The following is a 72089-nucleotide window of genomic DNA, read 5'->3' as shown; positions in this document are numbered from 1 at the left end:
GGCCACGCTAAACCGCGCCAAGGCATGCCATGCCACATGTGCCAATGGCATGCCAACCACCTTTCCGCGCCATACCATGCCGGCCTTCCCGATGCGGCTAACAAAACGAAGGCGTGCGAAGACCACCCTTCCATCTTAGATGCAAATTTAGTCGTCCAAGGTCGCCAAACAACGCATGGTAACCTTTGGCCCAAAACCCTAGTTTTGGCCACGCCAAACCGCGCCAAGGCATGCCATGCCACATGTTCCAATGGCATGCCAACCACCTTGTCGCGCCATACCATGCCGGCCTTCCCCATGCGGCTACCAAAACGAAGGCCTACGATGATCAACAGCCACCCTTCCATCTTTGATGCAAATCTTAGCCGTCCAAGGTCGCCAAACAACGCATGGTAACCTTTGGCCCGAAACCCTAGTTTTGGCCACGCCAAACCGCGCCAAGGCATGCCATGCAACATGTGCCAATGGCATGCCAACCACCATGCCACACCATACCACGTCGGCCTTCCCTATGCGGCTACCAAAACGAAGGCGTGCGATGATCAACGGCCACCCTTCCATCTTAGATGCAAATCTTATCCGTCCAAGGTCGCCAAAAAACGCATGGTAACCTTTGGCCCAAAACCCTAGTTTTGTCCATGCCAAACCGCGCCAAGGCATGCCATGCCACATGTGCCAATGGCATGCCAACCACCTTGCCGCGCCATACCATGCCGTCCTTCCCTATGTGGCTACCAAAACGAAGGCCTGCAACAATCAACGTCCACTTTTTCATCTAAGATGCAGATCTTAGCCGTCCAAGGCTACCAGCTAACGCGTGGCAACCTTTGGCCCTAGTTTGGCCGCGCCTAAACAAAACCAAAACCCTAACTTTTGGACGCGCCTAAACTAGGCCATATTAAAGCCATACTGATCATGCTTTCATGCCACTGGCTACCAAACGAAGGGTTACAATAATCAACGACTACGTTTCCTCTTAAGATGCAAAATCTCGACCGTCGAAGGTCACCACCGAGTCGGCAAGTCTCCCAAGCACAACTTGCCAGACAACAACAACATGCTACATGTTTTCCACGAAAACACTCGAGACATCAACACATATCACAAACTGGGGGATGCTCATTGGGTATTGGTTTGGTGGTTTACAGCGTGCGGCGTACACTACACCCGTTATAAGACAGTGTCATAAGGATGAGGCGGTTAGTAAATACAGGGAGTAATGGTGAAACGCTTTCTTTTATGGAACACCAATTCCATGCGTTACCGGTTACCACCTCCTCCCATTTACTCATCCGTTTTCCATTTCTTAATGAGACCAAAGTACGTTTCACTTCGACTGGTATAAATAGGCATTACCTATTTCCACCGAACAACAAGTTCATGTGAGGAGGATACAACACTCAGAAAATATTTGCTAGTTTTCCATCTGTTAGCTTCCCACTTTCTGATACAAGTCGTGAAACAACTACTCTTCCAAAATCAACTATTCTGGTCTCAACACTCTCTTCGCTTCCCTCCCCAAAACCAACCCTTCTCCTTCACTTTGTGACCGAAGCAAGTCTGGAACGGCTATTTCTTGGTTTAGGCCGGATTTGTACTGATTGATCTCTCGAATCTAAAGTACTCCCTTGCAGTACATTATTTAGGGTTTAAACTCGTTTCTCACCCACACACCCGAAATTACCAAAATCAGCAGAAATGTTTTTCACCCTCAAACAGCGAGATAAACTCGGCTCGAAATACCAAATGTGTGTAATCTAAATCTATATAGCAAAACGAATTTTGTCTCAAGATATGAGATAAATAGACTTTTGAGTGATAGATAAGTTCAAGTCTCCACATACCTTTTAGTCGATGAAGATCCACCAGTTCCTTGAGTAGTCCTTCGTCTTGTATGATGATTGTTATGGAGTTCTTGAGCTCAACTACACTTTCTATCCTAGTCCGAGACCTTAGCTATAGTAGACTAGAAATGAAGACTTATAGTTTTGATCACTAACATTGACAAACATGCTTGAGATAGCAACGCATGCGAGTTCGACCGAGCAATACTCTAACAATCTCCTCCTTTGTCAATTTTAGTGACAAAACTATCAATACATATGGAATACAAAAAATATATAAATAAACTTTTGTAGCTCCTATTCCACATGCCTAATCTTCAACATTACTCGAAATCTTCATCACTTCCAAGTACTCCAATGATCCCAAAGGTTGTAAGTTTAGCATCATCGTTGTTGAAAATCCATAGCTATAACAACGAGAAAACAAGAATTCTCAATCATTTTTATACAGTGTCATAGTATCATTACACAACGTCAAAGTTCAATTGTATCACAACTTTAACAACAATACTATGGTGATATGTCACTCCCCCTTAGTCAATACTCCATATCACATGGAAACCACTCCCCCTTACGTAATGATTCGAAAACCATATGTATTTGTAGTATGAACTACATATTAATTCTCCCCCTTTTTGTCAATAAAATTGGCAAAGGTACAAGAACGGGATCCTAATGAAATTTCCGAAAGAGACATTTCATGACCAAAAGAAAGCATATATCATATTATTTAGATGCAATCATAAAGCCGAAGCTAAATTAATTTATCAAGGAGTCTATAAAGATACAAGATAACCCCTATAATACTCCACAACCGCACTCCCCACAAAGATTTGGCAATTAAGTACAAGTTCAATTAAGAACTCTCCCCCATAAAATGTCATTCCCAAAAGAACAATAAGAGCGACCTTAATTTCAAAAAGAAAAAAAGGATTTCTTTGGACATAACAAATCACATACAAGTATGAATTTGAATCCAAAATATTCAATTACATTAACCATAAGAGAACCCATGATTAATTTAATCAAACATGCTCAACATAAGTAAACTTATGGAGACTTAAAAACACTCATTAGATTAATCACAAGAAAACCCATAATTAATCTAATCGAAATACACAACTAAACTAATCACAAAAGTAATCAATTTAATTGGTCATGCTCGAAACAAAGTATCTCATGGAACAACAACTATGTCAAAACAATGACTCAGTTGATAGAGCGCAACATAAGACACCTTATGGAAAAACACAGTATGTACACAAAAATTGTGGATCGGAGATCGACCTTATACAGTGGAATAAGCAAGGACTCATTCTATTTTCCATCACCATTTTCACAATGACATTCAATAGATATAATCCTTGAACACAAAAGATTTTAACCTATCTTCCATCAAAAATTGACATAATAGGCTTAACTTTTATATTTGTCAAAAGTCAATTCATTCTTTCATCAATACATGCATATCAACTCATGAACGACTTTACTTTTGACAAAGTGTGGGACAATCAATTTCACGGACGTAAATACACATATCCCATAACAATATTGCAACATATAAAACCATAAAGATTAATACTGCAAAAATCATCTTCCAACAGTTTTAGAATTTAAACAACTAAACCTAAAAACATGAAGATGAAAACGTTGGACATAGCCATGTGTAATCACAATAATGGCTATTCCAAACTCTAGTTATTCTTCTAATTAAAACAAGAAAAATAGAAGATTTACTAGATAATAAGACCTTTGAAGAATTCTTTATCGTCCCGAACTCCTTGTCGTCAACATTCATTGGAACATAAGGTTCATTAAGGTAGGAGTGTATATCAATAAACCTTCTTGGATGATGTTGTCGAACCAGGGACTTCTGAATATCATGAGTCTTATACACAAAAGCCTTTATTTGTTGAATCTCCTTTCGCATCTCCTTAAACACTTCAAGAACATCAGAAAACTTCTGTGAATTTGAAGGAACGGCTCTTGGATTCCTCACATTCCTTCTTTTCCTTTTCAATGTTGGGGATAATGGAGATTTTTCTTTTTCCTTCATGATTGATGGCTTAACAATCATATTAACATCCTTTCCATCAGAAGACATCATGCTTGGAGTATCCATAGTTGTATGGGTTTGTGAGAGGAAATCACAATTTGCTCAACAAGTAGTCTTGAGATAAAAAGAGGTTACAGAGAAGGAAAAAGGAATGTAGGGTTTCAAAACCTTTAAACAGGTTTGTACACGACCAACTCACGACCCTATGAAGAATAGAATTATCAATAATAACCCTCCTTTATTGATAGACGGAATTCCTAAAACTTAAGAAAAAAAAAGTTTTCCTAAAGCCTGAGAGGTACAAAATCATTGTCTCTTTTGATCAGGCACATGAGACAAGATTTCAAAAACAACACAATCAAGTTGTATTATGGTGAACAAAAATTTGTCCACCATTTCCCTCTTGTGAGGAATCTACAGACCTCTGTCTATCAAAGCGAATCGACCATACTTTCTTCTCTAATGGTCTTGATTTATCCTTGGAAACTAACTTCTTAGACGAAGATAAAATCCTACATACCTCAGTGTTCTTCTGAGATGTGCATGCAGCTAGGCACATAGTGGAACCTGAAACATTACAAACATAGTTTCCAAAGAAAGGGTTAACTTTATCTTCCAGATTAGTTGGATTATATTCTGAAAGAATATCAAGATTGATGTATGTATTGCTACAATTATCAAAATCAATATTCTCACCAAGAAGTGCAACACTTGATTTCTCGTCTTCATTAGAATCATAGTTATCAAACATTTCATCAAGAGTTGCAGCAAGACCTTTGTTCCCAGTGTATTTCTTCCGATTTGGACACTCGTTTGAAAAATGACCAGATCCTTTACACTTAAAGCACTGAGGCATATCCTCGTCATCAGTTTCATCAATATCCCTGTTTTTAGGAGGAACACGATTATGAGGTTTGACTGATGCTTTAGGATTATCTCTGGAAAACCGTTTACTTCTCTTCAGTAGAAGATCCCTAAACTGTCTTGTGATCATCGAGACCGATTTGTCAAGATCTTCATCTGATGAATCAGTCTCAGAGTGATCGTCTTTAGAGATATACACTTTTTTACTTTTATCAAGTAATTTAGTGTCCTTTAGTGCTTTGAACGCAACATCCTTAGATTTGGATGAATGTTCGTGATTAAATATCTTAAGCTTCCCAACCAGCATATTTCTGGAGAGATTATCATGGTTATTTCCCTCAACGATGGCATGCTTCTTAGAATCGTATCTAGATGGCAGCGATCTGAGAATTTTCGTCACAATGTCCTTTTCAGCGTAGTTGAACCCCAACCATCTCACACGATCCAAGGTACAGTTATGCTCCTACGTCTCTGATCCCAGCAGGATGCTACGTACTTGATTCCCTTAGCTGAACTCACCCACAACTAAGAGTTGCTACAACCCAAAGTCGAAGACTTTAATAAACAAATACGTATCACACAGAAAAGTCTATGGTAATAGATAAATCCGTCTCCCACGAATATACCTACGAGTTTTGTTCCATATTTTGATAAATCAAGGTGAACATGAACCAATTGATAATCCGTACTTATATTCCCGAAGAACAGCCCAGTATTATCAATCTCCTCACAATAGCCTTAATCGACGCAGCGAAAAAAGATATTGTGGAATCACAAACGATGAGACGAAGATGTTTGTGATTACTTTTTATCTTGCCTATTGGAGATAGAAATATCAAGCCAATTATTACAATTGTACTCGTACGATAGAAACAACAAGATCAAATCACACAACTATGATAAAGTAGTATCGGTCTGGCTTCACAATCCCAATGAAGTCGTTAACCCGGTTTAGAAGAAGAAACCAAAGGTTAAAGGAGAATCGACTTTATCTTAGCACAACTAGTATCACACAGAATGTGTGGGGATTAGGTTTCCCGATTGCTAGAGTTCTCCCTTATATAGTCTTTCAAATCAGGATTTGCAATCAATGTTAGCTTGGTAACAAAGCATTCAATATTCACTGTTAGATGAAAACCTGATTAGATTCAAGCTAATATTTATCAACCGTTAGATCAAAAACATAGCTTGTTATACACAAATGAAATGCACGTTTCTAGGCTTGTGTAACCATACCCAAACTTGTACATTAGTTGGTTCAACAATAGTTAACCAAATGGTTAGCCATATGATCAATTTCATATCAACCATATTCTTCTTCAACATAAGTAGTTCAAATGACTCAAATGAACTAGTTAGAGAGTTGTTCAATTGCAAGGAAATCTCATGTACTACACAAGATACAATTGAAGCAAAAACGATTTGATTCACTCGAATCGGTTTGTGAACTATATAGCCACGTTTTACAATTGTGTTCCTTAGTTAATATGAATAAGTTCACAGAAATCGTTTTTAGATATAACCTACTCAAGTTCGCGGACTTAAGTTCCCGGATGGAGTTCACAAACTCCAGCAGAAATTCTCGGGTTTGAGAACTTCGCCAGTTCGCGGACTGAGTTCACGCACTACTCCAGTTCACTTGATCAACAAAGTTCGCAAACTTCGGTTCAAGTAATAAGGACTTATACATATATGTGTTTCCACAACAATGATTATATCCTCCAATGGTTATATAATCTAAACTCTCATTTCAATTGAAACATTCTCAGAGGACGTTATATAGTTGTTATTCACAAACCATTTTTCGTCAGAGAAATTTTAAAAGTGATTAAAACATAGCATGACTTTCGTCACTAGGTAAAGATGAACTTGGCTAAAGCGAAAGCTTACCAACACATATTTCGAGAAATAGATAGGCGAGATAAACTCGGCTCGAAATACCAAATGTGTATAATCTAAGTCTATATAGCAAAATGAATTTTGTCTCAAGATATGAGATAAATAGACTTTTGAGTAATAGATAAGTTCAAGTCTCCACATACCTTTTAGTCGATGAAGATCCACCAGTTCCTTGAGTAGTCCTTCGTCTTGTATGATGATTGCTATGGAGTTCTTGAGCTCAACTACACTTTCTATCCTAGTCCGAGACCTTAGTTATAGTAGACTAGAAAGCAAGACTTATAGTTTTGATCACTAACATTGACTAACATGCTTGAGATAGCAATGCATGCAAAGTTTGACCGAGCAATGCTCTAACATCTTATATACGAAGTTCAAAAGATAGACGTTATACTTCGTATTGTAATTCTTTAATACTATGTCTAACTAGAGTATAATCATTCACAGCTTCTCAGTTATGTTTTCAATATGCACGACTTGAAAGATACGTTAGGAATGAAACAGTTCAAGTCAAATATTACTAACCTCAAGAGGAAGAATGATTTCGTCGTTGTATCTCTTTACTTCTTCACATTCTTCAAGTCTTCACGTAATACTTGTAAGTCTCATATCCTAGTAACTTTCTAGCTAACCTATACGAAGTTGACTCTAATAAATAATCAAGCGACTCTTTAAATGAGTTTTGATTTATTAAAATATGACAACCAAACTTGACATACCAACGCTTAGTGGGTTCAACCGAGCAATGCTCTAACAATCTCCCCCTTTGTCAATTTTAGTGACAAAACTCTTACATCATATGGATAAACAAATTACAAGAATTCATTACACATACGCTTGATTCCGAGTTTCAACAGCACAATAACCTGTATACATTCAATCCATAAATGCCGATGTTGACATTATAATAACAAAGCTAATACTCCCCCTAAAAGTAAGATAGGTAGATTTTCAATCCGCACGTATTTGTTATTCCCTTTGTAGTCCATATAACTACAAGTATCAATATGATATGTTATTCCCCCTTAGTCTATGCTTTAATCTTTCGTTAGATATAACGTTTAAGCACCATTGTCCTTTCCTTAGTGATACCAAATTACTTGTTTACTCCATATATTTCTCCCCCTTTTTGTCATAAATAACAAAGGTACGAGCAAATAAAGGACAAACGTAAAGGATCTTACAAATCTCAAAAGACTTGCAACCTATAAGAGTTAAGCACGAGGGTTCCACACACCATTTTAGATAACCAATTTCAAAACTGAAACTACAAAATAATTTTGTTTTGAAATGTTACCAAGGAACCAATTGCCCGAAGAAATTCTCCCTAATAGTTTAGCAAATCAAAAATCGACTAAGTACTTTAGTTCTTTTGCTAAACCGACCGCACAAATACAATCGCTTGTTCGATAAGACCAAAATAAAGATCAGTTTTTTCATCAGGTTCTAATTATTCAAATAATAACTTATACATTTCACTTTTAAACAAGACAAATACTAGGTAAGTTAACTAGTATTTCTTGTTAAGGCATTCGATTAGACTTAAATAACCAAAACCTCCACTTTGATGAGTCTAACTAAGACCAGAAATAACTTAGTTTCTCTTATCCGGAATCGAATTGGACTAAACAATTCATCCCGAAAACCCTTTTGTTAAGCCATAAACAATTCATACAAACCAAATAAATCAACTTGCATAATTATCTACCTCAACCGGAAGCAATTGAACAAACATAGACATTAAAGTATCACAATTGCACCGTAATTTTTTAAGGCTAAACAATTGATACCAAACCATAAGGAAAGATAACAATAGTTTTTCTTAACCGGAAACAATTGAATCACACACACATCCATACACAAATAATGGAATAAACATCAATTGTACCAAAATTTTGTTAAGAAAAAGCAATAAATATATTCAATAAAATCAGGCTTTTCTTAAACAGGAAAACGATTAAATAACAAATTTGTTACCTCAGATTCCGCATCCTCTTTACCCCCAAAATATATGTCATTAAGCAAAATTTCAAGTTAGAACTCTCCCCTGTTGTGTTGTCATCCTCTCGCAAGACAAAAGAACAACAGCAAAAACCAACCTTTACCAGAGAAATGTTGAAAACCGGTTTTAACCGGTTTATCAGAATCCCTTATGATCCTTTGATAAAGCCTACCGACATGGGCTAGAACTTAATCCTGCTAAACCAAAAAGTCACCTAAACCATAAGCGTTCACACAATATGATATCGAATATTAAGGTTATGAAAACCGAAATCAATCATCCCATAAATACATAGCAATAATTCATTCAGATAGATTTGCTTCTTGGAATCGGTCATACCATACGAATTCATACACAAGACTGTTTTGGGCATAACTTTTGTATACGAAGTCCGAATTCAGTGATTTTTGGCTCGTTTTAACCATATAAACAAGAGCTACACATATATGATCAGTATATATCAACATCACAAACTCAAAATTACCGTGTCTATCAAAAGCTCAAATATAGATAGAGAAAGTATGAGTATAGAAGAAAATAAATCTTTATAAAGATGTTAATTAATCATATAATAACCGAGATATCATGTGCTCAGTTTGACATGCTTCGTCACCCTTCATAAGATTAAGCACAAAGGTGAGCATGCACAATTCAACACAACTAGGCTGTGTTGAGTTGATCCTTGTCTTGTTCGCCACGAGTGACTAAGACAGAATCATCATTTTTGACTTCTTGCTTGGTTTGTTTTCTCTTGTTCCATCTCTTGTTTTTCTTCTTTGACTTGTGATGAATAGTGTCATTATCACAACGTTCACTGGTATAAGGTATTTCATACATGATGTCGTTCTTTAGTCTTTCAAGAAAACTCTTGTAATTATTGTCACCAACAATTAACAGCTGAGAGTCATTCTTGTGACTAACTTTTGGTCCCTTCTTGGCTATAGAGGACTTCGGGACCCATTTAGAGTTTGGTTTCGCAGGAGCAGCTTTCTCCTTCATACCATTAGGATCATTGTCCTTTTGAATATTTTGCGAAACACCCTTTCTCCAATTTGGAACATCAGATTTTATTTTTGCATTTACAAAGTTATCTCTCTTTATATATTCAGGTATGAGATGACCTTGTCGAGTGATATGCAAAATTGGAACTATGATTATAATAATTCTTTTGCCTAAACTTAGGACAATATCGATCTGAGTTCCTTTGGGGAGCAATCTTATCCAATTTGTATGATACAAAAGAAAGTGTATCTTTTATCTTATGAATATTGCATCCCCACATGCCCTTTATTACCACAATAACAACAATGCTTAGTAACATACGAAGTGTGATTTTTAATGTTACCTTTTTGTGGATCCACTTGCTTTGGAGCTTGACGATTTTTCTTTTTCTTCTTCTTATCTTTGTTCAACATTGTTACTTTCTTAATATTAGTAGAAGTGCCTTCTTTGGTTGCCGTATTTGAAGAGTCTGGTTGAATATGATTCTTAGGCTTGACTGGTTTCACTTCTTTACAAGAAATATGAGCATATTTTACATCAGTGGAAGCCTCTGGTTGAGAAGAATTAGTAGCTTTAACAAATTTTACCTATTTGCTAATATTTGAAGCATCTATTCCATTATAGCCCAATCCTTGTGTATCATGATGATTTCTACTTGATTCTAACATTGAGGTTAAATTGTTTCAGCTATCATTGAACTTTTTCAGGTTCAAAATTTCTTCTTCCAACACCTTGATTTTATCAAGAGCACCAGTAAAATCAGCCTTAAGGCATTTTTCTCTTGAGAGATATTCACTTTCATTCTCTTCAATACTCTTTGTTGAGAGTTAATCCTTGCATTAGATTCAACAAGTTTCTCTTCCAACAAGTGAATTTGTTTAAGAGCAGCATCATGCTCCATTTTTAACAATTCGGTTTGAGACAGACTAGCTCTTGCTTTTTCCTCAAGACCTTGTATTTGTTGAGAAGCATCTTCCCTAAACTTTTTGTGATTTTGACACATCCTTTCATATTAAATAGTTAATGCTTTAAAATCATCCTGATTTTTCTCAAATATCTTTTTATATTTAAGAAATTGCTCACAAACAGATTCTAAGGGTGGTCCAATAACCTCTCGCGTAACTCTACCTTGACTCATGTATTATAGGTTGGATCGCACCAAACACATATTGTTAGATCTTTTCGTGTTTGCCTGCTCTGATACCAATTGAAAAGACGAGGGTACCCAAATATACCTCAATCTAAAACTTTTCCACCTATAAGTTCTTTATCCGAAAGTGATTGTCTATGTACTGATTCAAGATAATACAACTAATCGGTTCACATTTCGTGTGATCGTATATGGATACGAGATCGAGACAATACGACAACAAGATAACTTGTGTGATTGACTATGGATACAAGATCGGGACAATACAACAACGAAATATGATTACTTTATAATAGGTTCGGACTTAACCAAACACAATAGGATTGCTATCAAGTAATTAGGAATTAACGTTTGTGTATTTTACTTCTAATTACAACAAAAACAATTATAAATTCGGAAATAGAAAAGTAAAAGACACGGCAAGATTTTGTTAACGAGGAAACCGCAAATGCAGAAAAACCCCGGGACCTTGTCCAGAATTGAATACTCTCAGGATTAAGCCTCTATACAAAATATAAACCAACTTCATATAGTTCAGACCAAGCAACTAAACCTATAGTTCACCTAGTTCCGTCTGTATCCCTGCGCCTCCAACTTGCAATAAGTCACACACTTGGGACAATTCCTTTGGTTCATATTCCAAACAGTAAAGGAACAACAAATTTGTTCGGTAACAACTCTTTTCAAACAAGTGATATGAGTTTGACAAAAGGCTCTTTCGTTTATCCCAATAAACTCCTCTGTCAGGTTCTTAGTTCTATCTAAAAATACAACTACCAAAGTAGTTGGGTCTAGATTTTGCAATCAATACTCTTAGTCACAAAGACAATATATTGATGCCGATCTACTTAACTAATCAATCAAGGTTATCACAAAGATAAACCGATTATAGTTGGATCCCTAGCCGATCAAGTTTTGTGCACACCAGAGATTATGAACTCAAACAAGCAATCTTCTATGTCTTCAAATCTTCTTAGATCTTCAATAAACACCTGCACACAATCAACGAATCTCTTGTGATCAATCACACACAGAACAGAGTCTGTTAACAATGGATTATCACAAGATGTCTTTAGATCTACAAACAGTCTAAAGATCCCCATTGAAACTTAGATCTAGTTTGAGTGAGTTCTATATCAGAAGAGAAGATTCTCAAGCATAAACAAACTAGGTGCAATCAAATTTCAACCACCGTTAGTCAAACAAATCAATCGAAAACTAATAACAAACTGCAATTATCTAGTTTCCCACCAACGGTACTCGTAGAGCTTCCCAATCCCAAAGAAGTCTTTAAAACGAGCAGCCGTAAGAGATCCCGCCTAATTAGGGTACTTTCCTCTCCGAATAGACGGGTCCACCAGTAACAACACAACTAGGTAGTTTCGTTGACTCTGAGGATTAGTTTGCTCGAAATGCAAACTTCAATATTTATAGACCAAGGAAGTTCGGACACCACGGAATTTCCAAAACTGAAAATATTCTCAAGATATGCAATATATTTCCAAATTCGGTTTTATAGTTCCTGGAAATGCTCTGTCCAAATATTGACCAAAATCTCGGTAGAAAATCTCCAATTAGTAAATGCATATTACCAATTTTTATTTTCTAAAATTGCTGGAAATTAAAAGCATATAAAGCTAAAAACCTTAATTAAAAGATTCTCAATTTATTTCGATCCGGGATTCTCCTTTAGTTGTTAAAGAGTATCTTTGAACAATAAAAGATAAGAGTTACTGCATATGTTCAAAGTATGTCGACATCTTTACTTTGTAAATCCTTTTTCATATTTACAATCTTGGAACCGATTTTCCACACTTCCAAACGAGTTTAGAATTGGTTCATCTGATTTCGAAAAACTATGTGATTGATTATCCTATCAAATCACCATTAATGGGTTTCACGGTTCTACCAAAACAAGTTTCAGTTGTACCTCCAAGTGGATACTAGGATCGGTCTCATTAGTTTCCAAAACATTGTTAACTAAGTACCAGGATCGGTTACCACTTACTTATGGTACTTACTTGTGATCAGTTGCACAAGTTATAGGATCGGTTACACCAATTACTAAAACTTGTTAACCTACTACAAGGATCGATTACACATCTTGCGATTAGTCCCAACCAAGTTCTAGGATTGTCTACCCAATGATTAGGAATGGTCACACCAATTACAAATATCGATCATACCATCTCAGGTGATTACTTATGATCGGTTTCACTAATAAAAATCATACCAATAGAAAAGTTAGACATTGTGAATAGTTTTACCAAGATACATAAACAAGTTATAAGCGGTTATACTAAACACACATATTGGTAATCCAAAGATTTACAATGAATAACAATACCAATAAGCCTAGTGATTTCCCTTTCGATTCATAACACAAGTTTATGAATTGTACTTCCTTTAAACGAATGTAAAATATTGTTTCCTAGGACGAAATCTCTACCCATACCCGATTATGTCGATGTCTTATATATGAAGTTCAAAAGATAGACGTTATACTTCGTATTGTAATTCCTTAATACTATGTCTAACTAGAGTATAATCATTCATAGCTTCGCAGTTATGTTTTCAATATGCACGATTTGAAAGATACATTAGGAATGAAACAGTTCAATTCAAATATTACTAACCTCAAGAGGAAGGATGATGTCGTCGTTGTATCTCTTTACTTCTTCACATTCTTCTAGTCTTCACGTAATACTTGTAAGTCTTATATCTTAGTAACTTTCTAGCTAACCTATACAAAGTTGACTCTAGTAAATAATCAAGCGACTCTTTAAATGAGTTTTGATTCACTAAAATATGACAACCAAACTTGACATACCAACGCTTGGTGGGTTCAACCGAGCAATGCTCTAACAACTGGTGTGACCGATCACAAGAAATACCATAGAATATGGTAACAGGTCCTGGTAATTGATGTAACCGGTCCTGGTAACTTGTGTGACCGATCACAAGTATTTACATATTGAGGTATAACCGATCCTAGTGATTGGTAGAACCGATTGAACCCATGAATGTGGATAGATATTTGATCAATCACATAATTATCTTGGAATACAGGTCAACCAATTCTAAACTTGTTTGAAATTGTGGTATAACCGACTCCAAGAATGTAAATCCATGTAAATATGAATAAGGATTTACAGCGAAGAAATGTCAACATACTTTGAACACGTACAATAACTCTTATCATTTATTGTTCAAAGATATTCCTTAGTACCCAAGGAGATCCCGTGCCGAAATAATTGAGAATTCTTTAATTAAGTTTTTTGGTTTTATATGCTTTAATTACCAACAGTTAAATGCATATCTCTAGAGAATAAAAATTAGTAATGTGCGTTAACTAATTAGAGATTCTCTATTGAGAGATTTCAGAAATTTTGGACAAGCATTTATTGGAATTAGGAAAACCGATTTTGGCATTCATTGCATATCTTGAAAATATTTTCGGTTTTGGAAATTTCTTGGTATCCAAACATCCTTGGTCTATAAGTACCTAAGTTTGCATTTCTAGCAAACTATCCTGAGAGTCGGGCAAACTTCATTCTTTTTGTTTATGGTGGAGCCATCTAATCGGAGAGGAAGGTATTCTAATTAGGTGAAATCTCTTACGACCGCTCGTTTAAAGACTTCTGTGGGATCAATAATCTCTACGAGTACCGTTGGTGGGAAACTAGATAATTGCAGTGTTATTAGTTTTCGATTGATTTGATTAACTAATAGTTGTTGAAACTTTGATTGCACCTAGTTTGTTTATTCTTGAGAATCTTCTCTTCTGATATAAGATTCACTCGAATTAGATCGAAGTATCGATGGGATGTTTAGAACTGTTGTTAGATCTAAAGACATCTTGTGATAATCCATTGTTAACATACTCTGTTCTGTGTGTGATTGATCACAAGAGATTAAAGTGGTGTTGTGCAGGTTTTTATTGAAGATTAAATAAGATTTGAAGACGAATAATATTTCTTATTAGTTCTCATATCTTTGTGTGTGCACAAACCTTGATCGGCTGGGATCCAACTATAATCGGATTTATTCGATTGATTAGCTGCGTGAGATCGGCATCACCTTATAGTTTCTTGTTGGAATCGATATTGATTGATTGTGAATCTAAACTTAACTACTTTTGTAGTTATTGGATAAATTGATCTAACCAGACAAAGGATTTTATTTGATTAAACGGAAGAGCCTTTGCATATGACTTGAGATCTCTTTATCTTGAAAGAATCAATAGAGTTGTTGCCAAACAGATTTATTGTTCTGTTACTGTTTGGAATATGATCCAAAGGAATTTTACCAGTGCGTGACCTTCGAAGTCGGAAACGCATGGATACTGAGGAAACTAAATGAACTAGGGGTAGTTGCTTGGTCTCAACTAAACGAAGTTGGTGTAGATTTTGTATAGTGGCTTAATTCTGAGAGTATTCAATTCTGGACTAGGTCCCGGGGATATTCTACACTTGCAGTTTTCCTCAATAACAAAATCTTGTTGTGTCTTTTACTTTTCTATTTCTGCAATTATAATTAAAAGTAAAATACACAAATGTTAACTTCGATATACTTGATAGTGATCCTATAGAGTTTGGTTGACTCATAACCTATTATTAAGTATCACACTTTGGTAGTCGTATTGTCTCGATCTCGTATCTATAGACAATCACACAAAGTGTGAATGCCGATTTGTTGTATTGTCTCGACTCTGTCCATAGACGATCACTTTCGGTAAGAGGACTTACAGTTTGTAAACAAAAAGATTGTGGTGTATGTGGGTACCCTCGTCTTTTCATCGTGGTTAGACGAGCTGTTTTACCTCGGATGAGGCGAATCATTTGACCATGGCTGGGGGGATCCGTTTAACCTCGACTGAGGTGAGCAATTTGACCTCGGCTAAGGCGAGACATTTGATCACGACTAAGGCAGTCAGACGTAGACCTATCCATTTAACCTGTATGGGTCGGTCAACCTTAGACCTACAAGAGCCATCCATGCATGGTGGAGGCAAGGTGTCGGGCCTGACGAGGCATTGTGGCGAGCTATTTTACCTCGGCTAAGGCGGTCAAACGTAAACCTATGAGAGTCATTTGACCCTGGTTGGGGAGAGTGGTCGAACATTGATTTATAGGAGAAGGAGATCTTTTACCTTCGAGTGGTGAAATCCTTTCTCTTTAGAGCTATCAGACTCTTTTTCCTTCGAGAGGTAAAGGCTTTCTGCTTCTGAATGATATAGGATCTTCACCTTGAACTGATGGGAATTCTCCGCCTCTGAGTGATGAATGATTTTTTCCTCGGGGAGATGAATCTTCTTTGCCTTTGAGTTATGGAGGCTCTATGTCTTCGAGTGTTGAAAGGTCTCCGGGATTAAGTAGGATTCTTCAGATTTGGGGTGATGAAGGCTTTTTTCTTCTAAGCAATGAAGTTTCTACGCCTTCGAGCAATGAAGGCTCTTCGGGTTTAACCATGATTTTTCAGCTTTGAGTTGGCTTCTCTTTCTTCAGGAGTTGAATTTCGTCATCCTTTTTTGGGCTCCCTGATGTTTAAGTTCACATGCTCCTACGGCGTGGCTGACCGTATTCATGGGTCTGGTACTTCGACCAGGTTGGCGGCGGAGTGACGATTTTACCTTGGACTACTAAATTACGATTTTACACTTGAGTCGTAAAGTGACCGTTTTACCTTCTGTCCAAAAATCACCATCTAGAGAAAGATATAAATAAAAGTTGAAGAGATACATTGTTCAAAAAGAAAACAAACTTATGAATTGAAACCAAAAGCTATAAGATCTTTGAGGAGAAAATTCTAGCGAAAACTGTCAAAAGCTTTAGACATCTCTATCTTAACCCAAGACCCCTGTTCTGGCTTTTTTCTTTTTAAATGAATGGATTATTTCTTCAGCTACTATTATGTTCTCAGTTATCTGCGTAGAGGAAAGAAATACCACTTATAAAGGAAAAATAATCTTATTCAACAAAAGTTTAATTCTATTGGCGAGAATTTGTGTTATTAGTTTGTAAATTGTATTGCAAAGGCCAATAAATCTAACCTAACTACACTTCACAATTTCTACCTCTCTCCTCTCTCACACTCCTTCTACTCCAACAAAACCATGAAAAACAACCTTGGACTAGATTTGAGCAGATTTCTTTGTTATTCCTTGCTTTATAGGTTAGTTAGTAGATTAGCTTAGTTTTTATTATGTTTTCTACTTATCTACACCGTTTTGGTGGTTTTATCTACTCTTTTGAGGTTTATCTTCGGTTTAATGACGATTTTGGGTTATTGGGTTGGGTTCTAAAATCGATAGTGATGCTCTCCAATGACGAAATCTCCATCTTTGTTGTCTCCGGCGACGAACTCTTCATCGGAATCTTCATCATCAACTTATCCGGCAACGAAATCTTCATCGGTGGTCTTTTTGACGACGGAAGCTTCATCACTATTTACAAGAGATTTGAGCAAATCCCTCCTACTCTGGGATCATTTCTTTCTAAAGAAGAAAAACAAATTAAATGGTTGGAATTTAATTCCGAGAAAAACCATCCTTCTTCCGATTTAATCGGATCTTATTCATACTTGTATTTGTCTTACTCCGGTAATCCTTCTCTTTCTCTTGTCGGATTTCTCGGTATTGTACTCTTACAGTATGTTCTTGTTACTTTGTATTCTCTTATTTTCGATCTTAAACTCGTTGTAACCTTGAAATCCCATTAATGAAAAGGTTCCTTGTTTATCAAAAAAATAAAATAAATTAATACATCTAACCTAACTAGGATCTTCAGGGTGTTTAACTTTAGAATAAGAAAGAAATGATTTTTATTAATTTCAGAATGCATTTTTTCGATTTGAAATAAATTCTGGATTGTTTACAGTATCCCAATTATTCTTATTAAAACCATACGGAAAATCATCCGGATCGGGGGATTTATTTTGTTTACATATAAAATTTCCTCTGGCTGGATCTGGTTAAAGACCAGAGCTTGTATCAGAGATTCCCTTTCCCATTTGTCATAGATTTAACAGTTGTTGCTTCCAAAAAAATGAAAGGATTCGACTTCGAGATAGGCTCAAACTGCAGTTTCACAATTATTAGTTATCGGCATCGATCTGGTTAGACGCCCTTTCCTATGCGCAAAAAGAGAATCTCTCCTGATCGAATCTAGACCGGATTCTAAGAATTCATGCAAGCGCAATTAAGTCACCGTGAAAGACATGAGTTAAATGACTTCTGTATCAAAGATTCATTCCTAAAGGCGTATACATAAGGGGTAGACCGCACAACCGCACGGGAGATATCGTCTTTTTTAAGTCCTATTTCGTAGGTAAAAAATCTTTTCTTGTACCAGTCACAGCTATTAAACTATGAGTTTTTAATAGTTCGTTCTTAAATAGCACGCGGTCAGAGTTCTGCTTTGGGACAAGGCTTCTCTTTTTCCCAATAACATATGAGACAATGAAACTTCTGACCATTGTGGAAATTTGCATATACTGGACCCCTTTAGTAATTTTCCTTAGTTCAGCAATGGAGCGCACACCTGCCTTTTGCACCCTTACCCTGTCTTATTACATCACCCACCAGGTTGTATGGATCGTGTGTATGTGACATCCTTTTTCAAGCGAGGGAAGAAGCAAGAGAAATCTCCTCCGGAACCGGTTTGGTATGGATCCCCTTCCATGGGGGACACGGGACACTCGCAGGTATAGAAGTGCAATGACGACTCATAACTAAGAATACTAGCCTTACCAATTCTATATCAATTGTTTTTTATCTCCAGACCTTCACGGAGAAATTCTATTTCTTACTTATCGAGATAGTCAGTCCCTTTCTTTGCTTTGCCAAACCTACGGTTGCTACGTGTTTCTTACTTACACTTGAATTAGGTTCCTTCAGTGAATATAGTAAAGTGCTTTTAGGAAAAACAATGGTGAAGTGACCACCCTGCTCCACAAGATACCATAAAAATTGAATGTTGATCAATAGAGAGTTACTACTTGACTTAGCAGTGGCCTTAGAAAGTAGCTTTTCATTAATTATTCTCTGACTCACACAAGCTTTCTTAATCGAATACAAGAAAACTATATAAAAGGAGTAGGGACTAAGAATTCAGCCAGGTCGTTTGACATCAGGAAAGCCTTTGACACTATTGACTGGGATTTTTTATTATCAACTCTTTGTGCCTTTGGTTTCTTTCAGCAGTTTGTGGATTGGATTCGGGCCGTTCTGCATTCTGCTAGGTTGTATATTGTAGTGAATGGCAAAGCAATGGGGTACTTCGGCTGTACTAGAGGGGTTAGGCAGGGAGACCCGCTCTCTTCTATACTTTATTTTTAGCTGAGGATGTTCTTAGTCGTGGAATCTCGAGACTGATGGCTGAGGGTCGCATTCATCCTCTTTCTTCTCCTCGAGGTACCAAGCAGTCAGCTATCCCTATCGAGTCCGAAACGAGGTTAAAGTAGGCAAACATTAAGTCAACTCTCATCTCTAATGTAGATCCGAGTTATCATGACTAAACCCACCCAAGGTCGTCCCAGTTCCAAGACCTACCTAAGAAAGAAGAATCGTTTTTGTTTTAGTGTGGTGATCTTCAAAATTAAGTAGCCATTACTAAGTAAGAGGGCTTTTTAGGGCCTTGTTATATTTTCGATTCATTTGGACACTGATGTTGGTTTTGACCGGTCTGGCTCTTCGAGATCAAAGGCTGACGCGGTTAACAAATCAGTCCTAAAAGGCATTTCAGATTGGCGGCAATACCGGGCTAAGGGCATAGATTTTTAGGGAATCTGCTTTATAAAAAAGTATCCTATACGATCCAATTTCTGCGAATCATATCAATCTCCGAAACACATATTTCTTAAATTAAAACTCATGAAGATATTGATGAATAGCATCTGCCTTTAAAAGGTTTTGGAAGTATTATGATATTACTAATAATCGTAGCTTAGTTTTAGTTATGTTTAAGACACTGTATGTTATTTCATTTTCTTTTTTTACGAATAACCATATGAAAATATTTAGTATTCCTCTCTCTCAATTCTATAATATTGTCTCTGGATTGTTGCTTAATAATTTGTGAAAATTGAACTATTGTCCCTACTATTCATGGATCTTCACAACTATCGTTACCAAAAATATTTATATCCCTGCCTTTTAAAACGGATATCCTGTAATTCTTTAATGTCCCATTTACCCTCTCATCATCGTTGATTAAACCAATCTGTTTCCTTTGTTGTTTTTTTCTGGATATAAAATTTCTCCCTCTCCTCCTCTGGTGATTATAGCCATGACCACCGTTATCTCCGTCGACATCGCCACCGTCAACAACAATCTATTCCGACCTTCCCCCAAACTCAGCACCACCACCACCACAACCACAACCACAACCTCAACTTCTTGTATTGAACCATCACAATCTCCTTCAAGGATTTTACTCTGTGATTTGTAGATCTAATCAAAAATTCGACGGTGAAGATGAATTGAAGATAGAGTTTCATAACTTCTTTAATAGAGTTGTTGTCTTGTTCGAGTTAAATTTAGTAGATATTTGATTTAAAGAAGAAAACAGATCTCTTCAATCAATTGGTGGTCGATCTTAAATTTGAATTCAATCAATTAGATGGTGGAGGCGGCGGCGGCGTCTGTGAATGAGGAGGTATGTATTTTGCATACGTGGGTTTGAAGGAGGAGGTAGTTTTCTTTGTTTTATTATCCAATTTGTATATGTGGGTTTGAACTGTGAATTTGCAACTGCATGTTTTGGGTATAACAAACTATATACGTGATTATATAGTTTTTCAGTTGATCACAAGCTAGGTATAATGAGAAAGGATTTCGGTACTGCCGAACAAACTAAAATGTTGTTTTGGTGGTGGGTGTAAATTTTATTGTAATGGAGGTGACAGTGGTGGATTTGTTGTAGTAGTGAGGATGGTGGTGGGTGGTGATAGCAACGTTGTAGTTTATATGATTGAATAGATCGACTAGAGACGTTTTTTTATTTATTTATATGTTTTTATGGGATCAATTGTTGTTGTTGACCCAATTTTTATGGGATCAACTACGGTTGTTGATCCATTTATGGGATCAACTCCTGTTGTTGACCCAATTTTTTATGGGATTAACTACTGTTGTTGATCCTCTCAACTCCTATTGTTGACAATATTTTCTTTGGATAAGTATAATCGTGTTTGCAATTTAAATCATGCTTGTAGTTTAAATCATGTAATTTTCTTCCAATGTTGAACTTGTAGTGCAATGGTAGTATGACTGACTCCATGTCAGATGATGTGTGTTCGACTCACACCGAGTTCACTCTATTTACATGGATCAACTTTCATTGTTGATCCCCTAAATTTGATCAATTTCCACTGTTGATCTTTTTTTTTTTGGATTAACTACCGTTGTTGATCACCTAAATTGGATCAACTTCTACTGTTGGTTCTATTTTTATTTGGATCAACTACTGTTATTGATACAAAAATATCTAAACCAGTGGTGGCGGCGGCGGCGACGACGACGACGATGGTGGTGGCGACGACGGACTAGTGGTGGTGACGGACTGTTGGTTGTGTAATGGTGGTGGTGAAGGAATGGTAGTGGCGGTTGGTAGGCGGTGGTTGTTGAACGGTGATGGTGGAATGGTAGTTGAATGTTGGTGATGGTGGTGGTAGTGGTGGTGATGAAGTGGTAGAGGAAGAAACTTGTTTCATTTTGAAATAAAGAAAAATATTATATGGGTGAGGGTATTAAGATAATCTAATTTTAAATAGATAAAATTATTAAAAACTATGAACATATTTATTATTGTATAAAGGATATATTTATTGGGTGTCAAAAGTATCGATATATAAATAATGTACCTAATAATTTCTTGTCGTGTATCATAAAGAGTTTCAAGTTGGTTTAGTTTCAGGTTGCATGGATACATCTGCTTAGACGGTTCATGACCCACATGGGACCTAATGGATTTGCTCTAAGGTCCCGAAAATGAAATAAAGGTCCATATCCGTCACCATCATTCTTCATCCACAACACAATAGATAAAAGTCGAAACACTCAAAACCACCAAAATTAGGCTGGACCCACACCATCCGTACGTTTAGGGAAGCAATGTTCCAGAGGGTCGGTTACTTATATGGTTAAGATAGTACATCATCCTCTTCACATCCATCAAAATATATATCCTCATGGGGACTTGAACAAAACAAAGCAAGTTTAATAAGACTGAAATGCCTAGTGACTGAGTGTGACTCCCCTAATGGTAGGGTAGGCCACTGCAATCGGGAATGATTAAGAGGGGTGTTGTTATCATTTTCTTACTTCTAATCAATTTCCTCGGTACTTGAGAGCAAAATCTTTCATGTTCATATTTTTGTTTATAAAAGATATCCTTTCTCATTTCATGAAAATTTCGTATAAATCTTTCCGTGCAATTTTAAATTTGAATTATTTCTAGTCATTTTCACTAAATAGTCTTTTTGCTCGAGAGAAAAACAACTAAATAGCCTTTTCTTTTCTTTTTTCCCCCTTTTCATGTTACTTTGATCCTTTAATACTTTGATATGGGGCAATGCTACACTTACCAACGTATATTCTCGCAATACGTCTCGATTGGGAAATGCACAGACGAGATCAAACTCTCTACCATTTGGATTGGTAAGGCTCGGTCAACTTATCATTTCCGTTTTGATGCATATTTAGAAATCCTGTTACTTTTTCGCATCTATTATTTTGATATATACTTGTTGAGGAGGGATTCCTTCACACGTTGAATCTCGCATTATCTCATATTTTTTGTGTTATTGTGGTGAATAAAAACCAAACAGTAACGGATTTGATGCAAATATTTCGGGAATATAGTCCTCATACAAAACTCTACATAACTACTAAAATAAAGGCATTCTGAGATACTAAACCTCGTAATCTACCGGTTTTAATTTCGACAGTTAAACAACCGTTTATTTTTAACGGCCCATTTTCAAAATAGTAAATGATGATGTCATACGTTTCAAAATGCGCTCATCTTTTGGTATGTAAAGCTTTGTAAAAGGATCATGTCCCAAAATATTAACATCATATTCGTTACCTTTTATTTTTTATACACAAAAATAACGTAAAATGTGTGAGATGGTGTGAGATTTAGAGTGTAAAGGTATCCTTCCTCATACTTATTTGGGTAAAAATAAATAATTGTTGGATAACCTGTCCAAGATGGATTGCTGCCTTTGTTCTGGTTAAAAACTAATATGGCTTTTTGGTGTTTTATGGTCGACAGGGAATAGGGGAACGGTTGAAATATCAATAAAGACAATACTATGGTTCTCCATTTTGCTTGGCTATAACTTCAATATAGCCAAGTCGAAAACCAGTAAAATTAACCCATCATCGGTGAATCGCATTTCTTAGCAAAATGGTGACATAGAATTGTTTTTTTTTATTCAAATTATATTCAACTGGGTATTAATAAATCTTTGTTATGGTTAAATAATATTTAATAGAAAAATAGGAGATATAGTGGGGTAAAAAATTAATGTAAATAAAAAAGTTAAAAGAGAAATTTTAAGAATATGAATAGGTAAAAACCAAAGTCTAGTTATAATTCAGTACGAAAACTTAGTATCCGTCCAAAATCATATGAAAGCTGAGTATTTTTAGTTAGTGGGCGGAGTAGATATGTTCTCATCTTAGGCTAAGCTAAGAACGCGCATATGAGGAATATATAAAGTAATTGGGGGATATGAATTAACATCCCCATCCAATAGTTTCTGCTAAGGAGTGTTTTTTGGGGTAGAAATACTAAAATTCTCTTTAAAACAAATAAAATCTAAATCAAACCTAAATATTCCCTGTTCCATTTTAAATTCTCTTGTCATTCGTTGCCGGCTCCTCACTTTGAAAACAATTTCTTTTTACATCACTGGTATTATATTAGTGATGAAGACCATGCCGGAAGTGATTTTTTTTTATATCGTCGGCATTGTATTAGTGATGAAGTCCATGTCGGAAGTGATGAAGACCATGCCGAAAAATGGTGCCGACGTACTCGATGAATAACTTACAATGCCGACACTGTAAGTTGGGAGTACCCATTTTCTGTACATTTTGTAATATTTGTCGGCATTGATTTTGTCGGCATTTGTACGTTGGGAGTACTCTTTTTTTTTTGATGCAAAATAAGAAGTTTTATGGACTGTGGGTCAAATTGTCAAACAAAAAATAACCTTCAATGACACTAGGAGGGCTGTCAAGCCAAATAATAGTAACTCTAAATTTGTTGCTGAATTTAGCAAGTTTATCAACAACTTTATTACATTTTCTTGGGGCAAAACAACATTCCCATTCTTGAATAGTTTTTAAATTCTCAAAAGCGTCAAGCAGAATACTTTCATTCTCCCATGCTATCGTTGGTGCATTGTTGTTGATGTAGTTTTCAATCTCTCCAAAATGACTTTTGTCAGCTGCAACTCCAAACTCCAGCTCACAGCGTCTCTGAATGCAATACAGTCTGCTTGTTCCGAGTTCACTATTCCTGCATAGCATTTTGCGAGCCCTCCTCTTAATTTGCATGCAGGATCACGTAAGACAAGAGCAATACCAGTTAGACCAGAATTTGAATCATAAGATGCATCACAGTTTAATTTTAGAAAAGGAAAGACATGTGGCTTCCACTATGGGGCACGATGCACAGTATGAGCATGTGCTGCCCTATTAACTAGATATTTACTGTTACGACTTTCTATGTAGTTGGTAAAACTCATTGCTTTTCTTGCTACTCCTTGTGGGACTGCTTTGACGTTCTGACACTGCGCTTCACATCTAGCATTCGATATTGTCCAGGAAATATCATTGATGTATGCATCAAGTTTGTATGGCTTGTTTGTTGTTGATGTATTTGCCAATAGTTTTCAAACATGGACTCAAAGTTGTTGTAATTTCCTGTGAGGACTGATGATCCACCTGGCACCAACAACCAAACTGCTTTCGAGAAAGGACATGTAAACAATACATGCATCGAATCTTCATCAAACTGATTGCATAACGAGCACTGCTTATTGATATATCTGCACACCCTTGCTGATCTTTCCTTGGTTGGCAGTATGTCCAAAAAGCATTTCCATAAAAAATGTTTTACTCTTGGCCATACTTGAATACTCCAAAAATCTTTCCAGCTGATATTTGTGCCTGGGATGAAGATTGAAGTCTGTAGATTACCTCTGCTAATCTCAAAGAGTCTGTTACAGGCGGATTTTAGTGTGAAATTGCCATTTGTTGTGAGAGTCCAAATGAACTTATCTTCAGCTGATGCAGGAATACTCATTTTTAAAATTAACTCTGCTGTGGGGGTATCAAACAGTCGCTGTACTAGAGAAGTATTTCACTGCTTGCTACTCTGAATTATCAGTTCTTGTACCCATCTGTAATTCTCAGAATTTGTCACATCATCTCTTGGTACTAGAGGATTATATAACCCCATGACCCAGACATCTAACCAGATTTTTATATGATTTCCTTGTCCCACATTCCAACGGCTGTGCTGCCTAATAAAAGTAATTTGTTTTTCTATACCATTCCATGCCCAAGAACAATTCTTTTTAGTTGTATCATGAATTAAACTAGTGCCTGAGAAGTACTTTGCCTGCATTGCCTTCACCCATTGTGCTTGTTCATTGGTGCATATTCTCCAGGCCGCTCTGACCAGAAGGGCTTGATTTAGAATCTTCAAATCTCTAAAACCTTGTCCACCTTGAGTTTTGTGCAGGTTCAAGTTTTTCCATGAGATATAGTAAGTACCTCTTTTCTCTTCATATACCCACCAATAATCTCTCTACGCTGCATCAATCTTCTTGATGATATCAGTTGGTATTTGAAGGTAGCTCATTGAATAGGAAGGAACGGTATTTGTAGTTGTCTTTAGCATTAAAGATTTGCCACATTGAGACATTGTCTTACCATTCCAAGCAGACAGACTATTTCTAACTCTATCGTACAAACGACTAAAATATTGTACTTTGTTTTTTCCAATAATAAAAGGTATACCCAGATATCTCTCATTTGTACTCATCCTTGGCACCTTTAATCTTCTTGTTAATATTGTGCAAAACGCTGCGGTACATTTGTTCTATAATGCACACTTGACTTGTTAAAGTTTACCATATGCCCTGAAGCATTTCCAAAATCTTCAATTATTTTGAGTGCATTGTTGACATTATGCAGATCTGCATTGAAGAAGAATAAGCAGTCGCCGACAAAAAACAAATGAGAGATAAAAGGTGCACCAGGCGCAATTTTAATACCCTCTAACTGATTCATCTGTTCTGCATGATAAAGTTGACGTGAGAATGCTTTCATTACGATAATAAATAGATAGGGTGAAAGTGGATCACCCTGTGACACTCCCCTTGTAGACTGATAAGCAACACACGGAGCACCATTTAGAATAATCTGAAATTTTAGTGGTACTGATACACTTCAAGATCAGATTATGGAAGGTTGTACAAAAACCCATCTGTTCTATAACATCTAATAAAAAAGACCACTCAAGGCGATCAAAGGCCTTGGACATATCTAGCTGCTTAGAATCTTCTTTTTTATTCTTCATGGAATGAACTATTTCCTGAGCCAGCTGATTATTATCTGAGATTTGACGACCCTGTACATATGTTGCTTGAAGAGGTGATATGATTTTTCCCATTAGTTTCTTCATCCTTGTGGACAGAATCTTTGAAATGAGTTTGTAGCTTGTATTACACAAGGCAATGGGACGCAAATATGATGGGAATTGTTTGTTCTTCATTTTTGGGACAAAAGTTATATTAGTGATATTCAAACATTTCAGCATATACCCCGTACGGAATAATTGTTGTACCATATTAACCACATCCTGACCAACTACATCCCAACGAGATTTAAAAAAACCCGGTGAAAATCCATCTGGTCCCGACACCTTCCACGACTTCATTCTCTTTAATGCTCCATGAATCTCAGCCCCACCTGGTATTTTCATAAGCTCTCCATCGTCCACCATTTACAGCCATTACCTATATTAAAACTATGTCATTTTCTTGTTCTTCTTGTATATTTTATCAAATAAATAGAGTGTGTATGTAATAAACCAGCCGAAAGGTTCATCAAGTTTGCTATAAAAAAATATGTATACAAGAGTTTGATGTGTAAATCATATTAGAAGGCAGCTTCTGTTAGAGGAGTTTTCCTTCAAAAAGAACGTACTTGGACCGGATGCAAGGTCAAATATTTTGAGGGAGAAATGATTTGGGTATTTGTGATGTTTAAATTGATAAATGATGACCAAAATATTATCGTTGCGTATTTTTTCTATCAGAGATGTTTCTGATTCAAAGTGTTAATTTTTAATAATCAATAATACATTTTAGTATTTTATTTGTTTATTTTTTAGAAAATAGCTTTACTGCACACGTCAAAACAATCATGCCAATAATTTTAATTAATATCTATACTAACCACTAATAATTGAGACTAAATAAAATTGGTGTAAAAGTAGGAGAGGAGTATTAGATATCCATTTGTATTTTATAACAATATATAAGGAGTAGCTAATCCAATAATATCAAATTAATTAAATAACCACCACATTAGAATGGAATTAATAATACGATGCATAATATAACCGGTGTTTATAACCACGCAACGTAACTTATAAACGCAACGCAACGCAACGCAACGCTTAACGTTTTTACATAATGACGTAGGTTAGCTTTTCTCAGTTTGCACATAAAAAAATGTAACCTGTTATAGAGGCCCAAGGGATCATTAGAGGGGCTAAACCATGATAATAGTGTCTATCTAATTGGTTAAGGGGCGTCCAAATGGTATTGTAAATTGTCTATATTACCCTCCAGCTTTTTAACCTAAATCAAAGATAAATTGAAAATCTGTTTTCTTTCTTCTTCTTTCATCTCTGCTTCTCTATGAGCCAAAGGAGTTCAGCATTACTTCAATGGTTGTAGTGATTATAACCAACCACATCCTCCAATAGTTGAAGAACAACAATTTCAAAGCTTTAATCCATCAGACAAATTAACATGAATGACTTATATGAGATGTATTTTGAGAAACCCACTTAGAATTTTGTTTATTTTGTGTTCGATTGAGGTTGGAAAATTTATATTTAAATTGCAAATTAGTGTTGGAGATGAAAATTGAAGCTCAAAATTAGGTTTCAGTTACCAACCATAATTTTAGTTTTTGATGCGGTTACAATTTGTAAGTGATGAACTACGAACCGTAGACGAGAGAATCTAAGAAATAATGTCCCAGTTACGATTTGTATTTGTAACCGTAACTTCACTTATGGTTGGTGTCGACACCACCATTACGAACCGTAAATTTTCCTGTATGTCTCACATAAATTCTACGACTAATACATATTAACCGTAATTTAGTTACAGTTTGTAGTTTTACCACAATTACCAACCGTAGAATTTCCATGAACTTTCTTCTTAATAAGCATTTTATGGTTCAAAGTTTTAGTTGATATAAGTTTATGGTTGGTCTCGATACTCTATTTACAAACCGTAATTGGTTACAGTTGGAACGAAGGTGACGAACAAATCAACCGTAACTCAATTATGGTTCATATAAAGGAGACTAACACCAATCGTAACAGGTTTTACGATTGGATTTTCCCAAATTCAACCAGTTACGGTTGGTAGTTCATCAATTACGAACCATAACTCATACTTACGGTTGGTTACGTGAAAAACACCAACCGTGAGTCTCTCTGAAAATGTAAAAGTTTTGATCTTTTTATGTATTTTAGATAATTTTGAGCAACAAAAAGCTGATTGAATCTAAGTTAGAGGTATACATGGTCATATAAAGATTCACCCATCTCAAATTTGTCACTTGAATCACTCATTTTGGTTAGTGAATCAAAACTTAGGGTTTTAAAAATATCACAATTTTTTTTCTTGATTTTGTTTAGAGTAAATATAATAGAAACTTGAGTATCAACACTAAACTAGATTATCAACACTAAACGAGATTATCAAAAAAAAATTGATAAGGACTTTTGAAATTACCATCTAATGACCCTTTTTATCATATTATATCAGTCTCTTTAATGATTTCTTCAGCCCCTATAACAGGTTACTAAAAGATAACATCATATTTTTTTTTCAAACATCATCGTATTCTTTAATCGGAAACATTAATAGATTATATATTTCTTTTTTTTTCTTCTTTGGTTTTTGTTATCTTATGCACCCGCACAAAACCTTATAATATGTTTCTCCATTTTTTGGTCCCAAAACGTGAAAATTAAACACAAGCCGAACTCGCAGCTTCTAAACCAAAGCCAAGCTAAGCTAAAGCCGCAGTATGTACATGAGGAAGGGTTTGGCAGAGTTGACTATCTCAAGCCGAGTTGCCCAGGACGACTACTTCAACACTCCCCCATTTCATTTTCGCCCACTAGGCCATACACATACTAATGATTACACCAACCTCCGCGTTAAAAAAACCGCCCTTCTATTTTTTCACCGAAGGAAGGAAAACCAGAAGCGGTTTTCTATTTATTATTATTTTATCATATATTATATTTTTCAGTTTTACTTTAATGTCATGTCTCGTCTCGTGAAAGTGGTTTTGGCGCGTGGAACACTGCTGTAACCGCCAGCTAATTCCGTTCTGGCAGTTTCGTTTTTCCCGCGAACCGTTTTTAATAAGATTGTTACATTTCTGACACGTGTTTTATTTAAGATTTTAATTGGCCCACGTGTTCACATAGGTTTCAGTTTTGACACCACTTTTCGTTATCCGTAAGTAAGTTATCTAACGCGTGAGGTAGTTACACTGTTCAGGGGTTGTACCCATCAGGATTTTGATGTGTGGGGGTCTATTTTAGTTTTTTTTTTTTTATTTGATAAAATTGTAGGCCTTGAAACTAAATATCCATAATTTTAGTTTCACCGTCCAACTTATTAACAGGGGGTTAGTCCTCGAGTGATTTCTGGGGAGTTGAGTGTATTTTAAATCTCAGGAATTTTGAGAGAGTGTAGGGAGTTTGAGAGAGTTTGGTGTTTTTGAGTTCAGGGAGTTTGGGGGAGTGTAGGGAGTTTGAGAGAGTTTATTAGAGGGAGTTTGGGGGAGTTTGAGAGAGTTCACTCGTAACCCATTCTCTTTAAGAAACAATAAACCCTCATTTGCAAATAACATTGATATTTAATCAAAAGAAAAAAAAATAAATGAAAATGATCATATCTCTGTATCAATAGTATGTTATTTTGTGCAACGAGATAATTTTTTTTCCCTTCAATTTAACGGTCTCCATACAATTCTAACTCCCTTTGTTCACGAACATTTTTCCACATTTTCCTGTTGAAGTTTTTACTAACTGTCCACCGAGAGCGACCAAATGTGTCACGTATTGTGATGGAATTAAAATTTGGTTCAAAATCTTTTCTCCGAGCTATAGCATTTATTGAATCTTATTTATTTCTAAAATTAGGGTTCTTATTTTGGGTGGTTAAGGGAGTAGTGGTTGGTTATAGGTGGTGATGGTAGTGGTGAGAAAATAGTTTTGACGGTGGTTGCAGAAGTGGTAATGTAATTCAACTCAGGGAAGCGCTAATTGTGAAGACTTCTACATTTTTTTTGCTGGTGCATCTTACGGGATATGTAGATATAAACAAATCTATATATCCACACGTTTTCATGGACTCTAGATCACTATCCTAATATTTTCCTAGAAATGTTTCACTGTATCATAATGGCCATCATCTGACAATCATTTCACCATGTTGGGAACAACATTTTTGTTGGTGAGATTTGAGAAATCCGTATGATTTGAAAAGAAAGATTTTGAACCAAATTTGGTTGTGAGACCAAAATACACTAAAATCTCCACTCTTTTGAGAGATTTGTTGTGAGACCAAAATACACTAAAAACTCCTTCGAACTCCCAAAGCAACCAACTCCCTAGTATTGTAGGGTTTTATGACTAACAGGGAGTTCAAGAGCTTTTTTTAAACTCTCCAGCGACTAACAGGTGTTTTCTAGGGAGTTTAGGAGACTCCTCTAAACTCCCCCACGACTAACGGGGATTTGAAGAGACTCCCTCAAACTCCCTCAGGACTAACAGGAGAAAACCCAAATACATTAAAATCTCTCGAACTCTCCCACGACTAACTCCTTGTACGTATCCATAATTTGATTTTACAAACAATACCACAATAATACTTTTTTTTCTTTTTGTAAGTTAAAATGCATTCAAAAGACCAACTTAGGGAGTTAGTAACCTTTACATCAAAATGAGTGAGCCATCTAATGCAGGGCTAGAGACGTCCCTAGCATTTGATTTATCTACTTCTAAAGCATGGGAAATACAAGATGGAGCAACAAGTCTCCAATTAAGAGTATTTCTGAAGGATTTAGCTTCCTTAGCCAATATATCAGCTACATGATTTGTTGTTCTTGGCATATAAAAAAACCTAGAAAATTATGACAAAAAGAAACTCCCTTTTCACTTCATCCATGATGGATTGGTTCTGCTAAGCTATTTGAGATGGTTTCCCATTCAAATAGTCAAAAAGATTCTTACAGTCCCCCTCAACACTGAAATTTGATAGATTTTCTTCTTTATCCCACTGAGCTACTTGGAGAAGACCTAATGCTTCTGCTTCTTCTGGGGATGAGGTTTGAAGTGGTCCTGCTCTGCCTCGTATGAATTCACCTGCATCATTTCTAAAAATTAAAGAAAAACTTGTTGGGTCACTCATTGAAATCCAAGCTGCATCCAGATTTAGTTTATGTTGACAAGCCTCAGGGTGTTGCCATTCACCATTTGGATTATTTTTTGTAGTCGAGAGCTTATTATGGACTGTGTGCTTATCCTTATGCCAGAAAACTAAGTGTATCTGGATTTCTAAAGCTAGTTGGTTATAGGTTTGTTGTTGTTTACCAAAAGTTCTATTGCACCTTTCTTTCCAAATGAACCAAATCTTAGTCATTATAATTTATATAAGTATTATTGGATTATCTTTACCTAGCCGTTCTTTACAAATATCCAAAAAGGAAGTAGAGTAGTTGAAATTCAAATCTACAGGATAAGGCTATGTAGCCCAAACAACTTTAGCATAGTGACAATGTAAGAATAGGTGTTATATGGATTCAGGTTCATTACATCCAAAATTCGGATGTAATTCGACAACATACACCGAGTGAGAATAATATATACCTTTTATCAAAATAATAATACTAAAAGCCGTCGTGGCCCCTTTTCATAATAATAATAATATATACCGAGTGAGAATAAAAAAAGAGTAGCCCCACCTTTAAACACAACCCCTGCAAATCTACACAGCGGACCCCACCTTTTTTTTCCCTTTCACTTGCACGAGATTATATCCCGGTGAGTGTAGCATTGCTTAATCCTTTAACCACTTTCTGACTCTGAGAGCACCGCGCCAACCTTACAGAAAACACTAAAAAAAAGTGATTCTCTAGTCCTTATTTACAATGAATGAGAGGATCTCTATACAAAGGATAAAGGTTTTAAATTTGCATGACATCTAGGATTTAAGACCTTATCCACTAAATCTTCATCTCCAATGCAAAGGTGGAGATCATAAATTAAGATGACATTGTATATGGGGGGCAAAGTAAAAAGTCTAAATAAGACTTTCTTCCTGATCTCGTGTCTTAAACTCCACATCATCTTTTGTCTATATATTTAAACAAAAAGTGTTAGATAATACCTTGGAGATTGGAGATGAAATTTAAGGTGGAGAGTCTTATCTTTATTTTTATTTTTGTCATGTAGTAAATGATCCACAACCAACACGTAGGATGACCTTGACCCCTAGATCATCTCCAATAGAGGGTGAAAATTCATTTTTTTCATGACAAGTATGATTTTAGACTTCCATTTAGCATAAATCCATCTCCAATAATTGGGTCTTAAAAATTAGGAGGGATAAAATACTAAATATGAAGGTGTTAAAAAAAGTCTTAACTACACCTTCGGGGTCACCTCCATGTCATATTTATCTTAATATTTTTTTTATATTATTATTTAAAATAAAGATAAACGATTAAGATTTTATCACATAAGTTATTTTAAGGGTTAAACCCTATACAACTGGAGATAGTTTATTACTTTCAGGGTCCTATATTTACTACATCTGTAACTTCTCTTAAGAGCATCTCCAATAGAAGGTGGAAGATTTATTTTTTAATGATACGTAGGACATTTTTCTGGATGGACAACCTGTACCAAGGAAAGAATCGTTTCTCTACCTAGGATCGATGCTCCAAAGTAATGGGGGCATTGAGGAGGATATTCGCCATCGAACCCAATCTGGTTTGGGGGAATGGCGTCTGACGTCCTTTGTGACCGAAAATTGCCGCTAAGGCTTAAAGGTAAGTTCTATAAATCTGCGATCAGGCCTGCCATGCTATACGTTGCGGAATGTTAGGCGATTAACAGCCGGGACACCTTGAGACTGAAGAGTACCGAGATGCGGATGCTGAGATGGGCATGCGGACATACGAGGCATGGCCATATCAGGAATGTTTACGTACGTAAGAAACTTATGGTAGCGCCAATCAAGGAGATGCTCGCACAACATCGGCTGCGCTGGTTTGGGCATCTCCAGCGAAGACCGCCTGATGCCCCAGTGCGAGTAGGTCGCATCAGGCGCGCCGAAGGAAGGATGCAACGCAGAGGCCGACCAAAACTAACTTGGGACGAGTGCGTAAAGAACGACTTGAGCAACCCAAATCTTTCACCATAGAAGGCGTTGGACAGACAGACATGGATGGCGGCAATATGCGTGGAAGAGGTAGGTTTCAGGTATGTAGACTAACAAACCTCTCCTTTATTTCCTATAAATTTCTTTACAACCCAATCAGCGAACACGTAAAGGCAACCCTGCAGTTTGTGAAGGGGGGAATTCCGCTGTAGCGCTGCAGTTGGCAGGTTTGTGAAGGGGAAACTCCCCGTAGCTTCTGCAACCGGGACATGATGTAAGTATATCCGCATTAATGGTCGAGAATTCGTAATCCCATTAACACGGTGATTACTGTCCATCTGGTCCAAAAACAAAATCAGTCGTGATGCGGGTAGCGTCAAGTATTTTTGCTTACCGTAGTGCAAGTTGTGCGAGGCTCGGACAGGCCGGCGTAAAACCTATGTTCGACTCTTAGGAGATATTCTCTAGTCGACCTGGTACTTTCTACTGGAAAAGACTTTGGATTTGGACGTAGGATTTTATACCTTCATTTAGAACGAATCCATCTCCAACAGGTGGTCCTACAATACAGGAGGGATGAAATATTAATTTTGAAAGTTTTGAAGAAAGTCTTATTTAGATATTCACAGTGGCCTTCATGTCATATTTTTGATTTCTAATAAATAATTTAAATACGATTAAGCGGTTAAGATTTTATCACATAAGATTTTTTAAGGGTTAAACCTCTATACTATTGGAGATAGTTTTTTAGTTACGGGGTCCTATATTTTCTCTGTATGTAAATCCTCCTAAATAAGGGTCTTAAAAAATGTTCCACCTAGGATTTTTAACACCCACTGTTGGAGATGCTCTAAATAAAGGTCACAATAAGACTTCCACGTATGATTTTTTATACCCACTGTTGGAGATGCTCTTAGTGAACTAAAACACCTATATACTGTGAAGTTTTTTTTTTAATACCAAAAGAGATGCAACTCATACGTTACAAACTGATTTAAGATTACCACATAATTTATCTACCAACATTGACTTTTCGAAAAAATATATATGCTTCTTTTCTTCTTCCTCTCTCCTGAAAGGAAAAAAAAAAAACTCAACAACTTCCTTCTTAATTTTACTCAGATTTGGTCCTTTTGAGCTAGACCTGAGCAATGCTTTTTAGTTTTTTACGAATAAAAACATTATAATTTATGTTTTTAGGTTTTATTTTTGTTGTTTTGAGTGTCTATGGACACATTTCTTCGTTATTTGGGAGAACTTTTCTTCGTCTTTAGGACGATTTTTTCTTCCTGTAATAGCGATTCTTTCAAATCTCCATGGTGTTTATTGGCTTGTTATTCTCGAATCCTCAATAACATCAACGATCCTTCTCGTCGTTTCCTTATATTCATCTTCAATAAAAGGGATTTAGGTCATCTGGAGTCGCTTGGACCTACAATTTTAGGCAAAATACTCCATTTTATTTGGAGCATCTCTTATTGAAGAAGATAATCATTTTAAATAGTCGGATTTGATTCCGGTTCACACCATCATTCATCACTACCACATCTACAAAAATTGGATGTCTTCGCTGTTCATGGCTCTTTATCTTCGCGATGTACTTGCATCTGGTGTCGTCATTTGTATTCGGATTTTGATTATCTTGTATTTTGGTGTTTTTTTAATCTTGTAAGCAATCATGTAATCACTATTTTGATTTGAGTGAATTGAAATGTGATTTTCATAAAAAATAATATTAAAAAAACATTGACTTTTTGATCAGCTCAGAGTATTTAACCATTACAGTCAAAGCAACCATTCAAATATACAGATCAGGGTTAATTGGTCATGTTTAGGATGTTAAAAACAAAACCAAACAATCTAACATGACTGCACAAGGCAAGAGACATTAAGATCAATACCATTTTTTGAGGGTTTTTTTTTTTTTTTTGAAGAAACTATTTTTTTCATTGAGATACAATTGTCCCAAAAGGGACTAATATGCACACAACATCTTTACGATTGCTTCTGGTAGCCATCGATCTTCACAAGAATGAAGAATCACGTTCAACTAAGGTGAATCGTCCCTGTTGATATATATGATTCGTTTGAAACACTTGCAAAGTTATGAGACTGTATCAATATTTATAATCCATTAGAGAAGAAAGCTTATAAAAAATAAAATAGAAATTGGTTAACATAAAACTTAAATATTGCTTAAATTGGCGACATGTTTTGTTGTTGAAGGAACATGAGCAAATGCTCCCAATTTCATATATTGGCAAGAGTTATTACAAGAATTAAATACATGTTAATTGAAATATATGAACAAATACAAAATATATGTAATGTAAAATGCAACAAAAATATTAAATTCATCTAGTTCGTTGAGGAAATCGATGTTATTTGAGGGATGGTGTGAATTTTCTGATTCCACCATTTGAATTGTTATTCTTCATTGATAACAAATTTATCTTCTTTAATATTTGATGCTTCACAGTAATGTAGACCTACGTCAAGCCAATTTAATTTGTCCTAGAAGATGTATTTGAAATTGTATTATAAACATATAATAAGAAATTGAGATAACATACATAAGCCATATGATTGATCATAAATATAAAAAGAACCCTAAAAATTGTTGGAACAACAATTTGTTTTATCAAAAACTATACAAACTAGGATGTTCGACTAACCTTGATCTTCCCAAAATATCTGAAAATTCAGATTTAATCCGGGCACATCAAGATAAAAACGAAGAATAAGATGGAAGTTTTAATATGTGTATACAAATACTACTTGCAACCAAAGTTATGAAGAATATCTGAAAAATTCAAATCATAACCAACCTGGTTGGATCACAATAAAAATACTCCCTTCGTCTTTAGATAGATGACCTATTTAGTTTTATATTTTCTCCCTAAATAGATGACCTATATCACCAAACAATGGGATATTTCTAAAATTACCCTTTTAATTGATTATTGTTAATATAAGAAATATGTATAATTTGGTAGCCATGTTTATATTCGTTAATTAGGTGTTTTAAAATGTTTTTTAATGGTATAAAGTTTACGAATATCCGTTGTATAGTTTGAGAGATAAATTATTTCTAAAACTTACTAGTAATTATCCATAAGGGTATAATTGTAAAAAAAACTTATAAATTTTCTTATCTCTTCTTTACCTTAAGAATTGTCCAAACTTGTACTATTTCATCTATTTAGGGACAGAGGGTGTATTTAAAAATATTTGGGAGATAAGTATTTGGAAAAAGATGGTCATATTTTTCTCTCTCAAGTTTTTTCATAAGTAAGTTAAATGATCATGTTTGGGTTATTGAAGACAATACTAGACAATTTAACAACACCGCAATAGACAACGATGTTAAGATCAGGAAATGATTCATCCATTTTTTAAGATTTTTCCTGATAAAGTAACTAATGTAACACAATAAAATTAAACTTAAGTAGCATTGGGTAACTAGTCGGTCTGGATCAATCAGAATCAGTCTAAATAGGTTTGCATATGTATCTGAGTCGGTATCTGAATCTGAATCTTGGTGATTGCGGTCTGGATAACCAAAGTTGCTGCAAAATATGATGTTTCAGATGAGGTTGTCAATGCTTTTGCTTTTGATGATGGAATTGTTGTTACAAGTTTTGTTTTTGTTTATATGTTTCTATCACCTTCATTCGAGCATAGTAGAAGTTGTTATTCTTGTAAGAATAAGAACTACAACCCTTTGATAAAGTTAACAAGACAACAAACAAGAACTAGCTAGTTGTTAAAGTACATCAAGTAAACTAAATAAAAAATGCCCGCGGTCTGAAGAAAAAAACTAGATCTAGGACGTCGAACAATGAAAATAAAGCAAAAATAAAATAAAACTTAAGCCATAACTAACATTAAAAGATAAACTGGATGAGAAGATGTTATGGAGGATGTTCTGCTCAGACCTGCTCCAAAGGAGCCGATCCGAGAAGAGGCGTCTTCAAGATGTTAGATTTCCTTATATTTTGTTACAGGAAATAGAAATAGAGAGGAAATTTATTGATATTATGTGAGGAGTTACTCCTTTAATTCTCTCATTCTCCTTCTGAGTTCCAATTCATACAAAATAGTGTTAAAAGAGGACAATATACGACAAACAATTTGATATGCTATGGATGAAATTTTATCTGCCACCTTGTATACCAGGTGAAATTTAGTCTACCGTTTGTAATTCTAACTCACCCAGATGACATATTGAGTGTGGTCTAGGTTCTAGTTCACTCAAACGACACTCAGCCATCCATTCGTGTGAAAATCAAGGTAATTTGTAGGAAAGAACTACTGATATATTTTAAGAGTAGTCCAATGGAAATCTAAATAATTGGATGAAAATTTTAGAGAATCAAACATGTATTATCGAAAAAGAAACTATATAGTTGATCGTAATTCACAAAACACTATACCGAGGATCGATCGAAAAATGGTTAGTCCACATGAAGATTTAGTGAATATTTTTGTTTCGTGTGTTTTAATCATGTTTTTTTAAACTTGCGTTAATTTTATATGTTACATTTTAGATAATACACGCTCGATTTGAATTCTTGGTGGAACGTTAGAAAAACAAACCCGATGAGTATTATGAGTCATACATATGTGAATAACACGTTCACAATCGGCTAGGTTTATAATGAAAATCTTGACAATTACGATGAGTTTCAATTTTAAAATATCATAATTGGCTAGGTAAAAAAGAAATCTGGTTCTCGATGAAAATTGGCAAGAGTTATACCCTTCCTTTCCCCCTATATGTAAGATACATGTAAAATAAAATATGACTTTAATCGTTTTGAAGTAAATTAGAATTTGTATGATATAAGGCCAATGAAGTAACTTTTAATATAAAGGGTGACTTACTTATACCTCCCCCAACCCCTCCAGGCCATAGCACACTACTTACTGTTTATTCCAAGAATCCGTTTGGCGCTCTAAAAGCGGAAGAAATTAGAGGGTGTAATCTAGTCAAAGAGAGTTGTCAAGAAAGCATTCAAATATTGGGTGTTCGGCATGGTTCCAATTACACGACATAGTGATATGGACAAATATTCCAAATCCTCTCTCTTAATAACTGTTTTTCCAACGGAGAAAAAAAAATCTCTTTGAAACTACTTTTTTCTCCTACATCTTCAACCTATGTTTGCTCGGATTTGTTGGGTATATCGAGGTAATGTTTATCCTCCTATTAGTACGTAACTATTATATTTATCATAAATTATAATCTCTATTTAGGTGATTATCATATCCAATGGTTTGTTTATGAAGATTCGCATCGGCTTGACGTAGGTCTACATGTTTATGAAGATCTATGGAGACGAGATATGATCGCGATTTTGATATATTGTGCAAATCAATCCTTTAGAAGAGCATCTAGTCTTAATAAAGAAGACAAACAATTCTCAATGAAGAAAGTTGAAGAAAATTTCAAATGGTGGAATATGAATTTTCACACCATCCCTAAATCGATCTCCTCTACGAAATACATGTTTTTAATACTTTTCTATTTTTGTATTTATTCATGTATCTCAATTTGTATGTATCAGATTGATGTAAACAATCATATTTAATATATGAAATTGGGGGAGTTTTTTCTGTTCATTCAAAAAATCAAAATAAAATTACACAACATAGCAACTACATGTAGTTTCTACTACCCTCAAAGGGCTACATCAAATACTCACCTCTTGAGGTTTGTATTGAACGCGACCCTGTATTACACCCTCCAACTACACCATTGACCAATATTGACCGCTTATATTTCTAAACATTATTTTTTTAACAATTAATGTTCAGTTTTATTATTAGTATTAGTTAAACTTTTTGGTTTATTTTATTATATTTTTCAATTCTTTTTCTTATTAAATCTTCAGTTTTAATTATGTTATTTTGGTTTCTTTTATTAGTAACCATGTTACAACTTAGCATAGTCCCGTGTTTTTAATAATCAATTGCTACCCTATTATGTGCTCCTTCTCCCAAAGTGACGAGACAGTGTTTTTGAAAAGGCCGGTAAACCTAGGTAAAGTGGGTAGAATCCGTTTAGTCAGGTCCACCGGTTAGTCATCGCTAATTTTCATTTTATTATTTTTAAATCTTTTTGGATTCTTTTATTTTTCATTTTTTATCATTATTATTCTTTATAAATGTTCAATTTCAATTTCAAGATTTTTTTTGGGTCATTTACAGATATGTCCCATTTTCTAAAGTTGTTTATAAAATAATCCCGTTTTTTTGAAAACTTACAAAGTAGTCCTGTTACAAAGATTTACATCCAGTTACAAGTTAACCGGTGTTAACTGAGATGTGGCAGATTTAGGGTGACCTGAGATGCCCAATATACCCTTCAGTTAAACTTGTTTCCTCGTTTCTCCAGGAGATCTCATCGACAAACTTTGTCTTACCTGTTAGAAACCAGACAGAAGAACCATAAAATCGTAAAAAAAAAAAAACAAGGCAAGACAATGACACTAACATTACCATTTATTGATAATATTGAATCAAAGATCCAATACTCAAAACATCCAAAAACAATATCTCTGGGAGGTAGCTAATATCCAAACAAAGTAAAAGCTAAACTAAAATATAACCAAATAAACAGAGCAAATGAAGGAAGTTTCATAGGTCTCACTTGAAAGCAAACAAAAGACATCCTAACCAAAACTAGTTTCAAGTAAATCTTCAGTGAACACTACTGCTGAGTCGTAGCTTTTTTTGGCTTCTTCGTTGAAGGCATAGAACCACCAGCACTTCCAGCTTGTGATGATGATTGGGATTGAAACGCCAGTCCGCCTTCTTCAGATGTAGACCTCTTTCTCTTTGGATTAGAGCCAATTGCACCACCAGGACAAGTTGTCTTGTTGTGACCAGGCAGCTTGCATTTGCTGCAGCACCTGACTTTCTTCTCAGATAGGGTCTCATTATAGGCCTTCCTCCTGTTCTTCCCAGGCCTGCCTGGTTTCCTAATTAGCAATGGAGGAACAATAATTGTTCTTGGCTGTACAAGAGAAGAACAAAGAAAGTTAATATTGCATAAAGAGATCAACAAACTAGTAAGTAATATGTGTACAATAATCTTCCCAAGTAATAGACATAGCAAAAAAAACAAAGAATGAATGAAAATACTAAAAATGATTACTTAGCCGCCACAAAAATTAAACATCCTAAATATCTACACTATATATGTTACTGCAGAGTCTGGAATCCGGCTTACAAGTACTAAAATCCATTAAGTAGCTAGGTACAGGGTTCATACAAGAATTGAGTTCAAATATTTCACAGAGTACTTTGAATTCATGTATCACAATTATACTTTAAGTAGATACACACAAATATTTAAGGTAAACCTAATAATCTAATATAGAAGGTTGTCTAAGTTCATAGTGCACACATAAATCAGATCCAATTAAAGACAAGTAAACATGAATAGTTGAGAGTTAGGAAAAAACCTCATCCCAGTCCTCAGGCCCTTCCAATGGTACCATATCAGGGGCATACGTGGTCCTGTAGTTATCCACTGAGTAGTATCTGGCACAATACCTATAAAAATGCACACAAGAAAAAAAAACAGGTTTAACATTTCACATATTGGTAATAAAGAAAGAATCATAGTTAAAACTACATGTGTTCTACACACTTACTCAACCCAACTGGGTCTGATTTGCTGCAGAGCACAGATTGCATGTTGACAGGGGAAACCCCTCAGCTGCCATTGCATGCAGCTGCAAGTATGTTTCTCAAGGTCAACAGTGAATACTGTATTATGTATGCTTGTGACTTCATAAATCTTGCCAGCAAGCGCTCCTTCTACCTTATATTCCCCTGTTTTCTTAAACATCTTCTTCAGTAATTTTTTGGCAGTAGGAACCAAATCTCCAGAATCCCATCCAACACAAGCATTTCTTCTCTTGTAAAATAGCTCCATCACCAGCTGTCCATACATCAAAACTAGCTTGCAGACAGGTTTCTCCCTAATGTTGGTTATCATGTTATTGAAACTTTCAGAAAAGTTGTTACTCAAGTGTTCACAAGCGCTCTTGTGGTCAAAAAAGGCCCTGCACCAGCTTTTAGGATCCTCGCCCATCAAATAATGACAAGCACTAACATTCTCTGACATCATACTATTCATGTGTGCCTACAGTTGAAACATATTTAGTGTTACAAGAATTTTACTTTATAAGAATAAAAAATGTCACTCATTTCATTTACGGACTAAAACAAACCTGAAAGTGTTTAGGCTTATAAGCTCTAGCAGCATTCCAGAATAGTGTGTGCAGTTTAGATCCCTTATAGTGCGTTTTGAAGTTTGCATACATGTGCCTGCCATGAATTAGAGGGTTAGTATAGAACATACTTTATGTATTTTGTAACAATAAAATGATCAAGTTTAAGGTTAGTTTGTATCCTGAAGCAGAACCTATGTGGTGAAGTAAGGAACAACTTTTGGACAACGTCTCTCAAACCCTTCTGTCTATCAGATATGAAGTAGATTGGCTCAACGGGATGATTATCCAATCTAGGCTTGAGATTATTCAAGAACAAGAACCAGTTCTCCGCACACTCGTTTCTACAAACCATGATACCCAAAGGAACCAATCCATTCTGCCCATCAAGAGCAGCGGCAGATAGTAGACATCCAGCATACTTTCCCTTCAGGTGACAACCATCCAGCCCAACCACATTTCTACAACCATCTATAAAACCCCTCATAGAGGCATCAAAAGATATGGTCACAGATTCAAATTAATTGTCTCTGCACAAAGAAACAAGGAGAGTTTAAAAACTAGAACTCGAACTAATCAATTTTACGAACAATTAAAGAAATGATATTACCTTCCATAAGTGAAAGTAGCAATTGATCCGGGATTAGTCCTTTTGATCATTTCACATTGACTTGGTATGAGTCTAAAACTCTCATCAAAGCTTCCGTTTATCCTCTCCAACACATTGTTTCTAGCCTTCCATGCAACGTGATACGAGATCAAAGTGTCGTGGGTTGTCCAAAACTCGGCAGCAATCTCAGAAGGTTTGGGTACAGTCTTGCCATGTGACTCCCTTAGCTTGTTGATCACATGTTGAGCTACAAATTCAGAATTTGCACATGAATTCCTCTCATAAGGATCCCCAATACAAGTGTGGTACAAGTGGAAATCTCTTATGCTCCAAGTCGCCTCACCAGGGATCCTCCTTGCAGATATATACCACGGACATAGAATGGGATCTCCAAATCCTTTACACACATCATTGATTCTAATATTATCACTCTTAGTAAACCTGCATACTGTCCTAGTAGATACACAATATTTTCTGAGATGTTTCTTAAAAGCGATCTTGTCAGGAAATTCCACCCCCTCATCAATTTTGTCATCAACTAAAAGTTGTACTTGATTTTCTAGTTCAGGGAATAACTCATGATCCACTGAATCAGCAGCAGTAAGGAAATCTTCAAAATCACTGTCATTAAACCAATGTTTCCCATTATCAACCAATTTAACTTCATGATTAGGTAATGGCCTACAAACCATTTCAGGACCATAATCATCTTCCGATCCATTAGCAATTTCCTTCCCTTTACCCTCTTCAATCTCAAAATCAATCAGTGGTTCCTTAACTTCTTTGGCAACTGCATGTCATGACAATCAACAAGGAAAAAGTAATTAACACACCAGGTATCATTATATCATTATAAAAACCAAATTTTAAAAGAGAAACCAATACTACCTTCAACTTCATCATACGTCTCCAACAACTGGTCATAATGATCATATACATGTTCAGAAGCATATAAAAATACACATTAATATCAAATTGCAAACATAACATAATCGACGAGTTCTAAAATTTCAAAATATGAACATTACCTTCATCGTCTTCCTCACTATCCTTACCAGTACTGTTTTTCATACTAAAATTGTGTAAAAACTCCTTCCAATCTGCATCATCTTCACCCTCACTGTATATGGGTGGTTGGCTCCATGGTTGGTATTCCGGGTGACAATCATCTGCATTAAGATTCAGAAGGTGCAACACTGATTCCTTAGTCGCATTGACAGCTTCTTCAACAACATCTACTTTATCCGCGGCTGATTTCCAGAATTCAGTACCTAGTGAATCATCATCTAGATTCACAATGTCCTGACTGCTAGCCTGTGTCGGCTCCTCAACATGGTTCTCAAAATCCAGAACCATCTTTACTAAATTAACACCAACTGTCTTTTTAGCTTTTTCAATCAGCCTTGGGCTTTTCCTGGGAGATAAAGTTGCCCTTGGCCCTTTATGAGGTGTTGAATCACTGTTACATAACAAAAGAGCATTATCACTACAAGATATTCATCATATGCTAAAAAAAACATTATCACCATATTATCACACTAGCAGACAAACAATCAAACTGGAAGCAATAAAAAGGATTACCATTTATGCCATCACTTTTGTATCATCCTAAGTTAAGATTGAGACAACAAGAAACAAATACGGTCACAATGAACTATTCAACAGTTTAAGCATCAAGTATTAACGAGAGACAAAAACGTCATGCAGGTCAAAACTTAGAGAACATGCTTGAGTCATTACCGCTAGCAATAACAACTAATTTAAAGAGATTCAGCGAGATTTTCCTCTTGTCACACATAAAAAGCTCGCAACATGAAAGACACTAAGTACATAATTAACCAAGCTTTGTGATGTGCCTTCTTCCACTCAATCTTTGAATATGACCGAGTATTCCTCTCCCATAGATTTATAGTAATAATTCTCATTCACATTTATTTTCTTTTTTAATAAATGTATAAAAGAGTTGCACTGGTGGCCTTTTTTTAACTTCATATAGGTCGGTACCTTAGTTACCAAATCCATTCAAACTGCATATATCTAACTTAAGAAAAAAAAAATTGAACTGAATTTCTAAAAAGATACTTTCAAAAATCCCTTAATCCACATGTGAAATGGTTTGGGCCATCTCAAAATTTGTTAATGCACATATGCTATTGATTGACTGATCTCGTCACATGCCAAACATTTTTCAATTATTGTTACCGGTTAAAGCAAATAAGTTGATTTAAAGTTGAAATGACCAAACCATTCAGAACTGTACTTACACCCCACATCAACCCTTAAGTATCCAGTATCCCCTAAATGGAATTACTGGACTGACAGAATACTGTAATGTAACTACTCTTGGCTTATGGAAGTACATAACGTCGACCATGAGAACACAATCACATGGTCAAACAAAAACATCCCTATCAAACTGCCTCAACTAATGCACTTCTAAGAATGTCATAATACCGATGATTAGTGATAAAATAATAAATAAGTGAATGAACAGCAAAATGGTTCTACCGATCAGCTAAGGACAAGGACGGACGAAGCACAACAAAATATGATCCCCGTCGCTAAGAAAAATCAGCTAAAGCATGGTTTAGCACAAAAAAATATGATCCCCGTCTCAACAGGTGCTACCGATCAACTAACAGAAAAATATCATCTTTACTAACATATTATGACCAAAGAGATTAATTACCTCTGATTTGCTTGGGCGTGTTTCCTCCAACTATTTGTAACCACATGTCCAGAATTAGATTCCATGTTACTGCAAGAGAACAACAACAAAAACAAGTTACTAACATTCAAAATAAGTTATCATAGATATGCACAAGAAACATTTGCAGACACGGAAAGTACAGAGAAATTCACAAATACAAGGAATGAAGAAAATTTCATAAGCAAGGCATATGCTACGTGCCAGGATTCCATTAATTAAACAACAGTAGTTGCATGGAGATCATCACAAAACTCAAGTCAGTCTAATCACTAACAAACATTTCAACATACCATAAGAACCCCATTGTTAAGCATGACCCAGCATAATATTATCAGAAAATAAATTGTAATGCTATGAAAAATGAAATGTAATCTCAGAAACACGTATAAATCAAGAGCAGTGATAACAAAAAGAAGATACAATTTCATAATCCAGGAAAAAAATCCCTTCCACTATAACCACACAGTTTGAGAATATCGCTTGACATCCAACAAGCAGGCTATGTACATGGCACTCATAGTATCAACAGAAAGAAAAAAAATCTCCACTAGAAGAGGTGTACAAGGGAATATTGAACATCCAAATTACACCAAAATTTTTATACAAACTACCCAGATTATCACGTCAAGAGCTAAACAAACAGTAATTGAGAAAATTCAATTTCAGGAACCCATTAATCTAAAGAAAAAATTCCATCGAGTCCGACAATATAACATCTCCATTAAAATTGTTCAGAAAAACTCTAATTGTAATTGGAAAATAAAAACAAATAACCCTACAGCCTGAAAAGATATATTAAAAAACCCTAATTTAAAGAAGTTCCAAATTAAAAATCTCTAATTTTAAATCGAGCAAAAAAACACCCAAAGAAGAACAAATATTGAACATCTATAACAAAAAAATAGATAAACATAGTTAGGGTTAGACGAATTATACCTATTAGAGGTTGCAGCAGTTTTCCTGTTCATTAGTTCTTCATCAACCATTATCTTCTTCCCCATTTCTTAAAAAAACAGAAATTACTCACTAGAAATTACTTAGGTTTTCACCAGAAAAATACACTCTATCAACTGGTTTAGGCATAGAAAACAAACTTAGATATTGATTCTTTATATACTGATAGAGTAACAAAATTCTGAGAGAAACCCTAACCAATTTCTGGCGCGAAATATCTTGATAAGGATACATCAGTTGAATTAGTTTGGGATATATCCTAAATTCATGCTTGTAATCTTCTCAAACCAGATTGTTCTGTCTGCTCTCCCGCCATCTTCTCTAACAATGAAATATTTTTTTTTGATCTTCACATACTCGATAGAGTTGAAACAAAGAAGAAAGGTTACACTAGTCTTTTTCATTTGCTAGATATTAATGCCCACACAACACCTGGACCTTCAACTGACAGCTGAGCTAGGCCCCACTTCTCAAACATCTTTGACCGGTAACTTTAAACGGCAGGGCAATTCTAAAAATTTTGAAAAAAATGGGGCAAGGATGTGTATCGGCCCATATCTTTGGGATATAAATGACTAATTCCCTTTTATTTTGGTAAATTTTATTATTAGTTTTCAATTTATTATGGAAATGTTTTTATTATTTTTTACTTATTAAATATTTAGTTTTAATTTTTATATACTCTTTGATTTTTTTAATTAATATTTTAAAATAATAATAGTTTTTTATATACTCTTTGATATTATTAAGATTATGAATATTATTAACATAATAATACAAAAAGAAATTTTACACGGATTTGGTTGTTAGTCGGGCAACAAGTTGTGCTCCTGCTCCTTTTTGGATAGCCAACCCTACCCTTTGGAAAAGAAAACTACCTACTTTGCTATCCACATCATGACTACCAAGGAAGTTCTTCAATCGCTGCAAGAAGACAATCATATGGTCACCCAACTCGCCCAATGTAGTAAAAGCCAGTACTCTAAACTCAAAACCATGTGATATGCATTGTGCGAGGTATTTAATGTTTTTACGAATAACAACTGCAGAAATGGCATGGCATGGACTGATTATTTTTGTTATTAGTTTTTCTATATTATTATATTATTGGATAACGATTATTACATGAAACTAGTTGGAAGCCTAACAAGTTAAGTACGACGTACTACTATATGAATTGAACAGGTTGCCGTGTTAGCCTACCAGCGAGCCTCGTGAGGAACCAGCCAAGGGAGCCAAAGCGGATAAGGGGGTTGATTATATCGCAAGCGGGGCACCATCCATGTCAAATTCTGCAATACTGCATTGGAGACTCGAACTTGTGACCTTCTAGAGCGCATCAACCTTTAAGGAACGAGGATGACCAGCTGAGCTAGCTACTTGTTTTTAAAACTCTTTTCTTATTATAATGTTTTAAGTTTTTCTAATATATTTTTCTTTTTCATGTATTTATAAATTTTTTTTTCTTGTAATTAAATTCTAGAGATAGATCTTTTTCTTATAATAGTTTGGAACAGTGGTCTTGGACTACATCCTTAACTCCTTAGGGGATAATCCGTGACAATTACGGGATTTAAACACCTACCTCTATAATGGGAGGGAGCATACCAACCATCAAACCACTTAATGGCCTGACAAATTAGAATTCCATCTTTGTATCATATCCATTTTATTTTCATGCCACCCACTAAAAATACTACATGTATATTTATTCCTAATACATGACATTGTAACCATATATAATTAGCAATGTCTTGCATTGTTATACTGGCGTGCCAAACACAGCCTCGGTGAGAATAATCCTGATAATCCTCTATTAATCTTCTTTCCTTCGTAGCTCTTCCGACAACACTCACAACGCGTTCGGTACAGGTTTTGGGAGCTTAGGAATTAGATTCCGGGAAAATATATCCAATTCTCTTGAACCGAACATGCGCAAATTTTTCGGAATTGACTTATGTAGGAATCCAATTCCCTTAAAACTCATTTTCCATTACATCGAGGGAATGGAATCCAATTCGAGAGAAAAATAATTACCCCAAAATTGAATTTCTCGGATTTGGAAAATTTGAAACGAACGCGCTGTCAGTATACTGGAGTAATTTATGATGTCTATTTAAGTAAATTTGCCAAAAAAACGGGGAAAGGAAGTTACGAAATGAAAACCGCGTTTTGTAGAAGCCGGCGTATTGTTTGGTTGAACCAAACTTAACTACTGCAGAACTACCGCTTTCTTTCACACTTTCTTTATTAAATATTAAAAAATTATTTATTTTAATAATCGCTTATTCTAAAATAACTTTTTTTCCTTATTTATAAATGGAATCTATAAATAACCAAATCCTTTCTTATTTTCCGGTTTTCTAAGCATTCCTTTCTAAAAATTCCTTCACTGTTTCTCATCTTCCTCTTCTTAAACTCCTTTCTTTTCCGCCGGTAAACCTCCTCTTTTTACTCTACCGGAAAACCACCAGAACCAAATTACTCAACCGTTTGTTTCCCTGCCTGAAGATTCTGTTGGTTTGGAAGCGGAAAATTTCAGATCTCTGTGATTTTGTAGAATGTGGATTAGATAAGTATTATTTTGGATATTTCACGGTGAAGATCTTCTTTTAGGGTTTTCTTTGAGGTGTGTTTTGCTAATTGAAGGGTTTATAAAGGAGGTTTCTCAGAAATTGCTCGGTATGAGATGGTATGTTGTTGTGGATTGTTATTATTATTATTATTATTATTTATTTTTGCTTTGTTGGTTATTTTCTTGGCATTTTTGTTGTTTGGATCTGCTGAAAATTATCTGATTATCTTCGGCTATTGATAGATTTTCTAGGATTTTCAGCTAGTTATTTCCCTCTCCATCTCCATTTTAATTTTCGTTACAGTTGGTGCTTTTTCATCTCTGTTTTCCTTGTTTTGGGAAAATGGAAAATTTGTGTTTCGATACGAAGAAGGTGAGAGTATATGTGAAATTATGTTTTCCTTGTTGTTGTGCACTCATGATTTTTCTGTTAAATGTCCTAAAATTTGCAAAAATGTTCAATGCAAAAAATATACAGGGTTGTATCTTGTTTGGATTCATGAATTTCGCATTAAATTTCCCTTTTTAGCAGAACAATTTTTTTTTCTGGAAGTCATTATCTCGTGTTCCTTAATTTGTTGTATCAATTTGGATGGTGAAGCTATGTTTGATTCTATTGTTTTTTGAAAGACTTTGTATCAGTAGAGATTTTTAGGGCAGATGAATACTTGTGGTTTTTGGGTCTCAAGCTGTGTCCTGCCAATTGTAAAGTTAGAGATTCTGAATGCTAAGCTGTCTTAGAAGTAATGCAAGACATATAATTTTTGTATGACTACTTAAAATGGTTTCATATTAAATTTCAACTGAGTTAGGGTTCAAAATAACACAACAGCAACTATAATGAGACATTTTCTAGATTCTAGAATGCAGGTGTTTATGTGAAATGTTGTCAACCATGAAACTTTTTGACCTTAAGATGCTTCTCAGTGTGTAATAATATGTAATGTTGGTGATGTAGGGTCATTATAAACTGTCATCCTGACTTGTCCACAACTAATTTGGTTTGGACGCATACATCTTGTTTGATAAAGTACTTGTACTTATAAATGTTTTGGATAATGTGTTACCTTAGTGGCGCTCTTACCCTTTCCCTTCCCGCTGTATGCAGTATGTTTGAAGCAGATACTTTGATTGTTACGTACTTTGTATGATATTAAGCACTCAGCTGTTTCACATGATTACAGGTGGAAGGAAGGGTTTGTTTGTCAAGTGATGCTAACAATGGGTTAAAAATTTTGAAGCAGAAGAGGTTTCAGCGGATGAGTTCAGGTGTTGCACCTGAACTTTTAAATTTTACTAATATGATGACCAGAAGTGGAGGAGATGCTCTTAGAGGCACATCATGTGGGACTCGACTGAACGTTCACCCAGCCACTTTTCCTCGGCTAGGTTCGAGTGGAAGAGATGCTTTTTCTAAGCATAAGGTGGATAAGTTTGAAATAGCTGATCAGGATTGGACTGACAAAATTCCAGAGTGCCCTATATTTTATCCAACTAAGGATGAATTTGAAGATCCCTTAGTATATCTGCAAAAGATTGCTCCAGAGGCTGCAAAATATGGTAATTCGCATAGTGATTGAAATACAGTTACCTACCCCTAATGGGTGCTTGTTTTGTTGTTTCCTTTCTACATAGAATTAAATCCGAGCATCAAATTTCAGGCATATGCAAGATCATTTCTCCAGTCAATGCATCTGTTCCAGCTGGGGTTGTACTGACGAAAGAGAAAGCTAATTTCAAGTTCACGACTAGAGTGCAACCTCTTCGTCTCGCTGAGTGGAGTACCGAAGACAAAGTCACTTTCTTTATGAGTGGAAGGTAATTTACTGTCTAAAAAGAGTTGTGTCATCTTATTTCATTCAGGTCTTCAACTCTTTTTATTTTTATTCTTTCAGAAATTATACATTTCGGGACTTTGAGAAGATGGCAAACAAGGTGTTTGCTCGTAGATATTATAGTGCTGGATGTCTTCCTTCCACATATATGGAGAAGGAGTTCTGGAATGAAATAGCTTGTGGCAAGACAGAATCTGTTGAATATGCATGTGATATTGATGGTAGTGCTTTTTCGTCTTCTCCTATTGATCAGCTTGGGAAAAGTAAATGGAACTTAAAGGTGTTTATTCTTTTACCATGCAAGTCACTTATTTTTTTCCTTCTGTTGTTTGATGTGCCGCGAAGAAATTTCTTATGTTCGACATCTGTATTTCTCGTGTTGCCTGGTCTTAATTCTCTGCTCTAGACATGCTTATTTTGGTGGTATATATATTTGCTCCTAATTTATGTGCTCCTAATCTACCTCCACACACATTAATTGTCGACCTTTTTTTTACTTTGGTAGAACCTTTGACTTGGATCAGCTAGTCAACTTCTTTAGGATTTTTAGTTCCGCTGGTTCTCCTGTTAACATGTTTCTTGTACTACCTAATCGTAACTGTAGTCTGGTTTAGGTGTTCCATATTATTGTAACAGGAATTATGTTTGTCAGTATCACTTCCATTTGTGATCACATTGCGATGCTAAGAAACTCACTGGTTGTTTTCTTTTCTGTATCTCAGACACTTTCTCGGTCGCCTAATTCCATACTGCGTCTTCTCGAAAATGGGATTCCGGTATTGAAATTTTTCCTTGCTTATTCTTAAGTTTTTTTTTTTTTTTTTAAATAATCATAACTTTTGAGATTCTTATGATGATTGGGCCGTATATTGTTTTAGGGGGTAACCGATCCCATGCTTTACATCGGAATGCTATTCAGTTTGTTTGCATGGCATGTGGAAGATCACTACTTGTACAGGTCTCCCCCCCTCCCTCCCTCCTCCCTCCCTCCCTCCCTCCCTCCCTTAACCTTTCCACTGAGAGTGCATTTTCTTCATTTGTCAGCATAAATTATCATCACTGTGGGGCATCAAAAACTTGGTATGGGATTCCTGGTGACGCTGCTCCTGATTTTGAAAAGGTTGTTCGTGAACATGTCTACACTCAGGATATTCTATCCACTGATGGGGAAGATGGTGCCTTTGATGAACTTTTGGGTAAAACGACGATATTTCCTCCAAACATTTTGCTAGAACACGATGTTCCTGTGTATAAAGCTGTACAAAAGCCCGGGGAGTTTGTTATCACCTTTCCACGGGCATATCATGCAGGGTTTAGTCATGGTATGCACTTGTTATATTTCCTATAGTCATTTTGAGGTCTACATTTAACAAAAAAAAAGGGATTTATATTCATTTTTACAACTGAATTTCTGCAAATTCAGGTTTCAACTGTGGTGAGGCAGTGAACTTTGCAATCGGTGATTGGTTCCCACTGGGGGCTGTGGCTAGCCGACGTTATGCACTTCTTAATAGAGCTCCTCTTCTTCCTCACGAGGAACTTCTTTGCAAAGAAGCAATGTTTCTTTCTAGGTCTTCATCCGTAACAACTGATGTCCAGGATGGGGAGTATTTGAAATTGGATTCTAACCGTTGCGTTAAGGTTTCATTTGTGCATCTAATGAGATTCCAACATCGTGCTCGCTGGTCATTAATGAAGCAAAGAGCTTGTTCAAGTGTTTCTTTGACATCTCGTGGTACGGTTCTCTGCGGTATTTGCAAACGAGATTGCTATGTAGCATCCGTTCAGTGCAACTGTTCTCCTCAACCGATTTGCCTCCTTCATGGTATGCATATCTTCCACTCCATTTTAGATTCACCATTTAGAAGATTGTTTGGCTGTCAGGAGGTGTGATTTTTTATCTTATTTTGGCGGGTGTATAGCGCTTCATCACAAGTCCCAATTAAACCTCCTATTGTGTTGTATCAGCTGAGCTAAAGGCAGATATTTGCTAGGATTGTCAATACAATCAAGATTTGTCTTTGCCTAATATCAGCACTTTAAGGTGTTATAGGGGCACTTACGATAGGGTAAATGAACCCTTTTATGCCAGAAAAAATTAGTTTGATCTTTTGTCTCTGTTTTGGTTTAATGCAGGGAGTGAATCAGTTTGCCCATGTGGCGGCAGTCGTGATCTTTATGTCAGGGAAGACCTTATTGAAATGGAAGCTCTGGCCCAGAAATTTGAGAAGGAAGATGGAATTTTGGACGAGGTTCAACAGCAACTAAAATCTGGAAGTGATTTGTGTTTGCAGTCAAAGTTATTTCCAGGCCCTGATCAGTCCGGCTATGTTCCGTACTGTGATATAAAATTTGAGCAAAATCTCCAAGCTAGAACAGCCACAATGTGTCATGTGCGAGATTTGAACAGTGAAGAGTTTATTAAAACTGAACCTTCTCTCGCATCTGCAGCGTCAACACTATGTTCGTTTCTAGAGCCCAAGGTAAGCTCGCTCTTTTCATGAAATTGGTGTTTCTGTTCCTTGAGGCCTTGGACTTATTAGTTAATCTTGTTTCAAAATCTCTCTTAACAGGCTGTTCCTACCAAGGGTTCTGAGGAAGTACCACTCAGCGCATGTAAACCTTTACAATATTCTCCATTATATGACAAATCTTTGAGTTATACCAGAGACAGTTCTCAGGGATCTCATATCTCATCCAATGTTGATCAATATGATGATGATTCTGATACAGAGATATTCAGAGTAAAACGCAGATCTTCCATGAAAATGGAGCAAAGGTCTGTAAAGGATATGGACTTGAAGTTTTCTGAGCAACAGGTATGTATGGGTTTTGTAAATATTTATATCTGCTACTGTATTACAATTGGACAGTAAAAGTGATTTCCAACATTGGTATTTTGGTCACTATTTTCATCCTTGTATCAAGGCAGCCCATTTAACTGAGAAAGGATCCAGAAACTGATATCCGGTTTATGTTGAATGAGCAAATACTCATTTTTGTTTTACCTCCGGGTTTGCTTACAACTTCACTTGCATGTATGATTTCAACATATAGAGACTACCATAGATCCGTTGTACAAGAGCTTAAATTGAAATGCCTTTTTGACAAGCACTGGTTTGAGATGCTAGTTATTATATGTTTTGTGGATTAATCTTTTCTCCTGTAGCTTGACAAACTCTTTATTTTCTATTATCAGAGGCTTAAAAGGCTCAGGAAGCTCAATCCAGAAGGGAGCAATGAGCAGATACAATCATCTGACTGTAACACTACCAAGAAAACGGACCGGCATTTTGTAACCATTTCTAACTCGAAAGAAGCTTCTGTTTTGGCTTCGAAGAACAGGATCAACTTAGGGAATGCAATTACACCAGGCACCAAATTCATAGCTTCTAACAAGGATGACAATTTGCGAGCAAGAGAAATCAGCAGAAAACCGAACTTCCATATGAACAGAGGAAAGACTGTGAGAGAACCATCATTTGTTGATATTGAGCCAAAGCGCCTTAAAGTTAAAGGCCCGTCGTATTACTTTAGCAACAGTGAGCAGGCTGGGCCGAACAGTAGTAGATATTGGGGAACTGACAGAAACGTGGAATGAATAATGAGGATCCTTCCCTCGAGGATGTATATCCTCTGCCCGACTTCGCTATTAACTTCATTCTTAACTCAATGTAGGGGCTCTAACAATTTTTTTTAGGGGAAAGCTGAATTTGACAGTGGGAGCACACAACAGCTATTAACAAAAGCGGGGTTTTTGGAGAAAATAACCGATTCTTCTTGTGCTTTGCCTTAATGGAGGCAACCATCACTTAGGATTCTTCTGTTCTCTGGCCGATGGCGGTTTTTTTCGCTCATTGGGCTAGGGCAACTTGTTTGCACAGAATATTTAGGAGTTGTTGGGTAGTTGTGAGAAATGTGAATGTGTAAATTGGTTTGGTTGATTGATCAATCTCAACATCTTGTGAGACAGGGTTAGGCTATTCCTTACACAGGTCTATCAGAGTCTCAGTTTAGGCAAGTCTCCTGCTATGTTTCCCCGATCAATTTCTTTATTCTTTACAACGATGGGTAACACATCATTTGTGTACCTCGGAACTGATCTAATAAAAAAATCGCTGAGTTTAGTTTTAACATTCCTTGTGTTGTTTTTTCCTTGTCTAATAGCTGAATGTCTCAGCTGCTCGTCTCAAAGCTCTTGTATGTGACCGGAGTCCATTTTTTTCACAACAAAAAACCATCTAAGGTTTTTTTTCGTTTTTCGTTCTGGATCCAGCAACTGTTGGGAGTGCTGTCTCAGTTATTTGCCGATCCAACTTTTTTTGTTTTTTTTTTGATAATCCCGATCCAACTAATTGATAGCCTGTCATTATATTATCAGGATTGTTGATTTGGCAGCGATTGCTGTGAGTGGGGCGGCAACATCGGCCTGATTTTCCATCATATTACTTAGTGATGCGCAAAACTTCAATCTGAATCTTATACTTATGCTGGGTTGTTGTAGATGAGAGATTTTCATTTTTCAGGCAACTGATTTGGACCCCCGAATCAAGTAGGCTGTCATAGTCCTAATTCCTTCCCTTGACCATTGGCTGTATCTCTGTATTAGTCTGCCCCTAATATTAGTATGGGTGTATTGAGTAATTCCCATGATTGGGTATATTAACACTGTCGGCTAATTGGGTGGTTAGCAGCCTCTCTGATATCGACGCATGTCCACTTCCTGTCCACTAGAGTTAGGTTAATCTTCTATTTGATGTGTAATAATCTGGGATTTGTGCTAAGTAATGAAATTAGTCTTCGTTTATTATTAGCTGTTGTGTTCATTAAGAACCAGATTCTGCTTCTTCCTGTTTTTAAATCCAAATCTGTACTAGTATAGTACATAGGCCTAGCTAAAAATTTCAAACCGCGAACATAACTGCACCACAGGTCGTTTAACCAAAGTATACAACCAGCGAGTCCCATCAAGGGAGTTCAAAGAAGGTGATATAGTGCTGGCCATTGCCCTGTATGTCCAAAGAAACGCAAGCGCTCAAAAATTCGCACCAAACTGGGAAGGACCATTCGAGATCCGTGAAGTATGAGGCACCGAATATGAAAAAATTGGACATGGTACTCCGACAGAAGGAAAGCAAAATACCAAAGTCAATTGAAAAAATACCAAGTGTTTAATCTAATCTATTTTTCTTTTGCTAAGATAATAAATTTCATTCCAAAGAACATATTACATGTTTAGGAGAAAGGCAGGTTTATCTCCCAGCCATTCCTTTGTTACATTGTGTCTTCTACAATGCTTGGTCGCTTTATCAGCTAAAGATATAAATTTTCTGTTAACATAATCTAACCTTGAGAATGAAAAATTATTCAAAAGAAACTGACAGTCATCTAATATTATTTGACTAAACCAACACAGTTGGTTGTTATTATTATCCAAATAAGTGATTGCATTTTTTGCATCATTGCGAATGCAGAAACTACTTATGCCTTTATCTTGCATCCATTTTATTCCTTCTAGTATGGCAATGCATTATGATTCTTCCGCCATTCTCGCTACTCCTTTGATGAGTTTGCATCCTTCAAAGGTACCTGACATATCAGTTAAAAAAAGCCCAGAACCTGCTTCATTAGTATCTTTGTCATAGCTTGCATCACAGTAAAGAATACTACACATATCAGGCAGGCCATTGTTGTTCGGAGCCTGGATAGGTGTATGTAATATAACTGGTTGAGTATATGTAACAGGCATACTATAATCTATATCTTCTATCAGTTTCATTGCACAGTTGGCAGTATTTATTGGCATGACTGTTTTATTTTGAAAAATCCGAAAACACCAGTCTCTCCAAATACACCAAGCCGTGACAAATATCGATTGTTTAATTGCTAAACTCTGACTATTTTTGAACCAATCATCAAACCAGCTCCTAATATCTATGACTGATTCTTCTCCTTCTTTAAAAGAGACAAGGTGCCAAATGGAGTATTGGCACATACTGGTTTCGCATATGGACAGTTTATCAAAAGATGTTCGGCTGTTTCAACTGAGTTGGTATCACAAAGACAACATGAATCAGTTTGGGTTCTATATTGCATGAGTCTGGCATTGGTATGAAGAATATTCTCTATAAATTTCCATATAAAGAATCGTATTTTGGGTAATGTCGGGAATCTCCAAAGAGCTTTGTATGTAGGTTGACTAGGATGGGGGTTCTGTATAAATTGAAACTCGCTTGCTAGAACTTTATAGGTTGTTTTCACCATTCTTGGTATGCAACCGAACCAATCTATCATTCCCAGTGAGAGGGACTCTAATCTAAAGATCTTTTGAGCATTTTCTGTTATGAAGAAACTATTGATAAGTTTTACATTCCATGGCTTAGTACTGGCTATAATGAAATCAACAACTAGCATGTCAGGGTTGGGATATGTATGACAAAAGGAAGAGAAGCTTCCGGTATCCAATTGTTAGTAAATGCATGAACCTTTAAGACATTTCGCACTTCCCAAATTGAGTTTTATCTAATGATTTCAAGACCCACCTCTATACCTTTCCATAACCAAGATGAATCAGATGGTTTCCTAGCATGCAAAGGATGACAATTCTTGAAATATTTACATTTCAAGATTTTGACCCACAACTCATATGGAGAATGGATGAGGGTCCAGGCTAGTTTGGCAAGCATAGATTTATTAAATATTCTTAAATCTTTAAAGCCCAAACCCCCTTGTAATATATGAGAACAAACATTTCCCCAATTTTTAATGTAAAAACCACCTGATTTATTGTTGCCCCACCAGAAATCCCTTTGGGGTTGTTCCATTCTTTGTGTAATGGTTTCTGATATGAGAAAAGTACTCATGTGATAAATTGAAGAGGATTTCAAAACATGTTGCACCATTATAGATCTACCAGCTTGAGAAAACTGCTTTCCTTTCCATTTTGCAACTCTTTTATCAAAATGCTCAAGAAGATAACTGAATGATTCTGTTTTATTTCTACCAATGAACAATGTAATGCCTAGATATTTTTCTTTTAGATCGATTTTCTTAACTGCCAACTCATTGATAAGAAAGATAACAAGATCTGGGTGAACATTTTTGCTAAAAAGAATAACCAGATTTGTCTAAGTTAATGACTTGACCAGAGATATCGCTAAAATCTTTGATCAGAGCCATCAAGTTATTAGCTTGTTCAAGGGAAGCTTTGACAACTATAAGGTAGTCATCGGCAAAAACCAAGTGTGAAACACTAGGAATCTCTTTGTTGATGCATACCCCTTGAATTAGTTTGTTGTTTTTAGCATGAACAAGATATCTAGTTAACAATTCCATACATAAAATAAAGAGATAAGGGGATAATGGACCTCCTGTCTTAAACCTCTAGTTGGTTTAAAACAGGGACATGGAGATCCATAAGCATGATAGAAATGTTGGTGGTGCTAATACATTGATAAATAAGAGTATACCAATCTTGCAAAAAGCCAAAACATTTGAGAATATCAATAAAAAATGACCATTCAACTCTGTCAAAGGCCTTCGACATGTCAAGTTTAAGGCCCATGACACCGTTTCTATCTTTTTCCTTTTCCTTTTCATAGTATGAACTATCTCTTATACTATGACAACATTGTCAGAAATGTGTCTTTTAGGCACTACGCAGCTTAGTATGGAGAGATTAGTTTACTAGATAAAGGTTTCATCATATTTACAAAATTTTTAGAGATTATCTTGTAACTAGTATTACATAAGGAAATTGGCCTAAAGTCAGCTGGAAAAGAAGGGTTGCTGACTTTAGGAATGAGAGATACAAACGTGTGATTCATTAATTTAAGTAAATGTTTAGACTCAAAGAAAGTACATAGTTTTACAGACACCAACTTCAAGCAACTATAAATTTTGTTTGTAGAACCTGGAGGGAAACCATATGGTCCAAGGGATGTCCAAGAGGACATTTGTTTGATGGTTTCCATTATTTCCCCAAGCGACAAAGGTCTAAGAAGATAACTATTGTCATCCGAAGTCACACAAGGTTCAATACAATTCAGAAATTCAGCGTTTCGAAACGACTTAGAAATAGAGCTTATACTTTTAAAATGATTAATAATAGGTCTTCAAGGTCATTCCTATCCTAAGACCATTCACCATTGGATAATTTCAGAGTCTCAATGTGATTAAAGTGTTTCCTTCTATTGATAGAAGTATGATAGATATTGGTATTTCTATCAGCACTTTGTATAAAATCTTGTATAGACTTTTGGGCATAAAACTCTTCTTGAACATTTTGCCAATGCTCGAGATCGAGTTCTACACCCCTTACTGCCTCAACATTCTGAATAGATAGGGGTTGGCTATTTAAATGTTGAAGTTGGTCAGTAAGAGACTTGACTCTTTGGTAAACATTACCAAAATGGTTTAAATTCCAATTCCTCAATCCATGTTTAACGTTCATAAGTTTATGAGTAAACTAAAACGCAAGTGAACCTGTAACATGCTTTGATTATGCATTTTTGATCAAAGCATGCATGTTTGATTACATCTTTAGAAGTGGGATCACTAACCCAACACTTAAAATATCTATAAGGTTTATGGCCTTGGTTACTATTTGGGTTTGTCACTAAAACTATTGGTATGTGATCTGAACTAATAGCTGTTATATGATAAACCTTGGAGGAACCATAATGTTCAAGCCATAAACTATTTCACATGACCCTGTCAAGGCTATCCATAATTAAGTTTCCACCATCTTGTCTATTTGACCGGGTAAATTGTGTACCCACATACCCCAAATCACTAAGATCAGATGAATCTATAATGATTTGGATTTATGGGATTTCTATGGTGGTAAGATTGGTATTAGTAGATCTTTCATGACTGAACATAGTTATATTCAAATCCCTTATTAAAATCCAAGGGTGATTGATTCTAATACTAATGTCTTTAATGTAATTCCATTGTTCCATCATCTCATTATGGTGTGTTGAGCCATAAAGAAAAGCGGGCTTGCGAGGGTCGTAGGAAATAATTGCATTAACCATCTTATCCATATTATGAACAATTTCTATTTTTTTTTTGATACTAAAAAGAATTTATTCATTAAGCTGCAATGCAGCAAAAATCATCTTTCACAAGTTTGGAGATGAATTCTGGAAAGTCTGACATATAATGAAAATTTGCTTCCTCTTCTCTTGCCTTACGGGCTAAAGAGTGAGCTACATTATTACCTAGTCTATGAATAGATTTGAAAAACCAAAGTTTACTACTACTAATTTTAGATTTTACTCTCTCTATTATACTTGAGTTGAACCGATGCACTTGAGAAGTCTGCTCCATCACTGACTTTAATACATTATCACAATCCATTTCAACAACTGCTTTTTCAATATGCATCTCTTCTATCCAATCAACAGCCAATTCCAATGCTTTTCACTCAAATTACTCAGCCCCACCTCATCCACCTCCTCTGCAAAGCATTTACCTTTAGCTCCTATGCAGTTCCCTACAAAATCACGAATTATTAGTCCAACACTTCCTTTTTTTATTTCCGGTATATAAGAACCATCAACATTAATCTTCACAAAATGTTTTTCAGGAGGAGTCCACACTTTTAGCTACAAATTGCTTATAGTATTAGTATTTGATACATAAATTTTAGCACATTGTTCAACAAGATTACAGATTCTAGTACTGGAGCTCTGAATATTTGGTTTTACTCCCTGGAAGACCAAAGAACACCTATATTTCCAGATGTACCACATGGTACATATGAATCTGCAAACATAATCAGTTTCACTCAAACAAAGAGCAGTTTCATTTCTTTCTCCTGAAATAAACCAAGTAAGGATCCAAGACTGAACTGTAGAAAATTGACTTGCAATATTTCCTATGTTTATATTCATGGATAACCAAATAGATCTAGCAAGTTAACACTCAAAAAACAGATGGTCCATAGTTTCCATACCACAGTTACAATGAGCATACACTCTAACAGGTACTATATCTTTTATGCATTTCCAGATAAATAGTTGGACTCTATGTGGAGTTTTAAATGCCATAAATGTGTCCAAAACTCTTTTGGAACAGAATCATATGCGACAATACTATTCCCCTCAGTAGCACAAATGGTGTTATAAGCACTTTTCACATAAAATTTTCCTTTTCTGTCGGATTTCCATATAATGAAATCCTCACCATGGTGGGAATCTGCATATTAAGAATAAGATTAACACAGGTTTGGGAGAAAAGAGTATTAAGAATGTTTATATCCTATTCTCTTGTACCTGGAAGAAACAAATCACAAACAAGGTTAAAATTACTATAGCTAGAAGATCCTACAATGGGAACAAGTGGACTATCCATGCCAATAATCCAACAATCTAGCCACATACTAAATTTTGTACCACATCTAGCTGCCTAAATGGAATATTGTTTTATAACCTCTAAACCAGAGTAAACACTTCTCCATAACCAAGAGAAATCTTCTTTCAGTTTATCTATATGCAGAAAACTACCATCTTTAGAATATTTGGCTTTAAGAATTTGAAAACAAAGAGAGTTTTCATCATTAGCTCTTCAGGAAACTTTAGATAGAAGAGCAGTATTAAAATGCTCTAAGTTTCTGAAACCTAGACCTCCTAGAGATTTAGGCACCATTAGCTTATTCCAACCTATAAAATAGAGACCTTTTTCCTTTCCCCACAAGAATTGAATTTGTAAATTGTCCATATAAGCTATCATTGTTTTAGGAATTCTAAAACTACCCATTTGGTGAGAAGGCAGAGTATTAAGAACATGTTTCACCATAGCAGTTATAGCAGAGTGATTCATAGTTTTACCTTTCCAATTTTTGTATCTAGTGCCAAAAGATTGAAGTAAAGGTCTAAAGGCTTTAGTTTTATCTCTTCCCATTAAGAGAGTAATCCCTAAATGTTTATCAGTATCCTTCATCTTAGTCATTCTAAGGGCTGTAGCAAGAGTAATTTTAAATTCAGGACTTATGTTCTTGCTAAAGTAAACACTAGATTTTTCAAAATTAAGCATTTGACCAAAATACATACCAAATTTCTCAAGCACATCCAATATACCTGTCACATTATGCATATCTGCCTTAGTGAAAATAAGGATATCATCTGCAAATAAAAGGTGAGTAATACCTGGAGCATTTGTGGATGCTTTAACTCCAGATATCACATGATTAGTAGTAACATACATTAGCATTCTAGACAAATATTCCATTGAAATAATAAAAAGATAAGGGGATAAAGGATCCCCTTGTCTTAAACCTCTAGAAGGAGAATATTCTTCAGTAGGAGAACCATTTAGAAGGATAGATATCTTAGTTGTGCTAATGCATTGTTCAATCATACTACAAAATTTTGCAGGAAAACCTATTTCCCCAAGCATACCTAACAAAAAAGGCCATTCCAGCCTATCAAAAGCCTTTGAGAGATCCAATTTTAATGCCATAGTCCCACTGTTACCTTCCTTATGTTTCATAGTATGTATCATTTCATGAGCTATAATGACATTATCACGAATAATTCTACCAGGAACAAAAGCAGCCTGAGAGGGAGAAATGATATGCTTAAGATGTGGTTTAATTCTATTTACAATTATTTTAGAGATAGTTTTGTAAACTGTATTGCACAAACCTATGGGTCTAAAATCTATAACATATTTGGGAGCATCAGCTTTAATAATCAGGGAAAGATAAGTCTTATTAAATTCAGATGGCATGAAACCTGTAGAAAAGAAACTTTGCACTGCATTCACAACATCATTACCTACTATATTCCAGTTGGACTGATAAAAACCTGCTTGGAATCCATCAGGCCATGGAGAACTCCATGCAGACATACTTTTAACAGTGTCAAAAATTTATTTATCAGTAGGAATTCTATTAAAACTATCAGCCATATCCTCATTGAGAACAATAGGAATGATATCAAAAATATGATTAGAAATTTGAACATTAGAAGTGCAGCTAACTGAGCTAAAATGAGTAATAAGAGTTCTGGAAATATCATCTTTATTATCCATACAGTTACCTGCAGTATCAAAAAGACAATCAATGTTTTTCCTAAACATTCTTCTATTAGCTAGAGTATGAAAATATCTTGAATTATTATCAGCCTCAAGAATATATTTATCCCCAGATTTTTGCTTATAGAAATCAGTTTTGATGTTAAACTAGAATTCCAAATTTTTATTGATATCAATGAGTTTATCATGTTGAGTATGAGAATATTGTTCCTGCTGAACATCTAAAAGTTGTTTTTTCAAAGTATTATATTTCTCTCTATATCTCCAAACTCTATTTTGTTCCAATAAGATAGTCTTTTTCTAGTGGCCTGATGTTTACCAGTTAACTTATGAGTTGGAGAACCACTAATTTCAGAATTCCAAGAAGTTTCGAGTTGATGTTTAAAAGCATTGTGCTTAATCCACATAATATAGGATTTAAAAGGTCTCCAAAGATTTACATTAACTTGATCTGTATGCAGTATTATGGGATAATGGTCAGAGCCCTAGATGGTGCAATTTTGCCTTAGGAAAATTATTACACCAAGAGTGATTACCTAAGGCCATATCTATTCTAGACCTTTTCTCTCCAGTTCCAACATTATTGTTCGACCAGGTACAGTCTCTTCCCACATAGCCTAAGTCCATAAGACAACATTCATTTATGCTATTTTGAACATATTTATCCTCTACAGACATGCTAGAAGAAGAGGAAATGTCATGCAAATGCACATTAAGGTCACCTATAACCAGCCAAGGTAGCATCAAGTTTTCCTTAAGTCTATTCATAATTTCCCACTGTTCTTTCTTCCTATCAAAGTAAGTAGAACCATACATGAACGTAATCCAAACATCTGATTTAGCTACATGAAGATTAGCCACTACATGAATCATATTATTGTATATTTCTTTGACTTCACATTTAATGCCATCTTTCCACATTAACACTAAACCCCCAGCAAGATCTATTCTATCTAGATAAACATGATCACAATAATTGAGAGATTTTGCTAATTGAATCATTCTTTCTTGATCTATTTTAGTTTCCGTGAGAAACAAGAAATCAGGCGATTGAGCATGAATTAGGAATTTTAATTGGTCTTTAGTAAACTTTTTTGCTAGACCCTGGACATTCCAGGCAAGAATTTTCATGTTTGAGAAACTATAATAAAAGCAATACCTAAAATTTGAGTAACTAAAGAAAATATAAGAAATAGTTGTTAAAAAGTTTTTAAGATATACCTGCATAGTAGCTCCATGACTTGCATTTGTGGTTTCAACATCTTGCTCCCCTGAATCAGTTGTTTCCATCATAGAGTTGCTATGGTTGTCCATATTAGTAGTACCAGAAGCTACAGTAACATTAGGAGGTTGAGCATGAATGTTGTGAGGGTTCATAGAGGGTTCCCTATTAAGCATAGAATTCCTCATTCTTTTGGCTTGTCTCTCACTATCTCCTTCTCCATTATTCAAATCATCAGAAACCATATCTTCTCTACCAGCTTCAGCCATTTCTTGTTCTTCACTATTCTCTTTTGCCTCTTCTTCTTTTAGATGAGCTTCGTATTCAGCTTCTGACAAATTATCCACATACAGCAAATAGGACCATTCTAGACATTTACTGTTATCATGATCAATAACATAACACTTATTATAAATCTTCTTAGGCTGTAACTCCCAGTGATATCGGATCCAAACTTTTTCTCCAGATATTGTGTTCCACCAGCCACCTCGATGAAGTGGTTCCTTCAGACTTATCTCCAGTCTAGCTTTGACAGTATTACCATACCTTGGTCTGCAGTTGGAAGGAGTATTTGATTTTTTCTTCCCATGAAACCTATAGCTTCATCAACAACCACACTGTTAAAGTGTTCCAGCTTCAGATACTTGAATTGTAAAGAGAATACTTGATGAGTGAAAACATAATCTCTAATAGGAACTCCATTGGTATATTTTTGCATAGCAAAGAGAGCTTCTCCGATTAACCATGGTCCATTTTGAATGACTTCATTTCTTTCCTCTTCTGAGTTAAGTCTCACCATCATCAGATTCTGGCCCATGACCCTAATCTGCTTGTTTCTATATTTCCTCCACAGAGAGTTGATTTCTTGTCTGATGATTCTCATGTCAATCTTTTCTTTCCACATAAGCTTACCCAATATCCCAAACATCCATTCATCTCCAGCTGCATTCACATCTTGTTGCAGACCCACTGTTCTCCTTCTCTCTGGAAGATCAATTGATGCTCTTCTTAATTGTCTTGACAGTTGATTAATGCCATTCTCAGTTGGTAAAGCCATTTTAGGGTTAGGTCTTTGCCTAACAGATGGTAAATAATTCTGATAAAAGTATTGAGTAATACCAGAATAATTCTTCTTTGAGTATTTAAAGGAATTGGTTTCTTTAGGGTTGAATTTATTCTTTCCTTTTCTGGTAGAGTAAAACCGCGAATCCAGTAAATATTTCTCAAAATAAGGATAGAAAATTATATTATGAGCTGGATAGAATTTCCTGAAAGAGGAAAGATAATAACTGCTCCTAATTTTCCGACTAATCAATTGTAACTCAGCAGAGGGAAAGTTTTGAATTTGAATTCCATGAGGAAGATGAAAATGATCTTGATTATTTTGATTTTTGAAATGAAAATCATGGGATACTAACTGGTTTTGATCTAAGTCTTACCTAGATTGATACTACTAATATGGACCATCACAGACTTGATGGGTAGCACCACTGGTTTAACAACTTGCTTCTTATCACCACTGTTTCTAATTCAAGGGAATTCCACATGTTGAAAAAGAAAACCACCACTGGATCCACAAAATAGTCAGGAGACCTGCAGATAAAAATATTATTTTTCCTTTAGCTAATACAGAAGCAACTGATTAACCATCTACAAAGTAAAAAGTAAAAGAAACCTAGAGCACTTTAAAAATTCAGATCCATTATATGAGTTCTACAATCATTAATGGATACTAGAAAATCATAAGAAGAAATCCAGAAAAAGGAGTGAACGATTAAGAAGAGAATCGATAAAACATAATGAAGAGAATCAATTAAACATAATGGAAACAGAAGAGAAAAGAAATTTGTTCTTGGTTTTGAAAACGATTTTCTCAGTGAGTCAACTCATTAATCGCCCGATTTGCAGAGTCTCTCTCTCATAACTGCAGTGAACTACGGTTTTCAGTGTGAGCGTGAACAATTTATAGTTGAAACCCACTTTTCCATAAGAGGGCAGTGCCACCTGACACGCCTCTAGAGGAATGAACCCAGTGGAAAGGGTAGTTGAATCTCTTTAGAAATTGATTCATTTTTGGAATACCATTTTTTGTCTCACACAAGAAAATAATATCAGGGTTTTGAGACTTAATTAGATTTCTTAGAGAGGTTCTAGTATTAGGATTCCCAAATCCTTGGCAATTCCAAGATAAGATTCTCATGGTATTGAAATTTAAATGCAAGACATAATTGATAACACACAAGTTCACAAAAGTAAACAGATAAAGATGATAACAATGAGTTCTAATGCAAATGTAAATGGTATGTAGACTATGTGTATTACTAATAAAACTAATTGAAGGGGTTTTCACAAGTTTCTTAGGCATGTTGCCCGTGTGATAAAATCTCAACTAAAGTACACCAGGGGATTGAATTAAAGCATACCAATTTAACAAATCTAGGACACATAAATCAAACTCACAGAAAAAAAATTTGGAAAAGAAATCTTTAAATTCGCTATTACTCAAATCAAAGATCAACAAATAAACATAAATTGATAGGATAGGGAGACTAATCGGATAAAAATTAAGACTGGGTGGAGCTGAAAAAGGAATATCATATTTAAAATCGAGGAGTACCTGTATAACAACATCATTGAGTTCCGACGAAGTGAGATCTTGTCCGTCTTCATGTCCATCAATTCCTCCACCGGTTTCCATATCCTATATGGTATCAGATTGAACAACAATGGAAGATTGGGGTTCATTAGGGTGAAACGGTGGGTTGGAGATAAGGGTTTGGGTTTTTAGTTTGCTACCAGAAGTGTTAGGGATTTCATTGCGGCTTCTTTTACTCTTACGAGATTCATCTTCCCCTAAAATGATATTTTTATTGGCACCTTCATTCTCGATTCCCGCTGCCACTTCATAATTAATATTTTCCCTCTCCACAACTGGATAAGGGGCACCTTCTACAGATTGCTCATCCTCTTGTTCACGACACCATTCCTCATATTCCTCAGAAGATATCGCATCACATTGGAGTTGATATGCTATATTTTCACAAGCATCTTCATAGTGATCAACAACCCAACATTGGTCACAGATGTTGTACGACTGCCTCTCCCAATGATATTTTACCCATGCTTCTCCTACAGATGCAGTTCTTAGCCAAGTTCCTCTTTTAAGAAGGGAGCTTAAGTCCATCTTGATTTTCGCTTCAACCATTCTGCCAACCTTTGGGTGTGCATTTGCTAGATAAATGAGAACTTTTTCACCCAAATTATTGCATATTTCGTCTATAAATCCAACATCTAAGTGCTCAAGTTGCAGATTTCTGAACTTTACGGTCTAGGTTTGATGAACGTACTTAACATGATAAGTGCAAGCTCTAATCAATATCTCTCTATATACGCAATTTAAACCATGATAAGTGCAAGCTCGGATTCAGAAAAACAACGGGTGAAGCTAAACAGAGAAGCAACTGCGCTGGGATGGTCCTCATAAAACGTGCGAGTCCAAGGTACTGAAAGCACCAGATGAGAACCTCCCCCAGGAAGGGCGGAAGACAATCAAGTGATGATTAGTTTTAATCAAGGCGTAATCTCATAACTTATTGAAAATACCAGCTAAACTGGTTTCAAACATGTGCGCTAAGCCTGGTTTCTTTAAAAAGTGCGAGTCCAAGGCTCTCAAAGCATCGATTCGGAATCAACGCTAGGAAGAGCGTAAGACAACCATGTCAAGGTTGGATCCTTACACAAAGCGCGAACTTGCTAAATCCGGGTGTGTGTGTATTAGGCCTGGTTTCTACAGAGGGTATGAGTCCAAGTTTCATAAAGCACCCGCCGGGAGTTACCGCTAGGAAGTGCGCTAGGCCCTGTTTCTACAAAAGGTGCGAGTCCATTACTCACAGAGCAACGATTAGGAATCAGCCCTAGGAGGAGCGTAACACAAGTGCCCTAGGCCTGATTTACAAAAAGTGTGAGTCCGAGACTCAGAAAGCACATGCTGAAATTCAATTCTAAAAAAAGCCTAAACCATATATACCAGAATTCAAAACAAAAGAGAAGGCGAAATTAAATAAAAAAGCAAAACCCGGGGAGGGGAGGGGGAATGAAACAATGATAACAACACCTATATTCATATTAACACAAGACAACAACATGCAATAACAATCGTTATCAAGGAAGGAAAAAAAAAGGAGGCACGCAAGGCGAGAGCATTACATGACAATGACGAACATCCCCAAAATAAAGTCAACAAAACATGTAGATCTAAGGTAAATAACAAAGAGCTAACCGGGTCTGATCTAACACTATGTCCAAACATGGTGGAATTCGTCAAAAAAAAAAAAAAACACGCTACTTCAGTCGATTGCATCAATGTGAGTATGCTAAACTAAGGAAGAAAGTGATAAAACGCTGCTTCCAGTAATAATGTCGATGCTCGAAGAATAAAGAGAGAAGTAGAAGACCCTCGATGCTGGTTTCAGTAAGAAACCGAATGTTTGCTTAAAAAATGGTCAAAAGCAATACGCGTGTGATAGCCGGGTGAAGTGCGCGCCCTCCAAAATCAAGCGAGCGCGAGCCATAACAATTAAGGAAAAACTTTCACTAAAAAATCAATGAATATGAACTTCCCAAATAAGGTACATTCTATTTAAACTAATGAAAGGGGAGGAGCTATTTAGGTATTTAAGACGGATATTTAATACACAATAGAAGCATTCACCAGATTAACAAGACAATGTAAACGGAGTAGCAAACAGAGAAGAATGCCATTACAACAAGAGATGGACGAGAAACTCCTCGTTTTTTATGAAATCAAGTTGAAGGAGCCGCTAAATCTTCTTGGCACCTCGTGATGTTCAGATTAGTGATATCCGAGAAAGAACGCCTCCTCCAGGGATAATTAAACAACCAAGTCTATTTCCAAGAGAAGTTGATACACCTGAGTCCGCACAGGTGCCCCGACCCTTGCCTGACGAACCAACTGGTACATTTCCAGCTGCTCTATTCATTTAACATGGAGCTGCGCCCTAAGGTTAACATGATAAATGATGAAGTTGTAATACCACGATATTCGGCAGTGGTTGGCCAAATGGAATATAAGTAATGATTTTTCCTTTCCTAAAACTGAGACCTTTTCAGCACAATCGGTTCTAGAGTTGACATAAAACTTTGCAGTTAAGCGTGCTCGGACAAGAATAATCCAGGGATGGGTGACCTCATGGGAGATTCCTGCCGGATGACCACAACGATGCCGTTGAAAACCCCACACTGCTGGATAACCGCAGTGGCTAAGTGGACTTCCGGATGACCACAACGATGCCCGTTGAAAACCCCACACTGCTAGATAACCGCAGTGGCTAAGTGCGGACAATGTCGGTGGACGATCGAGTCATTGCGAATGGTATCAGAGCTGACGACGGGTTACATGCCTAGGGTGGGAAGGTACGCTGGATAAGTTTGGTCTAGGTGCTTGTCTCATGAGGACAGGAAACGTCGGAGATATAGGCTTTTATATATATTTCGGAGCCGCCCTTCACATGCCTAGGGTGGGAAGGTACGATGGATGAGTTTGGTCTAGGTGCTTGTCTCATGAAGACATGGAACGTCGGAGATCTGGACTTGTATGTATATTCCGGAGCCGAGGACGACTACAATTTAAGGTGGTGGTATTGTAATACCTTGATATTCAGAAGTGATTAGCCGAATGGAATATAAGTAATGGTTTGTCATTTCCTAACACTGATGCCTTTTCATCACAATTGTCTATGAGTTGGCATAAAACTCTCCAGTTAAGCGTGCTCAGACGAGAGTAATCCAGGGATAAGGGCACTCCTAGGAAGTTGCCGCCGGATGACCGCAACGATGCCCGTTGAAAACCCCACACTGCCGGATACCCGCAGTGGCTAAGTGGGGACAATACTGGTGGAGGGTCGGGTCATTACACAAGTAACCTACCTTAACCTGCACTTTTCGCATGGATTTCCTTCACAAGGTCTTCCCTAATGACCACACCGATGACAGTACCATACTAAAATTACGAGGGTTGCGAAACATGAGGAGAGCATGATAACAAAAGACGAAAGAAAGAATGGGTGTGCGTCTGTATAGTCAAAATCCTATCCGCCACCATTAATAATAATGACATAAGAATAACTCCTCAATTGACAAGCATGACAAATGAATGAATACGAAGAAGCGAATACGAGGGATAAAACTGAGAACACCATTAAGCGGAAGCAATGATTGTTGCCGAGACCTCAAGCCCTGACAAGCAGTCAGGGGCTTAATGTAGATACCCCAAAAATGAGATAAAAGATTGGAGGGAAAAGGGATGCCGAAACAGGAGTTGGGTGAGGTACAGGAACAAGGAGAGACGACGTAGGTGTTACGGGAGTCCAAAGGAGTACCGGTCAAGAAAAAAGAGCGCCGATCAAGTAAAAGGAGAAAGGTTGAGAGGTGGTCTTGAAAAAGAGGGGGTCTAACAACGTCACCCAATATTTTGTTTACGCAATATGTATAAACAAACTCCAATATACTTTCAAGAGAATCAACTAGACAGTCAGACTCAATCTTAAGAAAAATATATTCAAGAGTTATATCTCAATTTCTCAATTCAATCTGCAATCAAACAAATAGGAATTTGCGAGCCCGATTGAATATAAGAAATAACTTGGACGGTATCAAAACCAATATCCAAGTATCAATCAATTTAATCAAAAACCCAAAGGTCGGAGTCACAAACTGATTAAACTTACGCACAACCTGTGATATTTCAATTATATAAACAAATATAATGCGGAAAATAAATAACACATACACCAGAAATTTTGTTAACGAGTGTGGATGGGGAAAAACGGTTTGCTGGTTTTTTAGGGAATGAGGGAATCACCGTGCGATGGAGATTCCTCGAACCGGCCAAACTGCTCAACCTCACACAGATGCACTGCAAAGGGAATGCTTAGATTCGAGAGATCAATCTGTAGGACTCCGGCCTAAACCAAGTCAATGGCCGTTCCAGAGTCAATTCGGTCGCAAAGAGGGAGATGGGTTGATTTGTAGGAGGAAAGCTGAGAATTGTGTGGGATCAGTGATGATCAAGGATTATGGATGTGTTGAAGGTTTCTGCAATTTTTGGTGAATTGCTGAAGTTGAGTTCTGTGAATAAATTTTTAATCGAGTTTTTTGTAGACGAATATTGATGATGATAAAATTGTTTGTTGTCCTCGATTTAGACTTATTTATATTGCAAGAATGATGAACACCCTGATCCCTGTAAGTGTGACGGTTTCTTGAGTGAAAGAGTGAGAAAGTCGGAGATCATGGTGAAACCAGTTCCATGTCGTGCGGAGACTTGGTTGATCACTCACCCACTACTTTTCTAACTCCTCCAACCGTTGACACGACTTACTCACATTTCTCGTTGTGGATGAATCCACGTGTTGTAGGCTACCAGACCAAAACCCTAAGTGATATCCCCCATTTGTGACGTGATTGATGGCTCACGAATCGTAGAGTCTGCATGACAGACGTGTATTTAATTAGTCACGTTGACTGATTTAGACAATGAGTCTAGGTTTTGTTGAATTGAGCATGAATGAAGGATTGCTCAGTGGAACATTTGAGTAACTGAGCAAGTATTGCTCGACGTATATTGATAGTTGGGCAATTGAGCAAGTATTGCTCAATTTAGCAAATTACTGATAATTTACTGAATTTTGGTGGACTGAGAAAGTATTGCTCAAAATCCAATAAAATATTAATTAAAATATTGGTAGACTACCAAATATTATATAATTAATCCAGATGATGATTGCTGGATCAACATAAATTCATTAGTGTTTGAATCCTGCTCAGAATGATGATTCGTGGAGCGTTTGTTCGAAACCCTAAGTTTTGATCGATTGCTCATTAATTAACGAATCACTGAAAATAGCTCATGAGTGAAGGAGGGACCGACCACATGGGACTATGGACGTCCATGTGATGCCCAATTGCTCAAGTGAGCGTACGCCAGGGTCTTGAGTTGATCGGTTGGTGAAGGAATGACGATTAAATGTCAGTTTCATCATTTATTGAAATAGTGCTCGATTGAGCATTAGGTGATAAAACCTAATTATAGAAATATGGGGGACCGACCAAGATGGATTGCATGAGACCGGTCCTTGGTGGTCGTGGGACCGCTGATGGGTATTTGCACAAACTCTGAGTTGGTTGTGAAGAGTTTGGACCCAATATGAGCAATTGCGCAAATTAGGTCAAAAGTGTGAAAACGTGTGGAACCGGATTATTGCAAGCCTTAGAGCCGCCCTTGGTCGGTCAAGGGAGCATGCCCGTGTCTCCATAATGCTCGTGT

General features: G+C 36.1%; 2 protein-coding genes across 2 annotated transcripts; one reads left to right on the top strand and one right to left on the bottom strand.

The window, feature by feature from the left end:
* Nucleotides 1–40266: 40266 nt before the first annotated feature.
* On the bottom strand, nucleotides 40267–46118 carry LOC113305760. Its single transcript, XM_026554764.1, has 9 exons — nucleotides 46054–46118; nucleotides 45097–45165; nucleotides 43436–43866; nucleotides 42408–43197; nucleotides 41992–42258; nucleotides 41798–41894; nucleotides 41216–41709; nucleotides 41024–41114; nucleotides 40267–40572 (listed from the first exon to the last, which is right to left on the bottom strand). Exons 1-9 carry the CDS (start codon nucleotides 46116–46118, stop codon nucleotides 40267–40269), a joined length of 2610 nt encoding a protein of 869 aa, XP_026410549.1.
* Nucleotides 46119–48421: 2303 nt separating this feature from the next.
* LOC113301966 (lysine-specific demethylase JMJ706) lies at nucleotides 48422–54618 on the top strand. The gene is made up of 11 exons (XM_026550796.1): nucleotides 48422–48763; nucleotides 49831–50206; nucleotides 50308–50464; nucleotides 50542–50761; nucleotides 51204–51257; nucleotides 51360–51439; nucleotides 51526–51803; nucleotides 51905–52306; nucleotides 52618–52964; nucleotides 53055–53300; nucleotides 53681–54618. The coding sequence occupies exons 1-11, from the start codon at nucleotides 48761–48763 to the stop codon at nucleotides 54080–54082; spliced, it is 2565 nt and encodes an 854-aa protein (XP_026406581.1). The 5' UTR covers nucleotides 48422–48760; the 3' UTR covers nucleotides 54083–54618.
* Nucleotides 54619–72089: the final 17471 nt, after the last annotated feature.

Source organism: Papaver somniferum, chromosome 8 (genome assembly GCF_003573695.1).
Source record: "Papaver somniferum cultivar HN1 chromosome 8, ASM357369v1, whole genome shotgun sequence".
NCBI classification, from domain to species: domain Eukaryota; kingdom Viridiplantae; phylum Streptophyta; class Magnoliopsida; order Ranunculales; family Papaveraceae; genus Papaver; species Papaver somniferum.
Note: the sequence above shows the minus strand (reverse complement) of the source record. Positions and strands in the feature narration are given on the sequence as shown.

Coding starts and splice junctions, on each gene's coding strand:
- LOC113301966 (XM_026550796.1), top strand. Junction 50,207..50,307: donor TCCAGAGGCTGCAAAATATG/GTAATTCGCATA, acceptor ATCAAATTTCAG/GCATATGCAAGATCATTTCT. Junction 50,762..51,203: donor AAAGTAAATGGAACTTAAAG/GTGTTTATTCTT, acceptor TCTGTATCTCAG/ACACTTTCTCGGTCGCCTAA.
- LOC113305760 (XM_026554764.1), bottom strand. CDS start 46,118: ATGGGGAAGAAGATAATGGTTGATGAAGAACTAATGAACAGGAAAACT. Junction 43,867..45,096: donor CACGCCCAAGCAAATCAGAG/GTAATTAATCTC, acceptor GTTATGTAACAG/TGATTCAACACCTCATAAAG. Junction 43,198..43,435: donor TAGTGAGGAAGACGATGAAG/GTAATGTTCATA, acceptor CATGACATGCAG/TTGCCAAAGAAGTTAAGGAA.